The sequence below is a fragment of the Chrysoperla carnea genome, chromosome 4 (assembly GCF_905475395.1).
Source record: "Chrysoperla carnea chromosome 4, inChrCarn1.1, whole genome shotgun sequence".
Classification (NCBI taxonomy): domain Eukaryota; kingdom Metazoa; phylum Arthropoda; class Insecta; order Neuroptera; family Chrysopidae; genus Chrysoperla; species Chrysoperla carnea.
This window is the reverse complement of record NC_058340.1, coordinates 54,846,473-54,918,561: the sequence shown is the minus strand read 5'-3', so window position 1 is coordinate 54,918,561 and position 72,089 is coordinate 54,846,473. Positions and strand designations below refer to the sequence as shown.

General features: G+C 28.6%; 2 protein-coding genes and 1 non-coding gene across 4 annotated transcripts; 1 reads left to right on the top strand and 2 right to left on the bottom strand.

Annotated features, from left to right (window-relative positions):
* The first annotated feature begins 658 nt into the window (after positions 1-658).
* On the top strand, positions 659-7,123 carry LOC123297498. 2 transcript variants are annotated; one of them, XM_044879172.1, is made up of 4 exons: positions 659-715; positions 2,663-2,834; positions 4,714-6,605; positions 6,674-6,893. In XM_044879172.1, exons 2-4 carry the CDS (start codon positions 2,665-2,667, stop codon positions 6,754-6,756), a joined length of 2,145 nt encoding a protein of 714 aa, XP_044735107.1. In that variant the 5' UTR covers positions 659-715; positions 2,663-2,664; the 3' UTR covers positions 6,757-6,893. The 2 variants fall into 2 exon arrangements, with proteins under 2 accessions (XP_044735107.1, XP_044735106.1); XM_044879171.1 differs by having other exon boundaries at positions 4,714-7,123.
* Positions 1,448-1,519, bottom strand: Trnah-gug. Its single transcript has one exon. It is a non-coding gene; the product is annotated as a tRNA-His (tRNA).
* Positions 7,124-30,540: 23,417 nt separating the features above from the next.
* LOC123297960 (potassium voltage-gated channel subfamily KQT member 1) lies at positions 30,541-56,974 on the bottom strand. The gene is made up of 11 exons (XM_044879800.1): positions 56,888-56,974; positions 41,594-41,896; positions 40,956-41,207; positions 40,688-40,886; positions 33,663-33,749; positions 33,600-33,617; positions 33,477-33,551; positions 31,861-32,002; positions 31,647-31,791; positions 31,452-31,586; positions 30,541-30,724 (listed from the first exon to the last, which is right to left on the bottom strand). The coding sequence occupies exons 1-11, from the start codon at positions 56,972-56,974 to the stop codon at positions 30,623-30,625; spliced, it is 1,545 nt and encodes a 514-aa protein (XP_044735735.1). The 3' UTR covers positions 30,541-30,622.
* Between the last annotated feature and the right edge of the window lie 15,115 nt (positions 56,975-72,089).

The following is a 72,089-nucleotide window of genomic DNA, read 5'->3' as shown; positions in this document are numbered from 1 at the left end:
ACCCTGTAAATACGGTTTGTGTATTTTTTTCTTTCATTTTTTTTCTGTGTATATACAGAAAGGTATTACAAACATTCTCAAACCGCGAAACATTTACAAAAATAGACTTGAGCGAACACATATTATTATTCGGGAGTATAACGTAGCGCAAGTCAACTCCTTGTACCAAATATGGTTGAATCTCGAATTACTTATGTACACTAAACTAACTAAAACTCTGTGTTAGTTGTTGCAGTGTTATAGTTCATTTTTAGATGATGAAACTTTTTTAAGAGAGTCATGGGGGAGGGAACGTTAGTTAGAACGCAACGAGCGTGTTTTATTTCCGCTGTTGTGTTTTAAAATATTATTATTTGAGCGATGATTTTCTTCTTCGCGTTATACCATCATAACACCCGCCGGTCTCCTAATACGGTCAAACGCAATTAATCATTGTTTAATGCAATAATTACGACCATTTTTTGAGTTTAATTGTTGTGTGTATTCCCATTCAGTTTTTTTTTTCTTTTTGAGGGGTAGTGTGAGAAACGTGTTGTGATTTAAAAGTGATTTCATTTATTTTTCAAAGTGGAATAAGTGTTAATAAATAAATTGATTAAACACCTACTAAAGATTTAGTTATTATGATTTGCAAATAAAATTTTTTCAAATATGGTGTTTTTTAAATTTTATTGATATTATTTTTCGAAAAAATCCATAAATTATCACAGCTTAGGTGGGTAGTGAATTGTTTATCATTGTTTATGTAAATTATCTATGTGCATTACATTAATGTTTTATAAGTTGCATAACTCTTTTTTTTATAACTTAAACTACTTCATTTTAATTGTTAAAAAGTTTTTTAAAGGGAAAAATTGTTTAAACTCTTACGAAGCTCGAAAACTTTCTTTGGTCTTAAGATTGAATATTTATTCTTTTAAATAAGATTTTGATTTTGTCTGATTCTTCCTATTTTGCCTTCTCTTATATTTCCATAGGTGAAGATTATTTTTTAAATATTTATCCAAAACTAATCGAAAATTGAAAATTTTGTTTAATTACTCAGCTTTCGATATTTCGGAAACCAAGAAACCAAGGCAGATATCGAAAAATTTGAGTATAGATTAATGCCTTTTTATAAATGCACTGGAGATTTATTTCCTGAAACTAAAATTTCAGTATACAGTAATATTCGTTTCTTATGATGTATATATATATATATATATATATATATATATATATATATATTCTTGTTTAATTTTTGCATTATTCTTCGAACATTCTGTAAAAAATTAAGTTAATTCAAAATTTAATTCTCGTTAGTTTTAAAGTTTTTCAATTTTGTAAAAAGATGGCATTGAGAAAATAATACACAAAACTAAACTAAAACTTCATAAAAAACTAAAATATTAGTTTAATTAATACAAAATATAAAAAAAAAAGCTTCCCCGTGACAATGTTTTCACATTGCCGTGACCAGGATTCGAACCTGGGTTACTACGGCCACAACGTAGGGTCCTAACCACTAGACGATCACGGCTACTGAAGCTGTGTGTTCAAGGTACATATTTAAAGATTAGTTGATGTTATATTTGTGCTCTAGTTATTATTAGTAATAAATGTTTTGATAAATCAATGAAGCTAATAATAAATAACAGTTAACATTTTTTTATCGGTAAAATATTTTTTGATGATTTATTTTAAGATGTTATTTTACAAAATTATGTTTTTATAATTTTAATGAATAGGAAAATACGAAAACAAATTGTGGCTTGTTCTTTAATTAACATAATTTTTGTAATTTAAGATAAAAAATCAAAAGTTATTTTTTCCAATACCTCCACCATTTCTGTACATTATATTCTTATTAATATTATAAAGTTGAAGAGTTTGTTTGTATGTTTGTCTGAACTTACTTATCTCATGAACTAGTGGTTCGAATTGAAAAGTTCTTTTAGTTCTGGATAGTCCATTCATCGAGGAAGGCTATAGGGTATATAACATCACCCTAGTAGTTACTTACCCAATTGCTTCGCTGGAAGATTTAGAAAACTACTGAAATGATTTCAATGAAACTTTACAATAATTTGTTTTCACCATAATATTTGATTTTTTTTCTATACTAGATTTATATAAGCGTAAAAGCTTTGCTTTTTTTATATCGTATTCTCAATTTTACAAGCTTAATTTTATGCATAATATATAAGAAAAACCGATAAAAGTTAGCATTAATCATTACGCACAGCCTTGCCAACATATCGGGCGGCAACCTAGCACGTTTTGTTGAATTATACATTACCTTTTATAAAATATTAATTTTGTTAGGAAACTCGATGCGGGCAACTCAACCAAGACTGAAATCTTAGACTATTAAAAATATCAACTATTAATAGAAAACTTGAAGTTTTCCACATTTTTGAAGCGCTATTCTGGCCTGTGTCAATTTACGGTGAAATAACAAAACATATTAAGCATAAATCGTCTTGGCAGTTGTCAAATTAGTTCCCTAGAAACAAAAACGGTATACATACATATTAACACTGTTTTCCCTTGAACGCACAAAACAAAACAGTTTGGAGAATGAACGTCCTTAAATGTATGCCTATAAATACCTTTAGATGTAGGGTACTTACCTTTATTTGAAATAAAATTATTTTATAAATTTTTGTTATTATTGTTGCAGGTATGCAGATTGGCGGTTGTATAATGGAGACGGGTGAAATCCCTCTAGATGATATGGGTGTTATTGTTAAACGTGAACCAAAAGAATCATCACCATCGGTATCGCTTGAAGAAAATGGCATTGATGGTATTGAATCTCCAGATATTGATCGTTGGAGTCTTGGCAGTTTTACGTAAGTTTCTAAAATGTTATTTGATTAGTTTACAAATTATTTTTTATATGTTAGGTTTCGCTCTCAAAAGTCTTGTGATTTGTTAAAATAGACCTTAGTAAACTGTTGCCGATAAAACTAAATTTTATCTAACATTTTACACTTAATGGTATGAAATGTGGTAATATTTTTCGGAGATTAGTTTGAGACAACTGAATTTTGGAAATTTCTTTCTGTATTGAACCGAACTTAAGGATGTTCCAGCATGGTATTTGCAGTTTCTATGTTAAAGCAATGGTACAATTTTTTTTTCGACAGAATTTAACGAAAAATTAAATTTAAGAATTTAATAATGCTTACTATTAATTCCCAAAGTTTCAGAAATTTTGACCGTTTAAAATGGGAAATAATTATGCCAACGTCCCAATTTCGATCAATTTACGTCAAAATTAATATCTCGAAAGTGAAAATTAATTTCTAAATTTTTTTTTTAGAATTGTATTGTATAAACATTTTTTTCTACTTTTTCTTCAATATATAATAATATCATAAAAAATAGTTGGAGAGACCGGACATTTTACATGCTTTAAATGGGACATGACCCTCAAAATCGCGAACTTTGTCTTTAAATATCTCGCGATCTAAACGGTCAAAAATTATGAAATTTTAGGAATTCATAAATAAAGCTATTATAAACCCGAGAAAAAAAATTCGGCCAAATCTGTCGAAAAGTGATTTCATGCTGGTACTACCTTAAGATGAAGTCCATATACCTTACACCTTAGAGCAAAGCTACCGAATTTCTACATGAAAAATTTAAATAACATTATTTAATTAATAAATAATTACTCTATAATCGGAAAAATTCGATAATTCAACACCACCTTGCAAAACGTTTGTCGGATTACCCCGAGTCCACTGTATTGTCTTCTAGAATGATTTTAAAGTTTACCCATCGAGATATAGATCGAAATTAGTTTATGAACATGTGGTGTAGGAGCTGAAGCTACGGTGGTCTAAATTTTCTGCTATACTTCTCCAGGTGAAAGTTTAGTAAAAAATCGTAAGATTATATCAAAAATATTGAAATTCGAGTATGTTTTGAACTTTGAAACACTTCTAGAATGTATAACACTATATTAATAAGGGCTTACCATAATAATCTCTAAAATTATCTTCCTGTTTTGAATGATTCCATTATTCAATTTGTCAGTATTTTCACTGCGCTTCCACCATCGTAACATATATTATTACATAACAAAGCTTACATATTTTATTTTTGTAATTTACAAGGTCTCATTTGTCAAAATTGAATGAAAAATTAAACTTTCAAAATTAAATATCTATGATTTTGACCAATTTGAAGTGTTTGTTTAAAGTAGTTCGAGTTAATTTTGTTATAACTTGAATGAATGTAGACGAAAAATAAAAATAAAAATTTTCGATATCTGAAAATTGAAAAAATATACTTTTTTAAATTTGTATCCCCACTAACGTGTTCATACATCCGTAATTAGTCGGACACAACGGTTTTTTTTTGTTTTCAATAATTTATTAAGGTTTTAACTTTAATTTCTTAAAATAGTTTTTTTTTAATTTCGACTGACTTTTAATGAAATTTAAATTTTTTCCCAAAGCCCCCACCCCTAAAATTTTCAGAATTTATTGAGACTGCTTCTTTTAAAACATACAAGCCTTTTATCCAAAATTGCCAGGTCGTTCGTACATCCTTAAGTCAACATTTTATTCAGAATTTAAAAATATTGATAGAAACTAGTTTTAAAGTTCAATTTTTTAGAGCAATGATGTTATATATTAGTCTTTCCTATTCTTAATGAATATTCAACAATGATTGTATATTTACAAAATGAGTAATATAAAAATTTGTTTCTATTTTTAGTATCAAAAATGAATCACCATCATATAATGAAATTGATGCGGCAACAGATATCTCTGATACAAACATCGACGAAGATATAATTCAACCGATTGTATCTGTATCTGTAATCCATAAAAATGAAAATCATTCAAAAAAGTCCAACACATCAGCAACCAAACATGAATTACATCAAATCAAAAAATTACAAATGAAAAAACAATTAAAATTTCATTTAGAATCACCAGCATCAGCGAAAAAAAACCATTTACAAGATGAAATTTATAAACAACAAAATGCATTAATACAAAAAGAAGAACGTAATAAATTCTTTGATACAGAAAAATTATCAAAAATGTTTTCAATAATTGCACCAAAACGTGAAATCATTGAGCCTGAAACAACCATCACATCTGCTAGAGAAAATAATTTAGAAAGTTTACCAAATGAATCAATAAAAAATTGGTTACAACGGATAACACAATTACAACAAAATAATCGCCCAACATCATCGTCAACAAATAATCATAATATATTGGAAATAACACCTGAAATCAATATAAAACAACATTCTCTGCCACTCCTGACAACAACATCTGCACAAACAAAATTAATAACAGACCCTAAAAGGAAGATCCAGTCCGCCTCAACAAATATTATCATCCCACCTCAACAAGCACCTCGAGTTGTCAATTATCGTGATCTACCTTATATGGGTGAAATGACATTAGATAATTGTAAACCAAGACGTGGACGTAAACCTAAAAAAGCTGATATATGTCATTTAATTTATAAAAATTACGGTACAATCATACCAGGCAACCCACAAAATGAACCAAATAATCTTATTACAACAACACAAATAACAAATAACAATAATTTAATTGAAAATAATGAAAAAAAATTAGAAAATTCAACATGTCGAAGTGATGTACAAAATAAAATTATTAGTAGTTTATTAGAAAAACGTTTAACATTAGAAACAAAACGAACTAAAGAAACAATAGCACGTGAATTAAAAATTAAACCGGAAGAAAAATTAACAACAACTCCAGTTTCAACAACTACACCGAATAAAGGTGAAGAGCCATTAAATTTATGTATCCGGGATTTAAATCAATTAAAAATTCGATTATTAAGACGACATGATAATATTTATGAATCTCAACAAAAACCAAAAATCAAACAAATTGAAGTTAAATCCGAACCACAAAGTGACGATGATGAAGATGATGTTGAATTTATTACCGAAACTAAAACACCAACAAGTCCAATTTCACCGGAAAATATTAAAGAACCAATTGATAATGATTCAGCATCCTCTTATGTGCTATGGCCGAATTCCAATGGTGTTTTTGTTCATCCAATGGCATTACAATCACAAATGTTATATTATCAAAAATTAGTAACCAATAATAACAATAATAATTATATTTTACCAAATTCTCGACCATCGAGTAATGCGTCCAGTAATAGTTCTATAACAATTACAAAGAAACCAGAAAATGTTCCCGTAGAGAATCATGAGAATAAAGTAAAACGTAGCAATAGTAATACTCCATCAAATAATTCAACAGCGCCACCAACGAAAAGAAAACGTAGCGCAATTTTCATTCCACCAATTCCAACAGAAAATCAAACAAATCCAGCTACCGAGGTCAGTATTTGTAAATTTAAATTTACAGGCGGTGCAAAACCAAGTTTACAAGAGAAAAAAATGTTATCAGTTGATTCTGGTGGTAATTTTCGTTACTATAGTGGTACTGGCGATAAAAGTATGCGTGGTTATGAATTTTTCCCGCGTGAAACATTACAACAACAAGCCATTGGACAGAATACATCAAGTTCTGGTGTTTTTTTAAATGCAAGTGGGGAAAAAATACAACTACCAGCGAATCTTGAAGAAAATTCACCAGGTATACGTCCACATTTTTTATTATCTGGTGATCCATTATTATTAAATACCGATTTAAACACTCAACAGTCATTGAATGCAGCAGAACTACGGCAGAAAAAAAGAAAAACACGCAAATCAATACAACGGGAAAAATTAGAGCAAACATTTAAAGAAAAGGGTTTTCTAATACAAACACAACAGTTAGAATCAGCTGAAGGTGCAACTTATTGTAAATTTAGACAGTTAAGAAAATTTACACGTTATCTATTCCGTAGTTGGAAAGATTATTTACCGGGTAATGTGCGTGACATGCAAAATATGGAAAATATGGCGGCTGTGGGTGATGCTAATCATTTAGTGACTGATAAAAGTGATGACGATGAATATGATATTCTTAGTAATCAGGGACCAATTGTAGATGAAATTAGTGGATCAAATAGTGATTTAACAATAAATTTACCTGATAGAACTGATAGTCCTTAAAGTTAATAATTCAATATTTTTTAAAATATCATTTGTAAATATTTTATATTTATAAGCAAGTTTTATTTGCTCAAATTTTTATTTATTATTTTAGCTAATAATTGTAGTAACTTTGTCCAGTGCCTTTTATATTAAAACTAAAAAAAATATGACTGCAAAAATTACATATTTACCTATTATATATTGTAAGTTGGGAGGAAAATTATTTTTACTTTCTCGTGGTGCTGATTTCAGATTTGAAGTCAGATTGTTTGTATCAGCTTTAGTTTTTGAGATTTAATTAAAACGCGTTTTTTAGAAAAATCTATTTTTTAATCATTTAAGAAAATCATTAGCAAAACAACCATTAATTATCAAAATATTTTCTCTTATATATTTTATTGCTTAACTTGCTTCACAAGGGCTATTTTTAATGCTCCAACAATAGCCGTCATCATGTGAGCATTCCAGTTATCCTGGTAACGTTTCTCCATAGTTCAAATGTCTCGATGGAATTGTTCCCCTATTGTTCTTCACTTAGATTACCAACATTGTTTGGGAAACGGTCCAAATGGCTGATGAGAAAGTGTAACTTGATGCTCATATAACAACCAAGTTTGACAATATCTGTTCAATATCTTCAATAGCTTTTATCCTTTTGGTTCCTCAGAAAATTTCGTGAATTCCAAACGAATTAATTCCAGGCATTTTTTTCAATTACAGCCATGTAACTATTAAAGCTTTCACCCTTATCAACCTTCTTAATTGTGGACCATCAAAAATTCCGGCTTTAAGGTAGTTCCTCCGCGACCGTCCAGTCAAAAAGTTTTGGACTAATACTATCATTCAGTGCATTAACTGTGCTATGACTATTATACATATACCATATATTATTTTCAAAAGACTGTAGTTCCTCACTACTGATTCTAGTATACATATAAACACACACACTATGACATATGCCTTTAACATTAGTCTTCATATCTTTTCCACAAAAATCATCGCTAAAACGAGTTATTTATTTAAGTTTTTTATCGAAACTATATGGTAAATAATTTTTATTTTTATTTATATATTTTCTAAATATAGTATTCTACATTATATTAGTTTTTCATAGAGATGGTGGACGTCATTCATTGGTAAATAAATATAATATTTGTAAATTTGTGTATTTTTATACACTTCTCCCATGTACACGTACAAATTGCGTCACTTTTAATTGCTAATATCTCATGTATGGCATGGTAAATCATCTTCTAATTTTAACAGCAAGTGTATTATGAATTAAATATTTTATATTCTGAGTTTTGAGAAATTCTTGGAATATCACTTTCGTGTAGGTACTACCTTAAGTGTCTCTATGCTCAAATTATAGAACTTTTTAGAGACATATTTAAAACAATCACCATCCTTGCTCAGAGCTTTGACAAATTGTTTCATAAGCCCTTGTTTGATATGTAAAGCTGGTAGTATTGTGCACTCCATGATCAAAAGGGGTGCATTTATTACATTTAGTTTTCTCGGAGCCATAGCTTGCCTGATAGGACAATCTTTTCTAACCAAGTGCACAGACTTAGCTCCTGTGTCCTACCGACAAATAGAACAAGGATATTTTTTATAGCCGGTGTTGTCCAAGAAGAAACTTACAATGGAGACTCTTCTTATTCGCCCATAATCTCAAAGACGCGTGTGTTATATACCATTTGAGGGACCCAGTACTTGTCATGGTATCCCCAAAGGGAATCCAAAGTTCTTTTTTGGCGTGGACATTGTTAAATCAAAAAGTTTAAAAAAAAAACTGATAGTTGAATTTCAAAAACTAGAGCTGTTAAAGAAAAAATGAGGGTAGATTTGAAAACAGCGAACTCAAATTAGTAAACAACAGCAACAGGCAGGTTACTAATTGGTACGACATTGGTAAAATATATCTTGCGTTCAGCATGATTCAAAAGCGTGCAAAGAAAAGTATTTTTTAAAAGGATGTAATAATTTTTACTATTTCCCAGAAAAAGTTACATTTAAAAAAAAGTCACTGTTCCCATTGCTAATTCTACAAAAAAATAAAAATAAAACATAAAATATAATTTAATTTTCTCTCCCAACTTTTCATTTATATTTTTTATATAAGTATTTTTTACTTCCCTAAAACAAGTCCATCCCTAAAAAGAAATACATTTAATGATATTATCTAATCCTATCTTAAATTATTTCTATAACATACTATGCCGAATCATTTGTAAATAGATCATATATAATCTTTAAGATTTCAAAAAAAACTGGTGAATTTCTGACCAATGTGCCAATAAAATTTGTATATATTTAAAATATAAGTGTAAGAATGTTTTAAGTTTTTAAGTTTCAAAAATTGTACTTACGATCCAGAGCCGATTTTAAGATTACCCCTGTAAACAAATTATTAACGATGCTTACTTTAATTTTATTAGTGCTCCAGTATATTGCCTACTTTAGTAATCAATCTTTTTTTTGGATTTACTATGATTCTGTTGCATGGGGTAGTTTGTAATCGTTGCAGAAACTTGCCATTTATGTTAATTTTTGTTTGATATTCGAAATAATAATAATAATTAATTATTTAATTAAATAATTAAAAAGTTAAATTAAAATTAATTAATTTATTGTTTAAAAAAATACCAAAGATTTATTTAATAGAAGAAAAAAATTCATTGACAATAAAAAGAAAACTGCGCTCATCATTTACATCACGAAGGAGAAATTTTCTCTAATAGATGAAAATATTCTCATTTTATATGTATTTTAAATTTTCTATTTCTACAGCCAGGAGTAAAAAGTAAATAACTTCTATAATCGAGGGTGTTGCCTGTACATCAGATTGTTCGGTTTAAATACCGTGGAAATGTTGTAAAACTAAATATTTTCTACTTATCATTGCTTCCATCATATTTTAATAAATATATGCTTTTAAGATATTAAAAATTCAATGTTTAAAATCATTCGTTTCGAAGAGTAGAGAGAATGGTCTTCTAGAATTTAAGCATAGTAACATTACAATCGTTTACACCTCTGTATTTTATATTCAAATCTTCCAAATTGTGAAAAGTTCTATAATATAAATCAAAGAAGCAAGAATACTGATCGACAAAAATTTTGTTACAGGAATAAGATTATACTTTTCGAAAATTTGTTAACGAATTCAAATCTGAGCTCACTGATTACAAGAAATTTTATCCTAAAAATGGAAAAACTCGTTTTTTCTATATATTCGAAAAACATCCTCCAATTTTTACCTCGAAAAATATGCACCTCTTTTTGAATTTCCAATTTCTATTTTTTTTCCAAAATCGAATGAATAATAATAATTTTCATTTATTTTCAATCTATGAAAAAATTACCAAGTTGTGTTACAGATTGCCCCTAAAAATTACTTTTTCCTTTTTTAGGATAAAATATTTCGAAAACATTTCGTGATATAGAAATTTTGAATGTGAATTCGGACTTCAAAACCCCTAATTTATTTATTATGTATGCCTGTTAGAAAAAAATAATATTTTGTCCACCAGTATAATTTTCTTTGAAAGGTAGTAAATCTTTTACCCTTGGTTGTGAAATAATAATTCGCTAGTGATATTCAGACTTTAACATAAAATCTAGTCTATGTATTATGAAAATTGTTGCTTTAAAAAAGCAATTAAAAAATATTTACTTAATTCTTTTTAATTTATAAATTAAAATAAAAAAAAACAAAAAGAAAGCATTTCTTGTGCAATGTGTTATTTATGTAATAAAATATAAAATATAAAAAAGTCTAATATAAATGTTAATTATTTTCAATAAATAATTGTTTTTATAAAAATATATTTTAGTTTTTTAATTTTATCCTATTCCAAAAATGAATGTAGCAAAATTTAGTACGTATAGTACAGGAGTCGGTGTATGGTCGACCCACGGATCTAGTAATTAAATAAAGTCCTACTTTAGACGAGGGGGGTGTATCACTCAGGGGGGAAGCAATGTGCCTACTTTTGATTGGCTGCGGCTCTCATTTGCGGGAAATTCAAATAAAACGATAATAATTCGTGTGTTTTAGATTTTAATATTTCTATATCCATGGTTTTAGATTGCCTCAAGCAATATGCCTGCTTTTGATTGACTGCGGCTGTTCGCACTCTCAATTGCGGGAAAATTTAAACGGGTAGCGAATTCTGCGTGTGTTGTAGATTGGTCCGAGCAACAAATCTTTCTATTTAAAGTAAAATCTTTTACCCTAAAGAAAAAAATGTATTTAAAAAAAATACATTTTAGAAATTCATTACAAATATAATATTTTTAACTAATTACCCTTGGATGAAGGAATATACCTTTAATATTCCTATGAACGACTAATTAAATAAAGAATATATCGTAAATAATTCGTAAAATATATATTGCCAGTCAGTGAATACACAGATTTTCATATCACTCATGAACTACTGTGTATTGGTATGCGTTCCAGTTATTTATTGTGGCGGGATCCCCTGTAGGTCTACACCACGAAAAATCAGTTGTTTACTCCCTCAAATGTCCTGTAGTGTCCGATTGAGAACCTCTTGGAATAGGAATTAAGTGAAATTCGTTGCGATTGGAATTCCGTTTTTGGTGGACGTCTATGTCACGAAAGAGGTAAGTATGCGAAATTTGAACGGACCGATAGTTTCGGAAATTTCGTGATGAGTCAGTCAGTCAGTGGTAAATCACTTATATATATATATATATATATATATATATATATATATATATATATATATATATATATATATATATATATATACAGATTAGCTGGAATTAGTTGTAATTAGGAATTTGTTTCGTAAAATACTGAAATACAGTTTTTCAACGTAAAGTTATCGGATTTGAATTTCTTAATGGATTTTCGGGACCCGTACTCTCACAGCAAAATTAGAAATTGCTCGTTGAAAATTTAAAGAAAATCAAATAATAATAAATAAATAATTTGCTCGGTTTATATTTATTGTAGTGAATTTTGGTACACAATATTTTTGATTTTTCTATCAGGTGCTTACACGAAGTCAGACGGTTTCCCGATGGGTGAGAAAGCCACATAAAGTTGTCCAAGTGGTAATTTTAGCAAAATAGTTTTTGAAATTTTTCACAGGATGCATGGGTATGATCGAGTCGAGTGCAGCCACGCTCCAGATTTATTTATATTTTTAAGGTTTTTGGGCCAAATATCCTCGAGGATGTCCTCAGAGGATACTACAAAAGATTCATCACAATATGATCAATGGTTTAGGAACAACAAGAATACAGACATGCATTTTTTTTATAGATTTTATACATAATATTTGATAAAAAAAAACTCAAAAAGGAAATCGACTTCAAAAGAAAAACTTTTCAAAACAAATTAATATGCACTAAAAAGTAAAAAAATAACGATAATATAATGCAGTTAAAATTATTGTTATTTTTGGAGTTGGTGTCAGCCAAGGAAACAACTCTGACAGAACAGTTTGCTACATTAGCCTAGCTGACACCGACTCCAAAAATAACAATAATTTTAACTACATTATATTATCGTAATTTTTTTTACTTTTTAGTGCATGTAAATTTTGTTTTGGAAAAGTTTTTCTTTTGAAGTCGGTTTTCTTTTTGTTAAAAGTTTTTTTAATTTTGTGATTTTTAGTGAATCTGAAGTACACTAACTAATTTGTCACTAAGAAAAGAATAATCGAAATCAGTTGTCGTTATAATGAGTTATTCGTCCTCTTGTCGTCCATACTTAATGCAAACTTAAGACTTTTATGGTGTTCTCATGGATGCCGTTGTCAGAACTAGATCAAAATGAAATGGGACCACACGGGAAGCACCAGATTTCAAATAGATAAAGAATCATCAAAATCATTTCACCCAGTCGAAAGATCTGAGGTAACACGTATTAAAAAAAAAAAAATACAGATGACTTGATAATCTCCTGCCTTTTTGTTTGAAGTCGGTGAAAAATGATTTTGAATTTTCTTGCTAGTGTATCAATAAAAGTACATTTTCTTTGTTTTTTTTTTTCTTTAAAGAAAGATGAAACTGATTGACAGAAAACAGGTAAAAATAATAATAATAACAAAACAAAATTTAAGGAGTGAAAATAGTTTTTATTATTCAATAATTTATAATTAATATTCGTATTGCATCAAACAAGAAATTTAATATTTTTTTATTTATTTTTTTTAATTAGTTATATTTAAATATTTTTACAGTTTTTTTTTCATTTTTTTTTTCCGTTTGTTAGTTAAATAATTTTTCTTTACAATATAAACAAAAGTATTTGTTAGATAAATAAATAGATACTATGTCTATACGCAATTTGTTCAAAATGGTTTTTTGTTTTTATATCAAAAAATTTTTTAAAATTTTTTTTAAATAATTAAAATTAATTATTTATTTTTAAAGTTTTAAATAAATTAATATAATAATTACAATAAGTAAAGTATTTATTTTTTTTAAATATATTTATAGTTATCTATTATTTATATAAATGATATGATAATTATATTAAAATTATATACATTATTAAAAACTATTTAAATTATAATTTGAACAAATTGTATATTATTTATCAGTATTAAAATACTATGAAATAATTATAGCTTTGTAGATTTATTTATAGGGTATCCCAAAATCAACCGTATTAGAAGAGGATTCAATAGGGAATATTCGTGTATTTTTTTTTATATTTTTAATTCATTGTTTACACCGTTATAACAAAGTAAAAAATATAAATACTGCTTTAAAATGCTGTATTTAAGTGCAAAAAAATATTTAAAATACATTATAATTTTCAGATATTTAAACGCAGTTTTTTGGCGCTCTCTATTGATGACGTATAAGTACGTGATCTGTTAATTGGTGACAGTTCAATGTATAATTTATACTTTAAAAAAATTGAATTTACAACACAGAATTTACACTCGTTATTATTAAGTTTTCTAATAAAAAGCCGTAGAATAGTATAATTTAATGAAATACCATATAAAATGTAAGTAATTAATATCATACAGTATGTCAACAAATTTGACTAGCCCGTGCTATGATTTCACGTCCGTATAAAAATTTGAATTTCAGTTTTAGAAATTTTTAAATGCCCTCACTGAATTTGTACTTTTGTTAATTAATTTTAAGTAATTTAAAAGATATTCATTACTAAAATAATGGTTTAGTTGAAATGTCCAACCATTAAAGTTACGGAAGAAAAATTTTTGAACCAAATTTAAATATCATGAATATTCCCTATTCTACGAAGAAAAACAATTTGTCCTTTTCAGATGAGGAATAATGATAATATCTCGATTAATGTAAGCAAAATTTTCATCACAAAAAAGGGTGTAGAAAATGATACATTTTCTACATATATTCTTGATATTTTTTTTACCTAAATTGAAGGTTTACGAAGATATTATTAATATATGTTTGCAAATTTTCGAATTTTAATACTTGTAAATATTAAATCTATAGAAAAAATTACTAAGAGGATAAATTATAGTAAATTTTCCTTATTAATTTCAATTTTTTCAAATTTTAATCGAGATATTTTCAAAATTAAAAACAATAATTAACTAGACACAATCACGTTAATGGTACTCCGTATCCAAAAACTGCAAAGTAAATTGCTCCTAAATAATCTGCTACATCGTTCCACATTTCTTATTCGATATTTTGGAACACCCCATATAAGATAATGTAGTTAATAAAATACATAATAATTGCAGTTATTTTCGTAATTACAGAAAACATTGCGAATAAAAATAATATGGTGGAACTTACAGTCAATTTTTTGTCGAATTTATATTAGATGCCCTAAAAATAATAGATGCGCTAAAAATGACAAAATGGTGTCAGTATTTCATGAAGATCTACTTAATGCAGAAAAATTAAGTTATCACAATAAAAAAATAAAAAATACTTTGGTGATATTGCTAGAAAAAACGCATGAAATGAGAAAAATAATTTATATATTTTTCCCTTGGTTTGAAAAAGTGATTTTCTTATAACAATAGCAAAGCGGTAGATATTTTCTTATCTTTTTTTATTTCTGTAAGTAACCTCACATCTAGGGACAGTTTTCATGAAAAACATTTAAGAAAATTACATAAATTGAACTTTAAGTAAATTGTATTTTTAACTAAATAAAATTAATTAAATAGGTTATTAATTATTCCGATCTCACAATACGCTGAGATTGATCACAATACGAATGAATGGTACTGATAATGAGTGGTTTAAAGCCTGTGGAATGTAGTTAATAATTTGGTCATCTCTAAGAATATGTACACACGAATGGACGTCGCCCTACCAGATTTATGCCATTCATTAAAAACAAAGTTAAAAACTCAATTTATATGTATAATTCACTTGAAAATATAACTTAAATAATTCTCTGAAATATTTTTTATGTATTTTAAGATGTTAATTATGTAATTTAGAAAAATTGATGTGTTTTGATTTTATATCGTTTTCAAAATAGCTATTCTCCCCACCCTGGTATTTCTGTAATATGCATATCGAAGGAAAAAAAATGGAAATATTATTGTTTAAGTTTAATCAATGATATTTTCTGTGATTTATGCATTTCATTAACTACAAATAAAGTGTTAAAGGCGATATTATACAGTTCCTTCTTAATTTCATATTTTCCACAAAAGATTTTCCGCCAAATAATAAAAATTTTAATGGTATCTCATACACAATTTGATTTGTTTGAGTTATACTTTGATCTTAAATAGTAATTCTAAAAAGTTTCAAATATTATGATATAAGAACATTTAACGTCACAAAAATGTTGATTTCAAGTCGACTAGAATTTGGATATTTAATTTGTTATTAGGTAGGGATGAAATACGTCTTACACTTCTGGAACTAAGTCTGGCAGTTTCATTTACTGCGTTAACTTATTCATTCCCGGAAAAATTATGAAAGTTGCTAATTTTAAAATCAGTTGAAGATAATTTAAAAAAATATTTATAATTGGTAAAAACTTTTGCCGTTGCTATCATCGCGTCAGATAATACTCTAATAATTAAAAAAAATGTTTTTAAATTACTTTGGTGAGTAATTTTAATATGATTCAGTTTTGTTTTTAAAGAATGTAATTTTAATTTGCAAGACAGAAATTAGGATGCTTTTCTATTCGATTACGCATTACTATTGCTTTAATATTCATTAAAATTTAACGCAACTTTTCTCAGGTGCAAGACGTACTCTTATCCCTCCCTAATTTTAATTAGGAAAAAAATATCTAAAATTTAGTAGTCTTGAAATTAACTGTCGAAAACGTTTCCAGCTCTTGTACCATACATTACCATACAGAAAAAAAAGTATTTTGTTTACATATTTTTATAAAATTCCACGTTCACTTCACTTTTTCTAATATCGTCTTTATTTTAATTTTTATGTAAAAGTAAATATGACATTTTGAAATTGTGCTTTTAAAAAATAAAACTTTAATATTATAATAGTAGTTATAAAAAAATTTAGTAGATAGATTTAAATATAATATAATATATATTTTATATAATACATAACAATTCGTTATCTCTGCTTAGAAATACAATAATATAATAATAAATAGAATAACACTATATAGAAGGCGTTTAACTTAAAATGACACCACTTGTTTCACTATAATGTCAAATTGATAAATAGGGCCGATTCTTAATATTTTGGCTATCGTCAAAGATGGATAGAGATTTCGAACAAATTATTTGAAAAAGTTGCTAAGAATATTTTTTTATACCCATTTATCGATTTTCTAGACAAAATTCGCATTAAATTATCAATTTGTCCAGTTTTTACATTCCATAGCTCACTAGTTATAAAATTAAAATTCAAAAATAAACTTTTATAACCAGTGTGTCGTCCATAGAATGTAAAAACTGGTAAAATTGATAATTTAATAGTGTTATATATTCAAATATTTCAATAAACTTAATTATATATTATTATTTTGAGTGTAGACCAAAATAATGAAAAAATTAAAAATACGAATTCTGTCATAAAAATCGGTATACGGGCATACAGAAATATTCTAAGAAACTTTTTCTAATAATTTTTTTCGATAACTCTTACCATTTCTGACGCCTGCCAAAATATTAAGAATCGACCCTATTTATCAATTTGTAGAAGACTGAGTTTAAAGTTTTGATTTCAGTTAAGTATCTCAAAAAATGTGATCGATCACACTGTATGACTTTGCAAAATTTCAAATCGATATTCCTATAAATAACGAAAATATGACGGTGGCTTCATCTTAAATGCGATACACTGTAGGTATAATGAGCCAGTTGATCAGTTGGTAAAATTATCAAAATAATAAAAATTAAATTTTCCTATATTAATTTTACAAAAGTTGCCTATATTACGTCATACGAAAAAGAAATTTCATTTTTGTAATCAAATAAATCAAATAAAATAATATTTTGATTTTAGAATGATTTTATAGTTAAAAGTAGGGCATAGTTGGTCTATACGCCGTAAATCAAGAAAAAAAAAAAAAAATCGTAAAGGTTTCAATTTTTGTATTAATCTGGAAAAAGTCTATATCTATCAAAATTTTTTTTAGAAATGAACATGTTTGGAGACAAAATACAACGCCCTTCAAAATCCATAATAAATGGGAAATTTCGGAACGTTACAAAAAAAAAAAATTAAACAAATATAAAAATAAAGTTATAAAAGTTTTTTTGAAATTTTGCGTTTTGTCATATGTTTAACTAGAAAATAATTTTAATTTAATGCGCTGTTTTTGATATATAAAGTGATACAAGATGTATTAAATTTAGTTAAACAGCCCGTGTAATAAATTTAATATGAGCAATTCTATACTAAAATAAGTAAAAATATAACAAAAAATTTTATTCAATTTAAATTAATCCACGTTTCTTAATAATTAAACTTTATCCAAGACTCAATTTTCGATTAATTTATGAAAGAACGTTTGATACATAGTTTATTTCATTCATTCGTCAATTGAACTAAGACTATTTAATTACTTTTTTCATGTTTGTTTTCCACGAAATGAAGGAACTGTTTTATGTTTAAAAGTTTCAAACTATGGATGGACAAAAAAATAAAATTTTTTTCACATTTTATTGTACTGTAAGAGAAACGACTATGATTAAAATCAATAAACACGTAATATTGTCAGAAGCGTTTAATAATCTTGAACATTTTCCAATAAGAAAAACAAGTCCATACAAAGTAAAAATTATCCAGTAACTCGAGTTACTTTCAAAATACTATTGATTTTGTTTCAAAATTATCAGTAGCTAAAGTAGGTAAATACACAATTGATCCTCAAAGTTTGTTTAGGGGAAGTTATTCTATAATGAACCTCCTCAGAAAAAATGTAATTTATAGCCAATCTATTCGAGATATGTATAACGTCGAAATATTTTTGATCTCATTATTCAAGTGTTACAATATCAGCATGCCAATTTCTTTTGATTTGTTCAAATTTTTAGAAGTATTCAATATTTCTTAAAAGAGTTCGTTTTACCGATCTTGTACGATTAGGTGGGTAAAATGATCCCATTGCATTTTTTTACCAAACAGTTCATATAAAATATTAATTGTTCTTTTACATTGCATCAACGATTAGTATGAAAACAAAAACCACTGGTAAAATTATCTAAATCAATACATCCAAATGATGGGCCATCACTTTACTTATCATAATTTTACACACAAAATAGGGATCATCTTTACGATTATAAAGGGGATCATAGATCATAAGCAGTATATACCATAGCGCATAAGCAGTGAAATTAATATTTTTGATACGAAACACAAAATATTTGATCATGTGGAAGCCATCTATCAATAAATGAACTAGATGGCTTTAATAGTTCACTTAAGAAAATAACGAGGGATCATTTTACCTTGAGGATCATTATATTGCACTTTCCCTTAAATGTTCAAATAGACTGTCGATTTTATCTAGCCCAATTATTGATTTGATTATATTTAGATTGATAGTCAGTAGAGATAATCACCACTTTATTTGTCTTTATTTAGTTTCGCGTTGTATTAAAAGGTATAATGGCGTAATTAAACACTTGAATGGCGGCTATATAGACAATGGAATCACGATTAACTTATCTAGATTATCAATGAGACGCACCATACACAGGTATTACAAGTGTTTTGTTAATAGACAAATAACTTCCTATTTCCTGAAAATTAAAAACTATTCCTCAAAAAGTTAATGAAATATAAGTATAATTCTATGACAGACTCGAAAGCTAATAATGGTTAATCTTTTTTGAAAATATTTATCAAGAAACATTCTATTGCTGTTAAACTTACTTTAGCATGTTCCAATGAAATTTTATTTTTGCTAGACCTTTCATTTCTTAAATATATAATTTTCAATATGTTCATGCATTTCTTAATGGAAAAAATCAATGTAGTATTTTATTAACACTTTTCAATTTTTAATAGAATAAGACAAAAAGATAATAAGTTACAAACGAATTTAAAAAAAAATCATGAACCTGAACGATAATTAATTATTACAGAAAGATAAATTGAAACTGTTACACATGTTTTCTGTTTTTTTTAGATAAAATTTCGCAGCCAATAAACTTTTAGTTTTTAAATATACAAATATAATTTTTAAGTAGTTTTTTTTTTTAGTTATAATAATCTAATTTTTTTTTTATAATAAACTTTGAAAATGCAAAAGCAATAATTTTTATTGTGTTGTTTTATTAGATTTTGTAAATTTTTTAGTTTTTTTTTTTTAACTTTTTTGGAGAAATGTATATAATTAATACTTTTTACAAATAACTGTTTTTTTTTTGGTAACTTTTTTTGTAATTAGTTTTAACGTATGTACAATATGGATATAATATAATTTTTTTTGAAATAATGAAATTTAAATTATTAGAAAACGAATACATTGCCCACTAACATTGATATTTTAGGCATCTACGGTGTCGCTTTAACATGATTGCATTTTTTTTTTGTTCTGGTTGTTTGAATGACATTTAAAATTTAGATTTAAAATTTATTCAGATAACATTTTTTTGTAGTTTATTAGTTTACTTTTATGTTCAAACTTATTATCCATTTTCATACAACCTTACATCTGTTATGCATTACCGGTTGCTCAGCTAACATAAAAGTACTTTTTTTGAAAAGTAAAAGTTTTTTAAAATAATAATCGTACAATTTTTAAATCTTAAATTTTATTATATAAGTTAAAAATACAAATATTAAGTCACTTTAGTAGTTAATAGATGGCATCCCGTATTTTCATTCAGTTTTTTTACCCACAGATTTCTATACCATATACGGCAAGAATGACTGTAAAGAAATTGTTTTTGCTACGGTCGCATAAGAAGAGTAGAATCTAAAAGTCAGATAAAAAAGGATTTTGGATACGAAGTACTAATAACGAGCAACAAAGTTTCGTTAATTAGCGTTTGTAATTTTGAGAATTAATATTAGTCAATTTTTGATATTTATATATAATTGCAAAGTTGTAGAAAATAAAATTAACGACAATTTACCGTCTTAACATTTTTTTCTAAGTCTAACAATTACATAGAATTTTTTTTTTCAAATTCTAAAATAGAAAATTTTAAAATTTTATGTCAAAAATTTTAAATTTTGTATTTTAGAATTTTGAAAGTAATAATCTTTTACGCCAGTAATATCCTAAAAAAAAAAAACCAAAATCGCAAACAAAAAAAGTTGGGCTACCTGCGTAATACGTAAAAATATTTTTTCACCTATTACACAGGTAGCAAAACTTTTTTTTTCTTACAAAACATAGTTTCACACAAAAATTCCTAGGTCATCGGGCTTTTTATTATTATTTTATCGTTCAAAGTTGGCTGAAAAAATGATGAGTCATAAAGTTTATCCTTTTCAATTGGATATTTCTATATAAAAAAATCTAGAGATTGTAATAAAAAACTGTCTAAAATATTTAGATAATCTTGTAGTTTATAATAATATCATAAAAATATAAGGTTGTCGATGATATAGAAACAAAATTTTAATTTAATGATGAGTTCATCGAAGATCCATCATTTGATGAACAGAGACGACTATAGTTAGAGTATTGATGATTGAAGAGGGATATTTATATTATCAAATTTAAAAGCAGTACTTGCATACAATATATTATATATTTTTGTAGTTGCGTGGTATTGCGCAGCCAAAAATAACTTATTCGACAAATACAAAGCATGTATTTGGTTTTTATGTATGTGCAATAAACAAAAACTTTTTTACAATACTGTAGGTTTACAATCACCTTAATTTCAATTTTTTTATTTATTCGTTTTCAACTCATCGATAATAGCTATTTGCAAGTTTAATTACTAGCTTCTTTATTTACGATTTCAGCAATCTAGCTGTATATGCATAGAAATCTGTGGTTTATTCAATTATTATTATTAATAAATAATTATTATTTATGTTACAAACGTTTTTATTTTGTTAATTAAATATTCTAATTTCTAAATTTATTCAACATTATTACAATAATTTGTATATAATTAATATATAATATTTCTTATGATTGTATAAAGATGCTAAAAGATATTGCCCATTTTTATTTAGTTATTTTTTTTTTAAATTTTATTTTTATAATCCTAGCTCAAAAATTTTTTTTTATTTTAGAAATATAATAATATTATTATATGGGAAGGATAGAGTTGGTTTTATTTTTAAATTATTATTTTTGGTCCGTCATCTAAAAATTCATTTTAACATTATTTTTAATTTCAAAATACCCAGATCTTATTTTATGGAGTAAGTTCCCGATTTTTCATAGTTGTCTGTTGATATGTTATTTTTTACACGAAATTTTTTCCGTTTAAGTTTGTCGAATGAAGAATTAAAGAAGTTATCACAATCATTCTGGTACAATCATATTGAGTTATACATTCCTTTGCACTTAAAAGTGACTCAAAGTCTGCCCAAATTGTAGTAATTGAAATCGTTTTCCCAGACGTAAGCGGACTTCTTCAGAAGTAAAAGAATATTTATATAAAATGCAAGACAAGATGACAGATAGCTATTGAAGTCTGTATTTGTTTCACGAATTTAAAGAATTGATTTTTGAATTTAATTAACCTAAGATCAATTGGCAACGAGTGACAGGCGATTATTCATAGATATTTATGAATCATTTGCATAAAGTTCGTTAACAGGTCTGCCACTAATCAAATATTGCTCTTTGACTGTCGCAATCATTAGAATCTATTTATGAGGTGATTTTTAAAAATTTTAAAACCTTGAAAATATGGGCCAGAAGCGTATAATCGAGGGTTTTCGGGGTCTCTGATCACTATTCCAAAATCAGAATTTCGATATAATCTCCCCCTCTTGGGGTAATTTTCCTCGCTGGTCCAAAATTGCAATATTCTGTAAATATTCAACAAAATGGATAAAAAAAGAATATTCAGGGATTTTTGGGGTCACTGAGCACAACTCCGAAGTTAGAATGAAGATGTACTCCCCTCTTCTGGGGTTATTCGCTCCCGCTGGAGGATTCTAAAACAGCAGGATTCTGTAAATATTCGACAAAATGGGCCAAAAAAGTATACTCGGGAGTCTTTGGGGTCTCTGATCACGATTCCGAAGTTATAATGGAGATATACCCCCCCCCCATCTTAGGGTTTTTCGCCCTTCGTTGACCTAACACTGCAATTTTATGTAAATATTCAATATGTACCAGAGGGGTGAATTACCCCAGGAAGGGGGGAGTACATCGAAATTCTGACCTCAGAATAGTGATAAGCGATCCCGAAAACCCCTAAACGTACGTTTCTGGCCCATTTCGTTGCATATTTTCAAGGTTTTGAAATTTTCAAAAATCACCTATTATAATAATGGGCTTTTTTGGCCCATAGCAATGGCCAAACTTTCTAGCGGCAAGAAGTTAGATGTAGATTTTGATATATGGACTTTTCTGAACATTTAAAAAAAAAACTGGCCCGATAGGTTGAGGTACATAGAAATTCTTCATTTTAGCCTTTTTTGATCTAAAATGATTCGTCTATTATGTTCTTATGATTTTCCAGAATGAAATAGATAACTTCCATATTCTGTGAACTAGTATCGAATACTTATCATAAAATAAAAAAGTTTCAACTGTCTTTGTAACATCGTTAAAATAACATAATTGAAACTTTTAACGAATTTTTATTTTATAATTTTACCATATTTTCAAGGATAATTATTTTACGTCGCTGTTTATTAAACCTATAGGACGATAAAATTACAGCGAAAATATCTCCAATAAAAATGTTTTCATATAAAAAAAAACTGCTATATTTATACTTAGATTATGTTTTTTTTCGATATCCAAATGTTACTCCTAAAATAGTTGTTACCCTGTTCTATCTATAATTCATTTAAAAAACGTTTTATATGAAACCATTTTCTATTTTTGTGTTCAGGTAAAACTAATTTTATGTCAGTAAGTTTATTTTTGTTTGTAATGTATGTGTAGGCATAATTTGGTCCAAGGAATAATCATTGATCAAATTATTATTGGTCAGGGGCTCTAACAAAGCTTCTTTTTTTGTCATTTTATTGTATAATAATAATTATTTGGGAGCCATTTATTTAAGTATGGCGCACACAGATAAAAAGTCGATAAAAATCGAAGAGAATCCTATCGAATCGAAGAGATATTCAAAAATTTATTAATAAACTTCTAAAATACCGTTTCTCTTCAATAGCAACACTATCTATGGCAAAAAAGCTTAAAAATTAAAGATGAAACAAATCAAGCATCTTTGATGGTCTGATACGATCCACGCTGGGGCAATCTCTCAGAGTTTTTTACGTCAGTATAAAAACATGTTTATACCCTTCCGAAAAATTGAAATCAATCGGATTGAATCTCCAATTAAGAAGCTCCGGTTCAATATCAATCAAACTTTGAATAAGAACAGGAATAAATACCAGATTAAAACTTTTTCGATTTTTTCCCATTCATTATTTATTCAAAATTTCGAATTTTTTTCAATTGGAAATTAAAATTATTTTTCCCGATTTATCAAATTGATTTTCTGTTTATTTCCATAGCAGCTTGAAGATTTTTGTTAGGGTTATGCGTCAAATATATTGCATATATTTGAATGGCGATTTTTGCCGGAGCAAACCATAATTAGTGCTTAAAAACAATCAAATTCAAATTAGTAAAAAATATATTTTTAATCGAATACGAACTTTTACCACAATTTTTTGATTAATATTAATTTTCATTTTCTCTCTTTCCTTGTTATTTTGTTGTTTCATGTTTATCCACGGAGCCATAAAAAATATTACCACCTGGTTAGAACACGAAGACTTGCTTACTTTGGATAATCGAAATTTACAATTTACCCTCCTCAAAAAATCATCTCCGAGTATAATACCTTGATCCCCGGACACTCTGGTTGGAACGGTAATGAGAGAGCAGACAAGCTGGCCAAACTGGGAACCACAATGGCTCCCAATCAAGAAAAGCTTGCGAGGATGCCATACCAAGAAGGTCTTAACAGATTAGGAGATAATCTGAAAAACCAACAATTAAAGGCATAGAACAGCCACGAGGGAGGGCGGTAACAGAGCCAAGGAGATCTTGAAACTAAACAGAACTGATATTAGAGTCATCGTAGAGTTACTCACAGGGCATGATAACCTGAACAAGTTCCAACATCAGATTGGAAAAAGACAATCTCCCGCGTGTGACAGATGCGGAGAAAATTCAGAAGAAACATCGATTCACTTTCTCTGTTACTGCCCGTCGCTCATACAGCAGCGAAGGAATTAGGAAACTCAGCGCTAGGTAGATCCTGCCACTGAAAAGCGTAGCGGGGATAGAGTACAAAGGTCTATTTGGCTAGGTGCTCTGAACCATTGCTTCGAGGCCCGATGCTCGAGCATGGCCCGTTAACCTCCATTCCCATACCCATACCCATAATACCATGATTATTTTGGATATTATAGACAATTCAACATGTTTTAACATTGCCATTCTTTTGGAGGATCTCCACAATTAATTAAGAGCATTTTTCGAGTCGTACATCCTCTATTTGCCATTTCTTTAAATTTTAATCATATTGACAGACCTCTTTCATAGCTTATTTCGCCAATGAGACTTTTTCGAGGCGTTTATCGCTACTGGAGTGTATTAGTTGTTGAACAAGTTAAAATTAAGAGCGGTCGAGGGAATTCTCTCTTCCCGTTGCTTAGTTTTGGATGTTATCCGAATTTTATCTACTTTTTATCTGTATGTGGCGTTTGTTTATATTAATAATTTTAGTTTATTTTTTTTTTATTGATGTGTAAAATGAATAATTACATATTTGAGTGATGAATTTGTATTGTTTTTAGTTTAAAATTCTAACATGAATGATCACAGTAGCAGGTGAGAAAGAGGCACAGAGAGTATTTAGTAGACCGTTTTTCCGTTTTATAATCTCAAATAATTGAAGATATTTTATAAAAGTTATAAATTTTATTTTATGAATATTATTTTTAATATTATTAATTTAAAATTCTGCGAGTGTGAGACGAACGACGCCATTTTCAGTTAAGCTAAGTATAAACCATATTTAACGAAATCGGCAAATATTTTATAGGTAGTTTGATTAGACTGAAGAATATGGCGTCAAAACTTCAACTGTTTCCTCAAGAGGAACTGTTATTTTAGTTGCAATGCTTTTATGTTAGATATCTTCACTTTGAAATATTTATGTCGAAGATTGTAAACGATCTTCAACTTCTTATAAGCCTGTTCTAAACGATTTCTATATAATCTTATAGCCACAAAAGTTAATTGAAAGTTACTTCGCAAGACAGTTTCAACGAAAATAGAAAATTATAGTCCTAATTATTTTTTTCTTAGGAATGATCAAAAAAATAGTTCTCAAAGGTGTTCTTTAAACTCATTTCCATTATTCATCGTAATGTATTTGTCTCTTAATGTCTCAATATTAATTAGGCCGTCTTGAATATTCGAATTTTTTCGACAATTTGTGCTAACTCAAGCAATTGACGACCTAAAAGTAAGATAATATCTAAAAGACCAAGGGATTTGCCTTAGATTGGTTATTGAATAAAAATTATTCGTAGTTTCTTTAAAGTGAGGAAGAGATAAATAGGATTGATTTTTCTTCAATTCTGATATTACAGTCTAAGCAGCATCCATCATTCCATTGCAGAAAGTAGACTGGTAGAGTAACGATTTTGTGAAGCTAAAATCAACACAGAAATTCTACCAAGTATGTGTATGATTTGGTGTTTTTCTACAATACGCTGAAAAAACAAACGTTTATTAAACGTTGTTACACGAATATTCTTGAGGAGTAGTGGCCAGATTCTATTCCCAACAGAAATTTGGAATCCAGAACAGCAGAAATATCTATTTGTATGCATTGTCTTTAAAAATAGACCAGATAGTATTGCATGCAAATTATGCAAGAAATCAGGTATTTTTATTTTTTGGATATGTTGTTTGCAATGTAAAGGTAACGTTAATTCCAAGTTTTCGACCTGCACAAACGACTGTATCATGCCGAAAAATAAGAAAACCCTCCAGATTTTTGAGCTTATTTCAGTTTTTGCCGATTTTGACTCGGAAGGACTTTCATTGTTGTATTCATTTTTACTAAAGTTAAATTTAAAACAATATATGCTAATTTGGCGCCTGCACAGGTAAAATCAAAAGTTGTTTATTTTTTTTTAAAGAATATATTTTATATTTGAACTTTTGTTGTATCCCTATCGGTTTATAATATGAAATATTGCGAAAAATCGTGTAACTTGAAAAAATAGACAAAATTTAAAAATCTGTATCTACGAATCTATTAGTCCTATAAAAACTGGCTAAGTCTGATATTGTTGTAAATTTAACCTGTTTTGAAACATAATACAAATTTTTGATGAAAAAAAAGTCCTTTCGAGTCAAAATTGGCAAAAACTGAAATAAGGTAAACAAATTCGAGGTTTTTCTCATTTTTCGGCATGATCCGGTCGTTTGCCGAGATTGAAGTATTGGATTTAACATTGTCTTTACACTGTAAACAACATATCAAAAAACAAAATACCTGATTTGATACAAGATTCAATTTGATTGACCTATATTTAATTTAATTTGATTGGCCTATAATTAATATCGCCGTATATCCGAATGCGGTAATTACGGGCACTTTATACACAGGCAAAGCGGTAGATTTCCAAAAAGTAATTTTCTGAGTAAAAATTTATTCAAAGTTGAAGATATCGTACATTTAATAATTAAAATTTTTATTTTTTAATTTCATATTTGAAATATGCAAATGAAATATATGAAAAAACGGTCTGATTCGTTGCTGTTGTGTGTAAGACTAGCCAATGCAACGAGGCAAGATTTTTTTTAATTTAATTTCATTTAAAAATCATTTTTCTAATACCACTTGATAAAAACCAATATTTTTCAAATATTATATATATGAATATTTTTTAATATAACTATGTACAAAATATGAAGCCAAAAATCGAAATAATCGTCATGTAACTATAGATTTTTGACCAAGTATCGAAGTAATTCAAGAGATCAAATTGGACCCTAATTATCAAAACTACTTAAGCATGTTAATATTATATGTTCTCTAAAAACGCTTTATGACTAATATTTTTAATTTTTTTTTTATATTTTTGATCATTTTCTAAACCTTTTAAAATCGTCTTTTTTTTTTAAATGTATTGTTTTTACACTGTACAATTAATTTTCTTCGATTTTTTTTTGTCTATATATATATTTTGAATTTTTTCGTGAAAAGTAATTTTTTTTGTTAACTTTTATTCGCACGATTCAAGTAGAAAATAGATGCTAAAATTGTATATGACACAAAATTATTTTAGGCGTAAAATAAGTGTTGTATATAATTATTATTGCATAGTTCTCGTCGTAAAATAGTCTAGCACATCTGTGGCCATTTTTTGAAAGATGTGAGAAAAATTTATGGAATTAATCTTGTAAAAGACCCTGCATGTTTAATATTCGATTTTACTTTTAGTTTAAATTTCTTGAAACTCTAGATACAGGATTGTCATCCGGATTAAAAGTCCAAATGAGTGGAACCTTCTAAAACTATTCTTTTCGGAAGTATAATTCTTAAAATCCTTAGTAATGTTGATTTTGTATGCTGGAAGATAAATTTAAGGTCATATTCCAGCATGGACTTATATCTACGTAATTTTTGAATAGGAAATATTTAGTTTTGTATCTATTCATCTGATAAAAATAGGTAAAAGTTATCTTTGGTCTATTTCAGGGTCTTAAATGAATAGTTTGAGAAAGTTCTGGCTGTTAAATACGTTATTATTGGACATTAAATGCCAGAAATTGCTTTTATTTAACTAAAATATTAATTCATATAGAAATACTTAACTTGATTTGAGCTATTTTAAGGTCTGTAATTACAATTTGTTTTAGAAGGTTAAAGTTATTTGAACTTTTGTTCAAAATGACAATATAATATATACCTAACTCGAGTTTCAAGAAATTTCAACCAAAAACCAAATGTACGGGGTCCTTTTCATTATTATTTTTTAAATAAATTTTACTCATTTTTACGTACCATCCATTTTTTTGCTAGAATCTACTGCCTTTTCATGATTTTTGTTTTGGAAAAAAAATCATTTTGTTAGGCCTTAACATTCGATCGGCGATTTCTTATTTACAAGAAATTTTTATAAGGTTTTTTTATTTTTATATTTTAACTTTTAATTTAAGTATAATATAATTACTAAATTTTCTACGTTTATAACGAAATAGAAAAACCAGGCTCTAATTAATAATTGACAGTCTTATAAAAAACACATTAAATAGAAAGTTTAAATTTGAAAATAGGACGATAATCAGTATATCACAAATCTTTAAATAAACTTAAATATAATAACACATTCCTGATTACACATTTAATTTCTAATTTAATAGAAATAATATTTTTGAATAGAATTGTCTTTCATTTGTCTTTACTTTCCGATAAATATTTTATCAATTTAGAAGAAAATTTTATTTAAACAACCAAGAAAAATTTAAGTTTAAAAAATATTATATATTCTAGAGTTTACTAATATATATGAGTTTGAAAATGTTCCTGCCATAAAGAGACTCCAATCCAATCCAAGTTTTTAATTTGAATTGGTCCAAAATACTATCATTACCTATTTTTTATAAGTTTTAAGGCAGAACTTTAGTTTTAAAAACTTGTAAGAAATTATTTAATTCAGATTATAAGAATATATAAAAAATAGAAAATTTTTTACAAACCTTAAAAAAAATGAGATGTCCTACAAGCTAGAGAGGAACATAAAAAGTTTAGTCGATTTTTGTCTAAAAATAAATGTTATTTTAATTAGTGAGAAACTATTTTGTTTTTCAATATTTTGTTTTGTATCATGTAACTTTGATTACTTTTTGTTTCTGTTTACTTTTAATCATGCATACGATATTTATTTACATCATGGTCTCTCGATTATAATTGATACATACAGCGTAAACTAAATGTTGACAAATATCTTGTCTAGCCTCTTTAATTATTTAACTTTTAATTTTCTTTGGATAATGGCTGTATAGCAACTTTGCTAAAGCCAGTTTTAATTAAATTAAAAAAAAATACTTTTAATAGATTGGTAACTTAAAATACCACTTTAATAAATTTTAAAAGATAAAAAAAATGAATTATTAAAAAAAAATTAAATTTTGAAAAGGAATTTCCAAGCTAAATAACTTTTGATTTTGGATGAAAATTTTTAAATAGTTAAAAATTAAATTTTAAATTGATCTTTAACGTAAAACTTCAAGACAAATTTATTTTAAGAAGACAAAACAATTCTAATCAAAATATTTTAAAAGAAAATTTTACTACTTATTTTTCATATAATTTCCAACAAAGATAGTTTTAATTTTTGTTCCATACAAAATACTTCATTTTGTATTAAAAAAAATTTATTATTTGATTTAAATTCTGTTCATTTTTATTTCTTCTATAATTTGTGAACATTTACTATAAAAATTCAACAAATTTGTTGTTTTATTTATTTATTTATTTTTTGTTTTGTTTTATATCAATTCCATAATATTTTGCAGTTTTTTTATTTCATTTAATTTTTACATTTAATTCAAATGTTCTTTTTTGTTAATTTTTTAATACTTTTTTTAAAAAATATTTTTTTTCATTTTAAGTAAATTTTAAATTATTTTTAAAAATATTTTTTAATATGTGATATGTTATATTAATATTTTTTTTAAATTTTTATATTAATGTGAATTAAAAATGAAATGTATTTTTTTTAAACAAATCGATCCGATACACATTTTTATAAAGTAGTAGTTTCGTTACGTGCAATAATTTTTTTTCGCTTGATTCGCGAGAATAGTGAATGCTATCGTAATCGTATAACTTTTAAATACTGACTTTGTATACTACCTTCACTATTTGGTCCTCCCGTAGGATTTTCCACAACACTGTTATTATCATGATGTAATTCATCATGATGATGCGTTGATGGACTATGCTATGCTGGTGATATCGCAATTGAAGGCCGATGTCACACGTCATCTTCAATTGCACGTACAGGAATTTGTTGTTTTTGTGCCACAGCATTTAAGACATAAACTAATTGATCTAACTTTTTATCCATTACTGATAGCTGTAACAAAAAATATTTTTAATTTATGAAATCAATTTAAAGGACTATAGATGATTCAAGAGAGAGTGGGCCCTCCGATATTCAGCATTTAAATCTATCTATACATATAAAAGTGGTGAGCCGGAGGAGACAGTGTCTCATCTTCTCTATCACTGCCCAGCTCTAACCATGAGGAGATGGACTTACTCTTACTCAAGGGTATCACAACGGACCCTTTGGTCTAAGTGTAGTCTCACCCCAGGACACCCACTCTAGCCTAACCTAACGTATACACATAAAAGGCTTTGTCCTGAAGGGTTGATTGATTGACTAACGGATCAACACACAGCTTAAACCGCTGATCGTAGAGACCTGAAACTTGGAGGATTTGATCATTGTAAGACGTAGGCATTCGATAAGAGAGGAATTCTACACCTATATCTTTATCTGCCTTTTTTCTTTTATGCAGAAGAAAACTTAAAAATGTATTTATTACAAAGAATTGGATGGATTTGGGTAATAAATTTTTTTAATGTCACCGATTGTGCTGAGAGAAATTTTTCCTAGAGAATCGTCAATAAATCAGGCGATTCAGCAATTAATCAAAAAAGAGTTTCTACCAATGCGTTTCTATATTTTCTATTAATCATATTTAGTTTGAATGCATCAAAAGCGATGCAACTTGTTAAAATGTTAGAATTTTTGCTTTAGTTTGGCCGATGTGGTTGTATAAAAGGAAAGTATTTACCTGCTGCTCGACCCGGTATAATCTAGCACCAACGGTCATTGGTTTAACATTACCAATTCGATCAATACCTGCTAAATAACTACCAGGTTTTCCTAGTGTTTGATCTAGTCGCCTTTGCAATTCTTTTATTCGTACCTGTAAAATAATAAAAGTTAGAAAAACATTTCATTTGATAAAATTCTTACAACTAATTACCATCATATTTAAATGTCCTTGACTATACTGTTCAATTACGTCTCGTACATCATACGGTTTTCGAGCTTGTTGAAATTTACGCCTTGCTACGAAATATTTAATTTTTCTTATTGCTCTGATTGCGTTTCTATGTGCTTCTGTTAGCCTAGAATAATATTTAAATTAGATTTATGTCAATTTGAACAGTTTATATTTTAAGAAAGTCATTATTTACGTGGTAACTCGAGGTAATTCACCGTCCAAATCACAACAATCAATTTCATCACTTGCTGCTTCTGTAACAGAACTTGTTTGACTCATGAAGACAGATCCTCTAGCACTTTCTCGTTCACCTCTTCGAACTCGATTCGGAGTACCTGGAAAGTAAGAATTATACTTAAAACTAAATTATAATTCTCACGTCAGCAATAATAAACCAGTCAATCCCAATTGAATCACGCATTTTCTCACGAATATAAATTGTGGGAAGGGAGGGAAAGATGGCAGGAGCGGGTAAGATGGAAACTCTTTTTAAACTCAAAGTTAAGGACGTGTTACCCCTGTAAATACGCACACAAACAGTGTTGTCAACTTAGTAGTTTTACCACTAAAACTAGTGGTTTTTTTCTACTATTTTTCTACCTTTAGTGGGAAAATAATTTAAATAATTTAATATTTTAATATCATTTCTGGCAATATTATTGCTCTCTACTTGTTTTTTAGTGGTTTTCTATCGCCTGTTTAGTGGGACTTAGAGTTGAAAGTTGGCAACACTGCACACAAAGGCACGCAATCATGCAGCCTTTGAACATAAAGTTCAGCTTCGCTTACGCAGTGAGGAGTATTCATGTTTTATTTATTCGATTCTGTATTATTACAAAAAAAAAAAAAAAAAAAAAAAAAAAAAAATAAATATTATTTTTAGAGTGACATTAATTGGAATTGGTAATAAATATTTCGAATTTTTATTGACAGAATATATCTACTAGGATTCGATTCTATGAATTTATATTTATTATTGAAAAAACTGGCAGATTAATCGATATATTATTAATAAAACCAGCGTATGAGCAAGTTAGAAATTTGAATTTGATTTCTGTCCTTGTTATTATTCGAAATGAAAGTTTATTTCAGCGAATCGACATTATTTATCTTGTTGGAGAAAGGTTGCAAAGTTATTGCCGTTAAAAACTTTTTAATTCTTTAGTTATCATTTTGTGACTATCTGTAGACTAGTAGATTAGTAGACTAAGTTGAATTTGGTTTGAAAATCGGATATAAGGTTAGAAAATTATTACGTTAAAATTGTTACTACATTTTCAGAAAATACATCGGAAACTGTGAAGTTAAAGTGGGCTAAATCTTAATGGAACTGACTCTTATTTTGATCGTAGAAGCTAAAAATAAAATAATATACAGAACATTACTTTAAAAAAAATACAACTTTGATACGATTTGTGTTTTCCGGTCGTCCTGTATAACGCGAAAATAATTTTGAAATGTATAGCCATATAAGCTTCTATCAATTCCAGAAACAAAATTTTCTTAAAGTCAATCAGTTTAGCCTTAATATTTCGTGTCGAATAATTTCCCTGCGACTTTTGGGCATTCGTTAGTTCAAATGAGCTGTAGAATAATTTCGGAATGTATGGTATTTTACTAATCGGATCGATGCAGCAGATCATTTCAGCAAATGGAAAGGGATTTCCAGTTTACAAGTCGAGTTTTTTTTACTTTTTATTGCTTTGAATTGAAGATATCTCAATAAATCGCCATTCACTTTCGATACAGTGCATTAGTTTTTATTTTCTGGGAATGTATAAATAAAAAAGAATATTTAACTACACATACCAGCTTTTGGTTCTTCAACATAAAAAACAACATCTCCATCAGAATCACGACGTTGTTGAGTAGTACCCCCACCACCTCCACCACTACTACCAAGTGGTTGAAGTGGTTGCTGTTGTGAATCACCACCAGGTGTTGTAGCCGCTGTGCTACCACCTTGTGTACTAGTACCACTTTGTTGTCCACCACTTCCACTTCCTGTTGCATCCATACGATTCCTTGATTTACGTCGTTTTAATACAGATGCTTTCTTTGCCACCTGTAATATTAGGGACTGACCCAACACGTAGATGATATGAAACACTCAACATTGATCTAGCAACACTATTTATACAATGTACATTGGTACAGAAATTAAATACAAATCAAAATCAAAATAAAATAATATGATCAAAACAGAGAACTCATCAAAAAGCATGCAAATAAGATAATTTTTATTTTCATGATTATTGGTTCATGTCATGTGTAATAGGGCATAATGCATTCTATCCGATTCTTCGTGAAAGGAATTTGCGGTTATATGGAATCCCTTTATTATGTACTGTATAATAGTGTAGTATTGGGTGTTGCCTGGATATTTTGTCCATGCAGAGCCTTGCTTGTGAATTTTTGTCGACCAATCGAAAAAATTGAGCTTTAGAACATGGATTTTTGGGATCATTTTAAACAAGAAGGGTTTTATACAGAATGTCGGAACCCTTTTTTGGTTAATATAATATAGTAAAATGGATGTAAAAGGCATGTAAGGCCCCGAATACAATTTAAAAGTAAACATCCGGTGCTATACTATTATGTAGCATTTATTAAATTGATCTCACAAAACCGCAGAAATTCCCTCCATGGTAATTCTCACGGAGTGGAAAAATGAGCAATATTCCCAATCATTTTGATTTCGTTTAATTGTTTTATTTATAGGTAGATATTATCTGGCAATCCAATAAATTGAACTATTGGCACAAAGATTAAAGATATAAGAGGAGGTTGAGCAAACTAAGAAATCGTAGTTTCCGGGATGAACGAAGCATTTCATTTGTACTGGAAATTCAACTTTCATCCCGAAAAATTGGGATTTCTTGATTGTTTCACTTATATAGCGTGTCTACCTAAGTTGGCTCCATATGGAAGTTTAAACAAGTTTAAACTTGTTTATTACAAGGTTTGCGAAAAAAAGTTATTATTTATAAACATTTTCTGCTTTCAGAAATATTAACATTCTATTCAATTTTGAATATACAGGATGTTCACAAATTGAAACAGTTCGATAGGAATGTCGTTTAGAAATGTAGGTCATTTAGAACAAAGAAAAAAGAAATCACTCACGAGATATGTAGGAGTGTATATAAAGAATTTGTAAAAGAAAAATTAGATGCGTTGAGGAAAAATCGAACTAAATTTATTTTTATTTTGTTAGTTTAGTTTTAAGTTATTTCTAGTAAAAACCCGAATAAAAGACTATTTAGAAATATCTTCTAAATAGTATAAATTCCTACTGGCCAGTGGAGAAGAAGGGGAAGGCGAGAGGAAACCTCCAGACCTGTGCTCTGCAAAGGAGTTCTTAAATCAGAGAGAAGACTAAAAAAACCAGAGGTTTGGCAATTTTGTTGCAAAAAGCATAAGTTTTTAACGCATAGTTAATTTAAAGTTGATGTAACAACATCTCTGAAACTTTTTTTCGAATTTTGCGAGCTAATTTTCATACCGCCATTAAAAAAATAGGCCTAGTAGGAACAGTAACATTTCCAAGATTTAGGGATTTTGATAACCTTATTCTTCATAAACACATATATCGTGTCATATTATATAGAGTTTTTGCAAAGGGTTTGGGGTAGGGACCCAAACTTATTCATTCTTTCAGTGCCCCTGGATTCCTATCCTTTACATGTTAAATATCGAGTACATGCTTGGAATTTGCCGTGCAAAACTATTTTAGTCGTTAGGAATACCCTAAAAAATGTATAATCTTATTTTGATACCACCCTATATACCATGTGTGTTTGTACCATCTAGGCATATACATATCTGAAGTATGACAGAATACATCCGTTTAGTAATGCATCTAAGCGAGAGGTATTATATACATGTGTTGTAAGACTACAGATACGGTACGACAGATTTTCTGTTGTATGCATGCAGAGAGTGGGAGCTTTCTTGCATACTTACTAGTTATCTGTAACTAAAAAACTCCCACTCTCCAAGCGTCTTCCAACTAATGTTCAATACATGTATATAATACCTCTCGCTTAGATGCATTACTAAACAGATGTATTCTGTCATACTACAGAAGAGTATATGCCTAGATGGTACAAACACACATGGTATATTATGTAAAATAGTTCGATGTGTTTGATTACCTATCTAAATATGATGTTATTGTTCATTTAAATGTTTGGGATATTAATTAATATGAGATTGAAACTAACGTATAATAGAAAGGTAGAAAGATAATTCAAATGAGATGTCATCAGTTCTAAACTAAATGAACAAGTATATTGTTTTGCTAATTGGTTGCAGTTTATTGCAATTATTCGTTACCGTTGTTACTATATAAAATAAATGGTTTTAGAGTAATTTTAATCCTAAAGGTATGTGTACGGTGGCTATCTATTATTGTTAAAATCATGATTTGGAAATTATTGTATTCATATCGAAAAAGGAAATAAAATTATTATGATTCATTAACGGATTTTAGATGTCTATAAATATTGGTTTAACAACACGAAGGCATCATTCTAGATTTAGGGTTAAAGTTATTTGTACCTTATTTTCAACTTTGACTTGAATTTCGTTATAGGAATACAATTTTTCGATATTTACCTTGGTTTTCGAATTATTGAAAGCTAAATAATTAAACAAAACTTTCAATTTTTGATATTTTGAAAATTGCTCTAGATATCGAAAAATTTTATTTTTACTTTTCGTCTTATATTGTCCAGCTATAACATAATTCACAATAGAAATTGAAGATTTATAGTTTTTTTTTAAATTTATGTCCCAACTACCGTGCTCATACATCCTTAATTGGTCATGCACAACGGGTTTTCATTGGTTTTCAATGATTTATTAAGGTTTTAGCTTTAATAAATATATATTTTTTTATTTCTACCGACTAGTTTGGAGAAATCTTTGAAAACATATAATTCGTTTACCGGTTTCACCATAAGATCAATGTTAAATATGCCTACTTTTGTAATAATCCGGCAACCCCTTCTAAAATTTTTAAAATTGATTAATAAAATCAAGCTTTTTATTTAAAATTACTCTGGTGCTTGTACATCCTTAATTTTGCATGCACGACAAGTTGCTATCGATTTGAAATTTGGGAAAAGCATATCGGGAGTAATATACTGTGAAGGGCTGAAAGATTATGTGGCTCAAGACTTATCTGAAGACTGTTAAAAATTATCAGTACCTATGCATTTTTATCTAACTTCTTTCTAGCTTGGACTTCTTATATTTGATAAGAAAATCATCTGATTTTATATTTTTGGCTATTCTTAACTATTCTAGAAGATATGAACTAAAGAACTAAATAACTAATAAGCTAAAAAATCGAATTCTTTACGTGTTCAACAAAATCGATTTTATTATATTTTTTTAAATGCTGATGTAGCGAAAACGATGAGGTAAGGTAAAAAATGTCAAGATAAAAAAGTTTTTAAAACAGTCAAAAATATAAAGTTGGTTTTCTAATCAAATTTTTGATCAAAACCACTCGATATTGTCAAATTTGTCGTTGCCAAAATTTTAGCCTAAAGAACCTTTTTTTTTTTTTTTAAAAAAACGTCCACATCTCGAAAACGGCGAGGTTACCTACTTGAAAAAAGTCATTAACAAAAGTTGTTTAGAAATATCCAAAACATTAGATAAAGCTGTTCATTATTTTCTTTGTGCTCGTTGAGAAATTTATTCAGAATGCTTGTAGCTAGAAAATATAAAATTTTCTGGTAATTTTGCTGGGATGATTTATAGAAAATACAACTTATTCATCATCATTGTGTGCCATGTCTGTTGGCGATCATGGAATTCCACTGCTGCCGATTTTAGGCCATGTGAAAAAGATCAGCAGCCTTTTGTGAAGAAAGGGACGATACAAAAGTTACTGCCTTTCTGCCTCTTGATTTGTTACGTAATACTTTACCGCTTAGTACTAAATATTAGGTTTAGACTGCTGTCTTATCACATGACCCACGAACTGCAGTTGCCTTGTTTTTAGAGTCTTTATTAGTTCTCTTTTAGTACCAACTCTATCTAACACCTCTTCGTTTGATATTTTAACAACTTATTAATGAATACAATAATTCCCTTAATCAGAATATTATTGGCCTGACTTCTAAGTAACATCCAGGAATCGTGGCATGTTTGTTACAGGTTAGAAAATCATGATTGTGGTTACCGGTTATATTTATCTGTTTAAAATTAACTAACTACAAGGATAATTATACTTCACATAATTGTCATATCAAATTGTTGTTATTTTGTAATTAATTTTGTGAATTCAATTGTTATTGTTTTATTGTTAGTTGCAATAATATACAAAAAAAAAAAAAAAAAAAATTGGGACTTAGGTACTTGGGTACAATCTCTTAAAACAGGGTGTATTTAATGTATTTTAGACTTAGTCAAACAAAGTATTCAAGATTCATTTTTGACACTTGATTAAGATTTATATTAAAAATTTATTTTCATCAAATTAATAGTACTCTCGTATTATTATTTAAGATATAAAAATTATAGGCATTGCAAACGTTCGAAAAAAGAGTTGAAGCGATTTTTTTTCTTCTGTGGGTTCAATAGGGTACTTTCGGTAGTGAAAAATAAATTATGAAATTTGAAAAAAGTTAAAATTTATGTAAAAAATATACTTAAATATTCTGATTTCGAGTCATAAAAGCACATATTTCTTTTATAATACTAAAATTAAAAATCGTAATTTTTAAACTGTATATCACGTGATCTAAAACGCGGGCAAGTCCTGCTGTGATGTCATATCGGTATGAACCATAGACCATCAGTTAGTTCAGTGTAGACAGCTGGGTATAATATATCCATAGATAGATAAATATTTATACTGATTATAATTAAGTTGTCTATGAATATATCTGTCAAACTTATCTGTGTTTTTTCGTATAATGATACCGATATTACGTCACCAAATTGGATGCGCGCGTTTTTGACAGTTTAAAAAAGGTTTAAAATTTAATTTAAGTTTTTGGCAAGAAAGCGTGTGTAATTTTCCGAAATAAATTTTTGGTGGCTTTTTATTAGCAAAATCAACATTTTGAAATACTTTTTCAAATATAGTAGAATACCCTATTCAAGAGGGATCATAAGATTGGGAGAAAGTTAGTATTTCGTTCAATGTAAAATGCGTTTGGTGCTTTGATATTTAGGGTTTTAAGCTAACTTAGTCTGAAAAATATGCGCCTGTTTGTTTTCGGTAGGATTATCACTTCAGGTTATTTGGAAAATATTTATTCAATTAATCCATCTCTTCTGTTGGACAATCAGATTCGATCCATTTAGCCGCCATCGTTTCTATCAATTTACTTTTGGGATCGTACAAATCTTATTTAAAATTATTGGGCAATTAGTCTTTAATTAAAACACCCTGTCATTAAGATATATAAATCTATGGTTAAACAAAAAGTATGCACACTAAAGAGTGATCAAATAAGAGTTATACCATTTAAATTGTAATAAAAACAAAACGGTATAAGATATCAAGAACTTTTTTTTTAACACGAAGCTTATTTTCAAATAAATGATCTAATTTCACGTCAGGGCCGTACCATCACTCACAGAAAACGAATGTAAACGTGATTCAGGAATTCGTGGTTTAGGTAGTATTAAATGGACCATATGTTTTTAAAAGGAAATAGCAATGAAGAATCGTCGTTCATGTATATGAAATCATAATGCCATTATTCAATACCAAAATTTCTAAAAATGAAATTTATATCGCATACCGTTTTGTTTTTATTTCAAAAGAAAAACGTATATCTCAATTTGATTACCTTATATATTCAATGCGACGACGTATATTTAAGGCGGAATAAAATATATTGACATTTTGCAACTACTAAAGACATTCAATAAAATAATTCACAATACATATTTGGTTGTGTGTATTATTGATATTTTTTATATTTTTAGTAACTTGTTTTGCGTAAAATTCAAATTTACAACAATAAAAGTATTATGGCATCGTTCATATATCTTTGATACGTTTTAAGGATCTAGGTACCCGTTTTTACTGCTGTAAACCTCCGTTTCAAAAGCTTATTTTAAGAAAAAACTCATTCCTTTACGGAACACAAGTAGAAGAATGTAAAACTCAAAAGTAGCAGTCACAAAATGCACTTACTCCCAATAGTTTCCGAGAAAAAGCTGCTCAAACTTCATCATTTTTTCTAACTTCGCAATTTTTTGCAATATTTCGTAAGACTGTTCATTCAGAACGACATAATATATTGAAGAAAATTGCGAAGTTAGAAAAAATGATAAACTTTGAAAGGATTTATTTCGGAAACTATTGTGTCTACAGAGACTTATATTGTAGCAAAAACATCCGAAATTTTCAAAGGGTTTTTCGATTTTAAAAGTTGCGTTCGCCGCTCGAGGTAACAAACTTGGATTAGTCATTGGGACAAAATCTCAAGTATGTGTGCCAAATAACAAAACTACCGGATTTGACGTTAGCTCTGCTGTATAAAGTTACGTCGATAAATTTGGAAAGGCTTTATCTCGGAGAATATTGGGTCTACAGAGTCCATTCTCGTCTCATATTGAAGAAAATTTAGTCTACTTTAAAAACGTTTTGAAAAGGATTCATCAAAAAACTATCCCTTTAGGGTTATAAGCACCAAAAAACAAAATTTTCACGGATTTTTCGTATTTAGACAAAGTTTCGTCCAGCGCTCGATATCACAAACTTGGATTTTTTATTAGACCAACATCATATACAAGTCTGCAAAAAATCATTTGATGTTAACTACTCCGTGCTTTCAAACGACGAGGTTACAGTATTAGTTGAGTTTATTGTTGTAAAATAGAATTTTTGTATTTACCTTATAAATTTTTGTAAAAAATTTGTTACTCAAATCATGTTTAGTATTTTTTTGTAGTTTTTGTAGTTAAATAATATGAAGAGTTTAAAGTAGTATTTTCTGGTACCTTTGATAGAGGTGTGCTAGCCAGACCCGTTCCACTTGAATTTGTATCTTTATTTGAATCTTTCGATTGTGAATCCTTACAATATAATCGCCATGTTGCTGAACTATGAAAACTTTTATCCGCAGCATAACAACGCCATAAACATTGTATTAACATAGCAGCGGCTGGTATTTGACGATTAAAATGTTTTTGGCGTTGTTTTTGTTGTACTTTTAATGCAAAACCAGAACCTAGAATACCCTGTGAAAAAAATTATAGCTCATATTATTTTTAACTCGCACGTTTTCATTCAATGAAATAATAACTTACAGCTGGCAAGGCAAAGAATGATATTGCAAATACACTAAAACAAGAAGCCACAATTTTTCCCATCCAAGTTTGTGGTACTGTATCACCATAACCTATAGTTGTTACTGTAATAACACCCCACCAAAGTGCGTCTGCGTAGCTAGCAAAATCTGCACGTCCATCTGGTCCAACAGCGTCTTTTTCCGCCAAATATACAAAATAACTGCTAAATATAAGGCCCAAAAATCCGATATATAATGTTGTTATTAATTCCTAAGAAATAAAATTAGTAATATAAATATTTATTTTGAAAATTAAAATCTCGAAAAGTAAAAATTATCTTTCATAAAATATTTGGAAAACTATACATATTTGGTCGAAATTCGACATACAATGTAAATTTCTAACGCCTGCTGCTCTGAAGAGGAGTGTTTTCTAGCCATCAGATTATTGATAAATTCTCATCGACTCGGTATATTGCAAATCTTTTTTTTTTCAAACCGTAAGGTATTTAGATGATAAACTTGCTACGCCTGGGCCCAGCTTTGTTTTGTTTCCACCAAATACTCATTTAAATTTGCAAAGGATAAAAATAATTCGTATGTCTTCTAATTTATGTTAATATTTTTAAATAATTACCAAAGAACCGTGAAATTTACCTGACGATGAATGAACACAACAGATCCAAGTAATCGCCATGTACCACCTTGTCGATCCACATGTAACATACGCAATATTTGTAGAAATCGTATTCCACGTATCGCTGATGTTGCAAATACTTGACCGTTTGATCCCACTGACAAAACTACCATTGATGCAACCACAACGATTAAATCGATGATACATATTGGCTTGCGAATGAATCGTAATCGTCCACAGCATCCCATGTACTTGGAGCGACATCCTGCTGACCATAATCGTACCAAATATTCAGCACCAAAAAATACCACTAAACAAATTTCCTGGAACAAAAAAAAAGCATTGGTAAATTTGACGATCATATAAATCAAGTTTTCTTACGATATGTTTTTATAAACTAATTTTTCTGCAAGGAATCTCAAATTATAAGAAAAAAAATATTCACACTCCATTTTCATATATTTGTTTCAAAGAATTTTTTATACAGCTTGTATATTCACACCCAAAATTTGTCAATTTCTTACCCAAACAATAGGTTGATGATATTTTTTTGTTTTAAAACAGAGCTTCTATCGGAACGAAAAGAGTTTCTATCGGAATGAGTGAGAACACGATATTTTAGAAAGAGAGAAAATATAGTTCTAAATTGGTAGTTGTATTAGTGCAGCAGCAACGCGTTCATTGCTCATTTGTGTACACGGTATAACAAGATTTGAATTAGGCTAAACACTTTTAGATTAGACTAACCACTTTCAAATTGAGCATAAATATTCGACAAAAAGTAGGTAATCTTTGTTTATTGCTTTTTTTTGAGAACTAAACGATTATTTACCTATTTTAGTTCAAAGCACCTTTCAGCATTTTTATACCATGAATATATGGAATATTTATCAAGGTATATTAATTTTAGTCCCAAGTTTGTAACGCTTAAAATGCTACGAACAAAATTTTGGTATAGGAGTTCATAAAATCACCTAATTAATTCATTTCCGGTTTTCTGAGCAACATAGGTTAATTGGGTCTTGGGTCGTAGGACACATCTAGTAAACGGTTAGAGATAGAACGAAAGTTTAAATGTAAAAAATGTCGCTTATAAATAAATAAACAACTTTTGATTGAAACATTTTTCGTAAAAGTCACTGTTTACCCGTGAGGGCGCAAAATGTATAGTATGTATTATATGGGAATATCAGTTGTGTATGTGTAATGTGTCAGTGTTAACAGCACTGTCTATACATGGTATTTGAACAATTAACTCAGTCAATTGTTTATTTTCATTTATTTTTTCATATATCTAGTTTTGTTTGTAAACAGTTACTTTCTATAGGAAAAACGCGTACTTAAAATATCACGATATGGATTCCTTATCCTTTACTATCGATTTCGCGTAAAACTTATCGAAAAATTCTTTGAGAATCATTTTCATCGCACTCTTTATGAAACGTTTAAAACATAAAAACTTGTACACATCTTAAAGAAATATAGATTTAAAAAAACTTAAAGTAAATCAAAGATTATTTGTAAACGAGAAAATGTCTTCCTGTATGCATAAAACTATATATACGTTGATGAACGGATGAATGAATACCTAGATGAGAGACAGAAATGAGAAGGATTTGAAAGGAAGCAACAAGGAGATTCGTTGAGTAGTTTTGTATTATTGTGTAGTTATACTACATGTAGGTCAGAGAAGTTAAACTTGGGCAAACAGTTATTTGACTTGGTGTATTATGTTGAAGGCTAAGAAAATTATTAATTAGAAATCAGACGTCTAGTTAATATTATTTTGCTGAAAATAAATGAAATTTACTTAGGTAATGAAAGTTAGAGTGATATATAAATTTTACCAATAGTGGAGCTTCTGGAGTATTAAATACATAAAAAGCTTGGATATCCAAGATATAGTGAATGAAAAATTAAAAAAAGAAACTTTTAACAAAAAGAAAACCGACTTCAAAACTAACAATAATTTTAACTGCATTATTTTGTCGTTATTTTTTTAATTTTTAGTGCATATTAATTTGTTTTGGAAAAGTTTTTTTTAAATTTGTGATCCACCAATTTGTCACTAAAAAAAGAATCATCGAAATCGGTTGGCATGATATTGAGTTATTCACCCTCTTGTTGTGCATACTTAATGTAAATTTAAGACTTTTATGGTTTTCTCATAGATGCCGTTGTCAGAACTAGATCAAAATGAAATGGAACCACACGAGAAGTATCAGATTTCAAATAGATAAAGAATCATCAAAATCAGTTCACCGAGTCGAAAGATCTGAGGTAACACACATAAAAAAAATACAGATGACTTGGATGAACCGATTTTGATTTTTTTCTTTTAAAGTTAATTAAGAGCACAAAAAGTAAAGAGCACAAAAAAAATGGTCAACTTTCCAATTTATGCCATAAAAAACACAATCTCACTTCGAACATACAAATTCATTCACTATTACGGAAATCCGAGTTCAAAACTTCCAGGCACTCCACTAAAACAATAAAGTATGTAAATTGGCTTATTTTGAGTTGAACTCTATCTGGTAAAAAGACTTTTTAGTGAGAACATTTTGTGTAGTTTTTATTTATGAAAAGTTGTAACATTTCTGGTATCAATATGCAATACCCAAAAATGGGCGAGTCCTTTTCTTAGGAAAATAAACAGTCACAAAAATAAAATATGTTTGAAAATAGTTTTCTTGCTAAATGGATGTTTTAATTTTCAGCTTTTTATGGAAGTTTTAATAATTCCGATAGTAGTTCTTGGGCACACAGCGCCGATCCGGATATTTGCAGATCCGATTCACCGTGAAGTTTGGGTATTTCTTCAAATCAGTATTGATATAAAATCTAATCAGTATTCATATCCGTAGAAATTTTAGTGTTTTTGAAATCAAATCACACTTGTTTTAAGACGTTAAAAATTAGTAAAAATATTTCCTTCCCAAATTTTAACATGCTTACGATTTTTTTGACGACATTTTATTTCTGCTAGAAGGTAGTTATTCTTTGTTGGCGAGAAAAATGAACATGTAATGATGTAAAGAGATATAATGAAAGAAAATATAGAAATTTTCTTTTTAAATTTTATTTTTGTAAATAAATCATAACTGGTTAAGTTACAATAAGTTTTCAGTCTGTATATTATTTTACTGCCGCCTCTGTTTCCAATTTTAAATGGGTGCTAGCACTTTAAAAGTGAATTTAAAAGTGTCAAAATTGAACGTTAGATTTCAATGACTTTCATTATTGATTAGTTTCACAGTTTCAGTTGGATCGATCTGCTAGACTATTGAAAATTTCATGTATGAAAGTCCGGTTTAAATAATTGGAGAATTTTAAAGTACTGATTTACTATGAAAACAAGTGAAAACAAACAATTGACTAAGTTAATTGTTGAAATACCATGCATAAATTGTGCTGATTACTCTATCACATTGCATATACATATACAATTTATATATTACATACTATACAATTTACGAAAAATTTGCACCCTCACGAGTAAACAGTGATGTTTACGAAAAAATGTTCCAAACAAAAGTTGTTTATTTTTTGATAAGGAACATTTTTTACATTTAAACTTTTGTTCTATCTCTAACGGTATACAAGATGGGTCATACGGACCCATAGGTCAAGACCCAACTGACCTATGTTGCTCATTTACGAACTCGATCTCACTTTTTACGTCCTGAGTACGCTGTAAAAATTTCAGCTTGATATCTTCTTTCGTTTTTAAGTTATCGTGTCCACAGACGGACGGACAACCGGAATTGGACTAATTAGGTGATCTTATGAACACCTATACCAAAATTTTGTTCGTAGCATCAATATTTAAGCATTACAAACTTGGGACTAAACTTAGTATACCTTGCATATTACATATATGCATGGTATAAAAATCTGGCAACAATGGTGGAAAGGCACTATGCGGGAAATCATAAAGCTATCAATAAAGTTCATCGGTGGACATAATGTATCTGCAGGACAAACGTATGACATGATTGTGATCAATATGTTATAGGTACACAAACCAAAGCATAACAATTTATATATGAAATAATTATAACAAGAGGTCCTTTTGAATTTTCAATATGAATGTTTGTTATAGATGAAGTGGTCAAACAAACATATACATTCAACCCTACATTCAATCATTTGTGGTTTAATAATGCAATTAAATTAATATATGGTCAAAATACGTAATGCATTAAAATCATTTATGAAATTCTTGACAAGTAAAATTTACAAAATTTAAAAAACCTCCGACAAAATTTTCGGGTAAAATGCCCTAAACTCACACTTGAAACATATCTAAGAACACTCTTGAATTTAATTTTGAAGATTATCGCCAATTTTTTAGTTTTTTCGGGTACGGAATCCTGAAGTCGCTCACACTAGAAATATAGCTAAGAAAACTCTCCATTAAATTTCCTTTCAAACGAAACAAAACAAAAAACAAAATCGGTTTATCCGTTTAGGCGCTACGATGCCACAGACAGGCAGACCGACTGATAAACAGACATACATACATAGTGGTCAAACTTATAACACAACTTTTTTTAATTCAGGGCTTAAAAAAATATGGCTTTAATCTGATATGCATAAGAGTTGAAAAACGTTCAGAACTCGATGAAATAAAAGAAGTTTTTAATAGAAAAATCTATTTAATTTTTCAAATAAATTTATAAAAGCTGTCACAAAGCTTGCTATATTAAAGAAGTTTTTACATATGACCTCTGTTGTGAAAAGTCCAGCTGTGAAACAAAATAAATTAAAAAAAAAAAAAAAACAAGTGAAAACAAACAATTGACTGAGTTAATTGTTGAAATACCACGTATAGACCGTGTTTATGACGCAGTCATTTGTTTTTTGCACCTAATTTTAGCGCCCTCATGAGTAAACAGTGATGTTTACAAAAAAATGTTTCCATCAAAAGTTGTTTATTTTTTCATGAGGAACATTTTTTACATTTAAATTTTTGTTCTATCTCTAATGGTTTAGATGAGTCCTACGGACCCAAGACCCAATTGACCTATATTGCTCATTTACGAACTCGACCTCACTTTTTACGTCCTGAGTACGCTATAAAAATTTCAGCTTGATATTTTTTGTTTGTTTTTGAGTTATCGTGTTGATAGACAGACGGACAGACAACCGGAAATGAACTAATTAGGTGATTCTATGAACACCTATACCAAAATTTTTTTCATAGCATCAATATTTTTAGGCGTTACAAATTTGGGACGAAACTTAATATGTATATTTCATATATACATGGTATAAAAATAATAATAATAATAATGTAAACTTTTGCACAATTAAAAAATTGCCAATATTATAAAGTACTAAATATTGATACATTTAGTAAAGTTATATGCATCAATATTTATCCAAGTTTCATGTTTGCGTATTAATTAAAAGTCAAATGTTATTTTATTAATAATTGATAATAATAATAATTGCCCGAATTAGCCCGAAAGGCTTTCATTATTTTATTTATTTAATTGCATAAATATAGTTAATATGAAAATTAGTTTATATTATGTAATTTTGTAATTTCAATTCATTCTATTTATTCAATCATTTGCAAAATTAAATATAAATATTACTAATTTAATGTTGTTTTTTTCTTTTTATACCATGCATATATGTAATATGCAAGGTATATATTGATGCTACGAAAAAAATTTTGGTATAGATGTTCATAGAGTCACCTAATTAGTCCATTTCCGGTTGCCTGTCCGTTTGTCCGCCTGTCCATCTGTCTGTCAACACGATAACTCAAAAACGAAAAGATATATCAAGATGAAATTTTTATAGCGTACTCAGGACGTAAAAAGTGAGGCCGAGTTCGTAAATGAGCAACATAGAACAATTGGGTCTTGATTTTGTAAACCGTTAGAGATAGAACAAAAGTTTAAATGTAACAAATGTTTCTCATAAAAAACAAAACAACTTTTGTTTGATACATTTTTTTGTAAACATCACGGTTTACCCGTGAGGGCGCAAATTAGGAGAATTATGATTATATATATTATGATTATATGATTATAGATTTTATAGTATGTATTATATGGGAATATCAGTTATGTATGTATGACATGTATGTATATCTGAAAATGAATAATGGGACATGGTACATAGGTCAGAAAGAACCCACATGAAAACTTATTTTGGATAAGTTAAACAATGTATCTTCGTATTATACGTACATGGGTTTTAATTATTTATTGAGGTTATACTTCTTAAGCGAAGGGATTGAATTGGTCTAAAATCCGAATTAGAGTTAGTTAAAATGTAAACAAATATTCTTGCAATGGGTTGCCTAAAAAATGTGGTCAAGACTATTTATAGTGAAAATACCAAATAAGAGTACAATTTTTTGAAATTTTTCACTGACTGCTATCCAACGAAATTTGGTCTGCTCGAAAGTTAAATTTATAAGGAATATCCAGCTGCTGAGTTGTCTTCCTCTTCTCGTTCACTAATTCTAAATTTCGTAGTTCCAGTTAATTATTGCAAATATAGTGGTAGAGCCTAAATGGCCGAGCGGTCTAAGGCGTTTGCCTTTGATTGTTTGTCCATTTAGACTTAGGTTGCGGGTTCGAATCCAGGCAGCGGCAGTGTGAACAATTTATAATTAATGGGAGTGCAGAAATGCTCACATGGTCGTCGCTGGATAAGAACGAAGAAATCGCCTCCACCCACATCAAAATGTAATTTTAAATATGTTTGTAATCAAAATAAACAAATTATTAGATTAACAAATAATGATGTGGGTGGCCTCTGTTATAGGCGTATATGTCAGAGAAACGGAGGTTAAACCCCATTATTATTATTAAATATAGTGGTATTTATATTGGCCACGATATATCGGTCAAAAAATAAAGTTTAAAAGCTTTCCAAGTTTTGATATTTTTATTAAAAGTAGCCATAACCATATTTTAAATATTTAGTAATATTTTACTTTTCATGGAAAATAAATTTAATTCGGTAAATAGATGGGTGAAGGTTGAGCCTAATTCGGATCTTGCACTATATGAAAATTGTGTAACGGAAAAGACGCGATATAGAACAAATGTGTAACGGAAGTGATTCAATATTTGAATTTATTTATACACATAAAGTAATTCGATGGCATACTATTTGTTATTATTGAATTAAAACAGAAACTAAAATCAGAATGCATATAACGAACATACAGACACTCATATATATGAAAATATACAATTATGGCCCACTATGTACAAGTAGAAAACCTAATAAACCTTAGTGAAGCTATAGAGGGTGGACCATTTTAATCTATTTTAATCCATTAATCCATTTTCGGATAGAAGCTCCTAAAATGAAGGTCCCAATAAGTCCCATGAAATCATTCAAGAAAGTTTCAAATGAAGGTTAAAAATTTTTATACCATGCATATAATATGTAATATGCAAGGTATACTAAGTTTAGTCCCAAGTTTGTAACGCTTAAAAATATTGATACTGTGAACAAAATTTTGGTATAGGTGTCCGTCCGCCTGTGGGCACGATAACTCAAAAACGAAAAAAGATATCAAGCTGAAATTTTTACAGCGAGGTCGAGTTCGTAAATGAGCAACATAGGTCATCAATTGGGTCTTGACTTATGAGTCCGTATTACCCATCTTGTAAACCGTTAGAGATAGAACAAAAGTTTAAATGTAAAAAATGTTTCTTATAAACAAATAAACAACTTTTGTTTGAAACATTTTTTTGTAAACATCTCTGTTTACCCGTGAGGGCGCAAATTTTTCGTAAATTGTATAGTATGTATTATATAAATTGTATATGTATGTACAATGTGATATAGTAATAGCAACACTATGTATGCATGGTATTTAAACAATTAACTCAGTCAATTGTTTGTTTTCACTTGTTTCGAATAAAATTAAATAATTTTAATAAAAAAAATACTGTTGAACTGCATATTTATTTTAACATAAAATGGGACGATGGTTTTGGGTTCACTTTGTATAATAATAATATCCATACAATGAACATTATTAAACAAAGTTAAATATAATTATAAATGGTTTTGTTTTGTATTAAATGCTTTGTTTTTATCAATTTACAATATAAATTATTTAATTTATATTCAAAAAATTGTTTTTATGAAAAACTTTTCTATTATATTTTTACAGTGATTTAACATTTTACATTTATCAATCAACGCATTTTAACTTAAACTTTTATATTATATAGTAACTACCATATATACATCCAATATATACAAGGTGTTACATAAGTAATTATAGCTGGAAAAGTTGTATATTTTAAAAAAAAGTACTAGTTATATTAACAGAATTAAATGCTTCAATTTCTGGGTATCATTGTTTTGTACTTATTATGATATATTAAGATTTTAAAATTGCACAAAATATTTTCTTATCAAAAATAATTAATATTACAAGTGAAAACAAACAATTGACTGAGTTAATTGTTGAAATACCATGTATAGTCAGTGTTGATTTCTTTATCACATTACACATATAAACATGTGACTCATACATAACTGATAATCAAGTATAGTACATATTATAAAATTTCCGCCTAATTGGCGCCCTCACGGGTAAACAGTGATGTTTACGAAAAAATGTTTCAAAAAACAAAAGTTGTTTAATTTTTGATAAGGAACATTTTTTACATTTAAACTTTTGTTCTATTTCTAACGGTTTACAAGATGGATCCTACGGACCCAAGACCCAATTGACCTATGATGCTCATTTACGAACTCGACCTCCCTTTTTACGTCCTGAGTACGCTATAAAAATTTCAGCTCGATATCTTTTTTCGTTTTTGAGTTATCGTGTCCACAGACGGACGGACGGACGGACGGACAACCGGAAATGGACTAATTAGGTGATTTTATGAACACCTATGACGAAATTTTTTTCCTAGCATCATTATTTTTAAGCGTTACAAACTTGGGACTAAACTTAATATACTATGTATATTTCATATATACATGGTATAATAATCATATGAAGTATGGTTAAGTATTGACGCTTTTTTGAATGAATGGGACTCTTCCCAAGCTGTGTCAAATAGTCTGTTTTCATTTATATTTGGGTCAATTTTTTTTGAAATTTTTGCGTTTTTCTTTTAGTCAAACGTTTTTCTCACATATGGTCACTATTTAGGGTCGGTTGACGTTCACTTTTTCAATTTTTTTTATTCCCAAATAGTAAGATTTTTAGCTTCTGATAACGTTTCCGTCACTCAAAAAATATGTATGACTTCAATGACATGCTTCCTGTAAAAAGCCTGCTGTTTGAAAATTTTGAGATGGGATCACTATCCTATTTATGGATTCTGGGGCAGTATTAGAAATAAAGAAAATTCGAAAAAGAAAACTCTCTTTCTTTGTCATATTCAACCCGTTAGCACTAGGAAAGAACTAACGTTATGAGCATTTTGCTCTTGCTCGATTTAAAACATAAATAATGCTGATGGGTATAACAGAATTCCAAATTTTCCTGTAAAATAAAATGGGGTATGTTGTTTTGGAATAGTCTGTATAATATATAAACCATACAACAATTTGAATAAAATTTTAATTTGTTTAAAATACTTTTGTATTTTCTTTAAATTATTTTTTGCTTTGATAAATTTAAATTTTTAATCATTTTGATTTGAAGATTTAATCAAACCTGGTTTTTAAATTCAATATAGGTATAATATATTTTTACTTTCCTACAAAATATTAATTTCATGAATGTTATATAACAGACATCATACAAAGACGTGCATGGAAACTTTAGTTTATGGAGTACAAGAAATTATATACTTAAAGCTTTCGAAATTTTTTTAAATATGTTATAGTAGATCGTGTACACACAATGCAGCGAAGTTTCCATAATTCTTTTGAATACTTTTAAAAGATAGGTAAATGTTAGTTTGTTAATATAAATTTTGATGTTTCAACTGTGATTCAATTGTCTAATTTATGGAAAAGGAGTTCCTAATATGTATGCATGATTCCTAAATAAAGTTTTTGTAGTTGCGTGGGTTCTTCTCTAGTTTACAAATTCATGAATTTTCAAATTATAATTATAATACTATAGTCGATTCATCATAATATAGACGAACATTATTTTATAATAAATAAAGTTATATCGTCTTAAAAAAGAGAAGGTTTTCGTGAAATCGAACTTCACGTAAGCAGTATTCGGAACCGTACGATAATTATCGCCAAAATATTATAATTTCATACCGACATACGATGTCCGATAATCAATTTTCATCGTAATCGTTATTTTGTTTAAAGGTAAAATAAATTAATTTTACAACTTTTTGTTTTAAGTTTGCAATTCCACTTCTTATTTAAAATTATATAAATTTAGTTGACATGTTTCGGGTTTTATCCCATTGTCGAAACTGCGAAAATTTTCATCGTCTTCATACATTTACATGTTTCTCAGAAAATCGACAATTTTGACATGAAGTTAAAACGTTTATTATGATTTAAGGTAAATAGAATTAGTGATCAAAAGTATTAAGAATCATTAATTTGATTGATGATAAAAGACGAGAAAAGATATAAGATGACGAAATTTTATTATATACCTACTGATTCAGATTTAAAGGATGTAAATTGTCGATATTTCTGAAGCAACTATAACATTTAAATAAATATAAGTAAGAAAACTGTGCTATAATAATTAATAATGTCATAGTTAATTTAGATAACAGAGAATTAGGTGTAAGAGCAGAACAGAGGTATGTTTGTTACTTACGTAACACGTATATAATATAATATAATCATATTACAGACACTTTTCATTATAATTGTATTAAATTCATTAATTAATATTAATAGTAATTATTATTTATATAATTGAAATCTATGTTCAAGTAGTTCGTTGTTGTACTAGGTTTTGTTTTTAATGATATATAAATTTTAAGTTTTAGAAAGCAGTGAAAGCCATATATATATTTTACCTGTGTTAAACAATCCTTACCATTATTTCGAGTGGTATAGAAAGAGGAAAAGCGAGAGCAATCTTTACTTTTAAACCCAGCGATGCTGGTGGGTACCATTCTAGTATATAATAAATAAAACAATGTTTGGGTTAAAAAGGTTGTTTGAGATTTTTTCGTAAAATTTACCGTTTCCGAGATATTGCCAATTTAATGTTTGAAATAATTCGAAGAATACCATTTTCAAAGATGAAAAATAATGCTAAACAATAAAATTTTGAGCGAACCAAAATGGAAATATTCTTTAAGGTTCTCATGTGCCTTTTGTGCTTCACTAGTAAAATACACAGAGATAGAAATGTAATATTACTTGTATCAAATACTTCTTTAAATAATTTTTCTGTAACTGTTAAAAAAATTATTATTAAAAAATATTTAAGATATTTACTCTTGTTGAGAAATATTTGTATTCTTCAACAAGTAATATGTTTATGATTTATTTAGATATTAAATTTTCTAAGAAATTACATTTTTCTGTAAAACAAGTAGTACAAACAAAATCTTAATAATATTAAGTTAAGAATATCAGAAGTAATACTTCAATTTATAGTACATACTTGATTAACTTTTTTCGAAACAAAATTACAATTTCTTACAGGTGATTTTTAATTTTTAAAAAAGTTTCCACCATAGTATGTCTCACTTTAAAGGCTTTTTTTGTGCAATTTTTATCAAATAAAATAAAATTTTTAACAAAAATAAAAGTCTTAAGGTAAATGAGTTTTTATACCATGCATATATGTAATATGCAAGGTATACCTACTAAGTTTAGTCCCAAGTTTGCAAAGCTTAAAAATATTGATGCTACGCACCAAATTTTGGTATAGGTGTTCATAAAATCACCGAATTAGTCCATTTCCGGTTGTCCGTCCGTCCGTCCGTTTGTGGACACGTTAAATCAAAAACGAAAAAGATGTCAAGCAGAAATTTTTACAGACGTAAAAAGTGAGGTCGAGTTCGTAAATGAGCAACATAGGTCAATTGGGTCTTGGGCCCGTAGGACCCATCTTGTAAACCGTTAGGGATATAACAAAAGTTTAAATGTAAAAAATGTTCCTTATCAAAAAATAAACAATTTTTGTGTGAAACATTTTTTCGTAAACATCACTGATTACTCGTTAGGGCGCAAATTACACGTAAATTGTATAGTATGTATTATATGGGGATATCAGTTATGTACATGTGACATGTATGTATGTGTAATGTGATAGAGTAATCAACAACTATCTATGCATGGTATTTCAACAATTAACTGAGTCAATTGTTTGTTTTCACTTGTTTAATCCTTTTTTCATGTAGGTATTCCGTATTCCTCGTTACAGTTATGCACAAACAGATACTTTTTCGTAAAAAAAAAGAAGAAAAGTAAGAAAATAATGGCCTGAATGTCTATTGCTAACCAACGATAAATTTTACCCACAAAATTGATAAAAAGATAGCTCATTTGACGGTAAATAGTCCAATCTGACAACACTAGCAACTCTCATTTTAGTTTTATCTGCATTATGAATATTTCAGGGCATTGAACAGAGGGTTAACACTTCCTAGTAAATCTAGTAAATAGGATGTACCTAAAGTCTTCCTGCGATCAAGTAAAAACAAATATTATATTTTTACGAATGTTGTCTTCCCTTTGTCACTTTATAATGTAAGTTACAAGTATCTTTAGCTTTTCAGTTAGCTTTTTAATCCTAATGAAATATAAACAATGTACAACATTATTATTTTCACAGTTGCATCATTGTTTCAAGCAATTTAAACTCTGTAGATATATAAAATAATTTTATTTGGTTATTCATTTTATTTTATGTTTGTATATGGATTCTATTATGAAATGTATTTGGTATAGGTGATCTTTTCAAATCATATCTATCACCTAGACCAGAGGTCGGCAAGCAAATCGAAAGAGTCAAAAATTACAATTAACTAAACTTCAAGTTTTAAAGAGCCACAAAAATTTTTTCCCAAAAATAAATAGCACTTGATTTATGCTACAATAAATAGTAGCATAAATACAGATTTTTATTAAAAAAAAAACTATGTACTCTATTTATTCATACACTGTGCCAAATTAATAAAGGAACCAAATTTTTACACAAAATTTTACCTAAATTTCAAATAGTTGTCTCAAAGTTGTGTCAAATCTCCTCGAAAAAAAACTTCTATATACTTTCTAAAATTTTCAATTAATCACCCCTTGCCGCTTTGTAAGAAGGTTTGAAAAGGTGAAAAATGTTATTACTAAATTTTGTATAATGTTTAGAAGCGTACACCAAAATTATTTGGCATAAATTTATTAATACCACTCGAAAGTTTGTTTATTTTGCTGGAAAATGAGCTATAAAAAATTCCCGCATGCGCATTGTGGACCAAGATACTCGCTTTCTAAGAAAAATGGACACTCCTGAATTTAAAACCCTGTTTCATTTGAAATAATCATCGCATATTTAAGTCCTTACATATTTTTTCTAAAAAAATTTTGACCACTCTTCCATTTTCGTTTTTAAACATGTTCAAAAATAGAATTTTTCGTCGAATTTTAGGCGTTTTTCCCCTGGTTGTATTTGATAAAAAAGTCGTTACCTAAAATCTTTCGTGCTCATTAGAAAACTTGAATTTTCTAGTTTTGGAGCAATAGACATTGCTCAAAAATTTTTGTCACTGCCTGCCGCTTTGTATTGAGGATTGAAATGATGAGAAATTCGAGTATCTTGGCATTTATTTCAATAAATATCTTCCAACTTGCTTTTCAACTCTGTGAATTTTCCACTCCACCTAACTTTGCTATTTAAATCGATCAATTCCATTTCTAGAGATCCAGTAACAACTCCAAATGACTCAGTGAATATCGTTAATATTTGTGTTGAAAGAATTTACTATGTTAATTATTATTTTTATTTCGGCTGAGATATAGAAATGGTGCCTAATCCTCGTTAAGCGATTCAGAACGATTTTTAATTTTTTTTTAATAAATAAAATTTTCGTGTGGAACAAAGGAGCCGCAGATTTACATCCAAAGAGCCGCATGTGGCTCGCAAGCTGCAGGTTGTCGACCTAGATAGATTTTGAATGCGCAACGCTGATGGGATCGTATTTTTAAAAATGAAACTAGCCTTGTTGTTATCTTGAAGAGGTGTGAATATGAGATAATTTTTAAGTAAAAAGTGCCCTGATACAATTTCTAAAATAAATAAAAAACTCAAATTGATATCTCAAATGTATAACTCTTTTCTAATCAGCCTTTATGTACGAACAATATAAACCTAATAAGTCAATACAAATAATTATTTTCACAATGTGTATATATATGTGACACATTTATTATCAATTATAATTTCAATTGTAAGAGAGGGAATGAAAATGTGTAATTGTATGAAAATTAGGGGAAATATTTATTCCATATTGTGCTCAATTATTTCAAATATTTAATTAGGTATGTCAGTCAGATTAATCACAATTAGTTTGGCAGCTAATGGAAATAATATTAGCATATTATGTATTGAATATTTTTGTCTGCATTGGAAAATGACATATTTTTATAATGCCTTTCATATAATTTAATTTTACTACTAGATGGCGGATATGACCATAAAGTCAATTATTTAAACAAAATCCCTTAAATGCAGTTTCCACGATATTTTTGATATTCAAAAACATTTCAACTTAAAATTTTCAAATCAAGAATTTCTTAAAAAAGGTCTATATTTAATTATATATAGGATCTTTTAAAGTACATACGAAAATGAGCTCTTTTTACCGGTTGCAACGCTTGTTGCATATTCATTTTGCTTGTTTTTAAGGAGTATAAATAAATAGTTTAGGGGCAGTGTAAACAGATTAGTATGGTGCTGTAATACAGCAGCTGTATATTAGTCTACATTCTTTTTAGAAAAGTGATTTTGTAATTGTATTTCTTATTACACCTTATTAGTTTACTGGTTGAGAGTTAAAACCAAAAAAACTGCAACAGACACCAAAACCAGACATCTAGGCTACCTAGGAAACTAAAATTTTTTCTTTCGATTCGAATGTATATTAGGAGATGACTTTCGATTTATGAATTCAATTGGTGATTAATACCCTTCATACTAGGCACTGTTTCTTCTAATACGTGAAGTTTGATCCATAAAATGAATTATTTCAAGCTCCCTAACTAAGTGTAGGGACGTACATTTGTACACACAAAATAATATTGATTTATATACTGTAAAATAAATATTGAATTAAATTCCATACATATATAATTAAAGGCAAAATATTTATGTTTTTAAAAAAGAAGAAATTAAATAAATAAATACACAATAAAAAACTTACCATCCAAAATAATGTTTCGTTTGCAAAATTTGAATATTGGTCAATGGTTGATAAGACACTGAATATTAAACAGATCAGGACCAACATGAATCTGAAATAAAAAAAATAAATGTTTTTAAACATTATTTAAACATAAAATATAGTCGATAATAGAAATTAGTATTAATTAAAATTGTGGAGAAAGAAAAACATATTTTTTAATGATGGGCTTAAAATCAAGACTAATCAGGCCAAAAATTTTGGAGAAATTTATGCTTTAATTTAGGGTTAGTCAAAAATAAATTATGAAATTTGAATTAAAGTTAGAATTTATGTAAAAATATACTTAAATATTCTGATTTCGAGTCATAAAAGCACATTTTTCTTTTAAAATATTAAAATTAAAAATCGTAATTTTTAAACTGTATATCACGTGACCTAAAACGTGGGTAAGCCCTGCTGTGATGTCATATCGGTATGAGTCATAGACCATCAGTTTAGACAGCTGGGTATAATATATCCATAGATAATAAGTATATATATTTATTATAATCAGATATCTATGAATATATCTGTCAAACTTATTTGTGTTATTTCGTATAATGATACCGATATTACGTCATCAAATTGGGTGCCCGCGTTTTTGGCAGTTTAAAAAAGATTTAAAATTTAATTTTAGTTTTTGGAAAGAAAGCGTGTGTATTTTTCCGAAATAAATTTTTGTTGGCTTTTTATTAGCAAAATCAACATTTTGAGGTACTTTTTCAATCTAGTAGAATACCCTATTTGTCAATAAAAGAAATATTTAATATAGTGTAGGGAGCCTAGTATCGCGGGTGAATATGGGTGATTGTGACACTCGAATTGTGAACGTACTGTTTATAAATGTTTTCATAATGGTAGAAATAAAATTTCAATGAAAGCACACACAAAAGATTGTAAAAATTTGTTTTAGTATGTATAATATATTTTGTTTATATCGTTATGTTACAAAATGTATATGCTTGATCTACAAAGCTGCCTGTTTTTAACACGAGATTTTATTATAATACTGAAGGACTTTATTTTCGAGTATCTATTGGTTAAAAATATTCAAATCTAGATATTTCTTATTCTAAATCCAATTGAACTACATACGAAACTAATCCACGAGAATACCTTAATACCGTCTGGAAATGAGAAAGATTTGAGAAAATGATTGATATATGTAAAGATAAGAAATAAAAGAAAAACCACTTTGGTTTCGTATGTTGCAACGGGCGCTGGGAGTTCAATTTAAGGGCACAGTGCAAATTTGGCCTGCATTTACGTAATTCCTGAATGGAAAATGTAGAAAATTGATTCGTTTGATTTAGAAATGAGAAAAACTTCTTTAATAAAAAATTATCTTTCTATTTGGGAAAATACGCAATGTTTTTGTTTGAATTTTTTAAGGGAAACCTTTAAATGAACACTTCTAGAAAATCTTAAAAAAAATAAGAACATTGAGTACAGAACTTGTTGCACATTTTTTAGCATTATTCTTAGCTAATTTTATAATTAAAACTAAAAAATTTGATGGAAAAAGTTCTTTAACAATAACAATTATGTTTCATTTTTAAAATTTTCTATTCTCTTAACAGTTATTTTACCTCATTTATGAATTTTTCTTTGCAGAACTGCACAAATTACCAGAAATTTGCAGACCTAGATTATTTTCATAATCATTGCTTTGTGTAGATTAGATCAACGTACCTGGATGACCTAGCTTTACTCGTTTTTTTGGTAAACCCTAGATTAAAGTTTCCGAGATGAATCGACGTTTTCTAAAAAATGAAACCTAGCTAGATGTATTTTTCACCATCGAAACTCCCCGCAAACTAAATTTGCATAAAAATAGTTGGAGCCCGAGTTTGCTGATATATATACACAAGAATTAGTCGTTTAGCTATATAAGAATTAAACGATAATAGACCAGTTCGATCTATTGCGAATCCTTTGCTTCCTGCACCTTTAATTATATATTCCTGGATGGGAATTCTTTAACTTGAGTGCAGATAATAACATCCCAAATAAAAGTGTCGTTTGAGAAATAAGCTTACACATTCACATATAATTCATGCTCCAGTTTCTACCTCTTGGTGACATCGTTCCCTGAGAGAGATCAAGTATCCTAAAATAACTTTTCCCCAGTTGCAAACACTCTGATTATAACTGCTTTTTCATGGTCTTGACCATGAGTATAAACACCCAGAAGCGGTAGGACACATGTACCATAAGGTCCTTTATGATAATTATAATCTTTCTTTTCGGTACCCCGAAAATGGTTCTGGCTCGTTTCACGGTGTATATGCGTTTCTTTTGGCTTTCTTTATCAGCTTTTTTTGGCTATCATTTCCTTTTCATTGGTTCGATGCACTTTAAATCAGTTTTGCAGTTTATTTTTGATGAAAAATGTACAATTGCCTTGGGTAACTTTCTAGACATATTTGAGTATATGCGTGCTTGTATATTTTTGGGAACAATAAAGAATCAACAAGTCAAATACATATACAGAACACTAAATGAACAATAACAATAAATACACAGAATATTATACAAATGGAGTTTTTTTTTTGTTTGTTTTTGTTTATTTCATAATGTTGATAGACAGAATTTCTATTCGAAAAAATAGTTCTATTCGAAAATTTTCATCTGTTTAGTCATACTGTGTTGTGTTAATAAAACAATGTAAACATTAGATGAATGGCAAATTATCCAAGCTTTAAGTTCGTCAGTTTTTATAATGTCTACACGTATACTAGCTTTTAGCCAACAGTTTTATTCAAAGAAATGCTAGATATTATCTAAAAAATATTCGACAATACATTGTTAGAAATTTTTAACAGATTCTATAATAAAATTTTTTTAATTACGAACACAAAAAAAAGTTATATAGGAGTTTTATACGTTTGGTATTTTTTTTTTTAAATCTGGAAAAATCAGAATGGTGTTTGGATTATTTTGAAGAAAATTTGGCTAAAAAACAGATGTACCGTTGTCAGTCGATGGGATTGAATTTATGGGACTCCCACCCTCCAAATTTGTAAGGATTTTGTGCATTTACATTCGGTACGTGATAATAAACTTATTTATAGAAAAAAATTGCAGCTGTAATTTAGTTCAAGAAAAAATTATCCATTATTTGTATCTGTAGTGCAACATTGAACGCGTAATAGTTTCAAAAATATAAATTTTTGATAGAAAAGTTTTTTTCATTGAGATTGAAAACCAAGTCAAGTTTAATGCCTGCGTAAGATGTGCGCCTACAAACCCAAAATTATTCGCTTGAAGCATTTTTATCGATAAATGTAAATTTTCGAGTTTCAAGCATATATCAACTTAAAAAGACACCCATTTTTAAAATCATTTTTAACTTCCCAGAGGAAGTTAATCTAATGGGGCTGATTTTAAAAATCTCCAGTTTTACATATTTCCGGGGCTTCAAGGCCGCAATATCCGGTTCAAATCCTTTCAATGTGATGTCTGTGTGTGTGTACGCATGTGCGTATGTTCGTTCGGATTATTTCACCTCGATTAAGTCGCGAACTAGTTATGACATTAACACGTGACTGGCACGTGCCTTATTCGACGCGTAATCGCGTATTTAAGAACTTTAAGAGCTTTCAGCAGAATAAGTTAAGCTATTTTTTAATGGTAATAAAATAAACTGGAAAAAACTGAATAAACAGAATCTGAAAAGTGGATAAAACACATCATTTGTCTATGGAGATAATGGTCATTCCAACATAAGCTGTAGTGCATATTCGAAGAGTAATCTATGAAAGCTAAGAGGACCTTTTTTTAATGTTTCCCCCCCTCTGGGAAGTTAGTCGTGTGGACTACAGGGCTCGCACTCACACGACTTTAGTATCACACCGACTTTGTACTGCCAATTTAAAATATATGATGAGCAAAGTCAATTAAATTTGATTACATGAGCATCTTATAAGATACATGAGTCATAAGGTGTTAATTTATTTAGAGTTCAATCGTAAGAAAAAGTATTCGGAGTGTTATGGAAGGGGTATAAGTGAGGGAAAGGGAGGTGAATGCTATAACGTGGTGGAATTTACTTTTAAATGGAAAATACTCAGCGAAGCAGGCGGATATCATGCTAGTATATTATATAGCTATTGTTTATTATGTTTTTGTATCTTTGTTTAGTTGCCTGCGTCCATCTGTTCTTCCAAGTATATATCCTAAAGTGCAAAATAAATAAATTATAAATGTAATAACGTTGTATGTACGTATTTATTCAACCCATTATTATAATACCCGTAAATGCATTCAGCATCAAAACAAAATATAAATGCTGTTTTAAATTTTACCACAACAATAAGTTGGTATTCTTGGTTTGTAAATGTTGCTATAACAAAGGAATACATTTTGTATTCTACTTGCAGCAGTATTTACAGAATATGAACAAAATATTATTTTTAATACAATTATTTATGACCAACTGAAAATCGTTGAAAAATTGAAAATAGTATGATATTCATGCAGTCAGACTTTTTATAATTTTTTTTAATTAATAAAAACTCTGTTAACAAGTATCAAAATCCAAATGACATAAAAAAACTTTTAACAAATAGAAAATCGACTTCAAAAGAAAATCTTTTCCAAGACAAATTAATATGCACTAAAAAGTAAAAAAATGACGATAATATAATGTAGTTAAAACTATTTTTAATTTTGGAGTCGGTGTCAGCCAAGGAAGCAACTCTGACAGAACAGTGCTACATAAGCTTGGCTGATACCGACTCCAAAAATAATTTTAACATTATATTATCGTTATTTTTTTTACTTTTTAGTGCATATTAATTTGTTTTGGAAAAATTTTTCTTTTGAAGTCGGTTTTCTTTTTGTTAAAAGTTTTTTTTATTATGTGATTTTTAGTGAGTCTGAAATACACTAACTAATTTGTCACTAAAAAAAGAATCATCGACATCGGTTGGCGTGATATTGAGTTATTCGCCCTCTTGTCGTGCATACTTAATGCAAATTTAAGACTTTTATGGTTTTCTGGTTGATGCCGTTGTCAGAACTGGATCAAAATGAAATGGGACCACAAGGAAAGCACGAGCTTTCAAATAGATAATCAAAATCGGTTCACCCAGTCGAATGTTCTGAGATAACACTAAAAAAATACAGTCGAATTGATAAGCTCCTCCTTTTTTGTTTGAAGTTGGTTAAAAACAAACATGTTTGGCACTTTACTAATACTACATTAATGTATAATTACTCGTCCAGTACAAATGTATGAAACCGAAAGCCGACACAGCCGAAGCTTTATCATGAAGCTTTAGTTTGTATCCTTCCAATACCGTATTCATTGACCTTCTGATAGTGTTGATAGATTGATCAATACAGAGATACGGTTCTCGGACATAGAACATTCAATGAAGTTATCTTTTATGTTTGTAAAAGTACATTTTATTAAGTAATGTGATTAGCTTTAAAATTTGCTGTTTATGTGTAGGAACGTATATAAATACACCTACAACTAAATCTCTCAAACAAACTCATAAGTTAATTAATTTTAGTATGCATATGTGCTCTCTCAAAGTATTTTGATATATACGTCCATAAATATTGCCACAATTTTGTAAAGTTAATGTATAGTGGAGAGGGGAAGAACCAGATGGAAGAAGCGGGCAAGATGTAAATAATCAAAAAACTCAAATCAAGTGATGATGATTTTACATACGAAGTTTATTCTGGTTCGCGCCAATCCTTGGAGGATACAAGTACTAGTAAATAATAAATAACAGTAATGAATAATAATGGGATTTAACCTCCGTTTCTCAGACCTCGTCTATAACTGAGGCCACCCACATCATCATTTTTAATAATTATGATCGACGACAGTGTGATCCATTTACCACCCAATTAACTTTTTTGTTCACACTGCCACTGCCTAAATTCGAATCCGCAACCTCCCAGCCAGTAGTCAAAGCATGTTAGCCGGTTTACTAGTACTAGTGCTTTTGTTTATTCGACGCTGTATTATTACAAAAATTATTGGAAAATGGTTAGAAAAATTGCAAATTTCTTTTGACGTTATATATGTACTGTCAATCAATAAGCCTGATGTCGAATTGGCCATATTACCCATAAAAATGTAAAATTAGACTTGATACCATGACAAAATTTGAAATTGAAATTAAAATTGATTAAAGCACAAAGAAGTTATAAGCAATCAAAGATTGTATTCAAAGGTTTCCTCTCTTCTTTTAGCAAAACAAGTTTTATATGTAATATCTATAGCGATACTCACGTATGACGTCAATAGTGGATATCTTACTCTTTGTTTAATTAGGAATATTAAATGTTCATATCTTGCATACTAGTAAAGATTTTAAAAAACCAACTTCAATTTCTGCACGTTCAGTGAGAATTCTTTTCCGGAAGTGATAAAAAAAACTTATCGAGATTAATCGGTATATTATTAACAAAAGCAGGGTTTGGGCAAGTTGGAAATTTGAATTGTTGGGCAATTTGATATTCTCCTGTGACATAAAGGGAATAAAGAATATTTATAAAAAAAATTATTAAAAGTTTCATAAAAAGAAAAAGTGGGTATCACTATTACAAAAAAAGAGACTTAATTCTATTAAGCTAATAGAAATTTCTTATAATTCATTTTATTAATGTTTGAATATAAAAAAAGGGTAATCAAGATTAATATGATAAAATTAATAATAATAAAAATGTGGATATATAACCACAATGTTAAACGGATCGAGATTGGATGTAAATTATTATAAAAATAAATATGTTTGTGTATACCGTAAGTTGACAGAAAGATTTTCTGGATGATAGTATTTTACACTTGGATTTGAAGTTTTTGTTTTATGTGTTGAAATCAGTTGATGAAATTGGCCAAAAAAGATCACGTGATCTACGCTCATTGCGGCAAAATATTCATCACCTGATCGATGTCGTAGGAAACGACGTAACAATTTGTCACACGCAAATTTGTACTTGAAAAGTACAAATTGTAATTGCGTGTAACAATTTGTCACACGCAAATTTGTACTTGGAAAGTACAAATTGTAGACACATCAAAATACTCATGTTTAGATGTCAACAAATTGGCAAGAAATAACTTACGTTATTTATAGCCGCTTTATACTGATGATGACTATTTGGTAGTCAAAATACGTATTTATATAATACAAAAATTGATCTAGGAAATTGGGGCCAAAATCGAAATTTATTATATACATATAAGATATGTGCAAAGGTATGCAGTCGGGTAAAAATGCAAAAATAGTTCTGCCCGTTGTTCGTCATACACCGTACACAAAAATTGCCCAAAGCTTTTCTCCGAAGAAATAGAAAGTTGGTGGTCTGAAGGTTCTTACTTCATAAAAAAAAAAACACTCAATTCTTTTACATCACGTATTGTTATCAAATCGTACTGGTATGCACGTATATATGGTAGGCCGGGTTTACCATGGTCGATTGTAAGACCATAATTATGGCTGCATTTAAGTTAAATATTATGGTAGATAAAATATGACCACAGAAAAAGGTCAATTAAAGACATTTAACAACAAAACTTAATAAAAAAAACATCTGTTATATTATTATATCTATATAAAATAGAGTGCAGCAAAGTATAATATTGTAAATGGTATTTAGTACCAGTTAGTACCACCATCATATAATGACTAAAGCACCACCTACCACTCTGTAATGTCCACCCACCCCCACCACATTCTTCATCAGCCACCACATTTTCATTCACATGATCTATCCAACAAATATACATACATACATACATACATACATACATCCCTTTTAATCCTAATGTAATATTTATTTAGTTAGTTACGAGGTTTTAATAAACGTGAATAATAATTCATGTGAATAATTTGTTATGTTGGCTACAATAAATTTGTTATTAATTTACCATTATTTCACTCTAGTTATTATTAATAAATATTACTATAATGTTGGTATTACTACCATTGTATTGAATGTACAGGGTAACACATAGTTTACCTTGGGTCAAGTGTACCTCGAGTCATTCCGTGTTTCTCGAAAGATATTGATATTAACTTGTATAGAAATGAGAGTATTTTAATAGAATGCAGGTAGGTTGTAGGTGGTTAGGGTAAAGGGGGGCTCTAGATTGGAATCCGCAAAGAGAGAGAGAAGAAAAGGAAAACCTTGAGAAACATGGTGAAGGAATTGAGAGAGAAGTAGTGAAGGAAGTGAACAAGACTTGGGGAGAGCTGAAGGCGCTTGCTGGAGACAGGGATGGGTGGAGAGCTGTTCTGGATGCCCTATATTCCCATAGGAGATAAAGGAAATAAGTCAAGTAAGATAGGTAGGCTGGAGGTTGGTTGTTAATGTGGTCTTATTTTTAAATAAACTAAAAATAATTGTTTCTTGCAAAAAGATATAAAACATTCTGATTCTTCTAATTATCTATTTACAAGCGGGCAATTGCAAATTGTTTTATAAATTATACATATGAAAAATCGTTGGTTATTGATGCGTAAGTTGTTATACCATATTTTAGTTTTAAGGATTACGTTAAATTTCAAAGAGATAAGATTTCAAATACGCAAAATGCTTTATCTTGAATCTAATAACATGATATATCTTGATACATTGGATTGACCAAGCTAAAATGTATGAAGTAAATTTTACAATAATGTTCTTGTTTTTTGTGGATTATCAAGTATAGATAAGCAAAGTGTAAGCAGGAAAAAGAAGTGTCATTAACCTGGAGTCAATAAAATATTAATTGAAACTGTTACTGAACTCCCAAAGAGGTGGATGCCTGTGTGAGGAACGTGTAGGTTTTTCAAGCTTCAAATTCATTCTATGATACTGTTCCCTAGAGTGATAACTGTAACTTATTGAAGAAAGCGCCTTCCGCCAAAATCGATGGGGGTAGGGGCATTTTAGGTAAATTGGGGTGTGAAACATGTTGCGTTATGATACCGTTGTGCCATAGTATACATATTTATATCCCACCAAAAACATTCGAATAACGAGTTTGGGCTGATTATATACAGAATTTTCCCAAAACTCCAACAGGCGACGGGGATACCTCATCATTAATCGGGCACAAGATACGTCGGATACCAATTTTGCGATATTAAATCCCCGAGTAACAAGTTTGGAATCATTTTCATCTCTATTAACCGAATTGTGAATTTAGTATTTTTATGGTGAATTTAAATGCTATTATAAAATGCATATTATTTATGCAATTTTTAATTTCTTATAAATCAATTTAAGTCACAAAATTTCCTGACGCTATAACCAATCGAATGCAGAAAACCTCATTCAAATTCGTCTTACTGTTCAAATTTCCTCAATGCTTCGTTTCTGCGACTATTAGTCAAGTTTATCATTTACGAATGATGCGGTTCCTCTTATCTAGAAAGGTTAAAATTAAGTTTATTACGTATGAGTATGCAATTTATCTAAAACGTTGTCGAGTACAGTTGTAAATTCGGATTTTGATTCTAGGATTATTGTTAGTTATATAAATAAACACTAACACTGCTCGTTGAGTTGATTTAATATGCGGGATAGATTTATTATACCTACGATTGTTCAAATTTCAATACAATAATTTATATTGCAACCAGTTTATATAAAGTATTATGTTTTAAAAATAAATATTAGTTTAAATATTAAATTATTCTAACGTTTTCAAAATCTAGTTTTATGTATATTATTTAAGTTTTGATTTGTTTTTCAAGGGTTTTTCATTTCAAATGATAGAAAAATAATTTTTATCTTAACAAATTGTTTATGAGAAATCCTAAAAACTTATTAAGAGAAGGAACCATAGGACAATATATGGAAAATGGCTTTCAGTCAAATGCAGTCAAAATTTTGGGAAAATTGTTTTTCTTGTCATTCTAAACAAATGACTCAATGAGCACAGACTCGCTAAAGTGTCGTTTTCGAGATATTCTATGCCAAAGTTCCCATTTTCATGAATTTCAAGAGGTGCTATATCATATGCAATCGTATTATTTACGCCTAAAACGATGCGCAGTAATTAATCGGTTTGTTCTTTTTGTAATATTCCACACAGAATAAATCAACTATTATTTTAATCAGTATGAATAAATCGACGAAAAATTATTTATATTAATTGATATTTCCAAAGAAATTTGCGTTATCGAGGAAAGAATTTCTTTAACGAGGATAGAATTTCGTTATCGTTTGTTCAATTTTCGAGAATAGACAAATTGCTTTGAGGATATAAGCAAATTCTACTCTAAGCAATTTCCCCAGAAAAAATAGACTTTTCTATAGAAATATATGTTTACATACAACAGTCGTCATTGCCTATGTTATTTAATTTAGAAACTTACTTCTGTAGTGACATCCATTGTTTGAAGTGCCAATTATTTGGAGCTCATACAGCTCATATGATAAAAACTGTTGGAGTCACGCACCTATACGCTAGTAAAGTAGAACGCCAACTCGTTTTTTTTCCTCTCTAATTCATAAGAATAACCAGGAAAACGGTAAAATTTCAATTCTGGATTATTACAGAGTGTGCTTTCACAATTTACAACACAACACTTTCGATTCGATCGTTTTTTACTCATTTATTGAATATTATTAAATCATTATTTAATTCAACTTGTCAAATGACGTTTTTTGCCCAAAAACTTGTAGATATTTTTGGGTAGGTGTTTGAAGCATTCTGAAAATTCGTCTTGTAACGTTAAAATTCCTCACAAATGGCCTGGCTTGTTTATTTTCTTCATTTTTCAATATTTGAGTTTATTTTAAATAAAAATACAAGTTGCTTCAAAGATATTTTAAGCAACCAAAAATTTTATATGTTTGATAATATAGGGACTTTAAAGATACAGCTTACCCTCCAGCCAGGTCTGCATTTTTGTATTAAGATGTTATGGGAGAGGTATCTGACAAATTTTTTTAATGCCTCAAACACCTACTCAAAAATGTCTACCATCTCATAAAATTTCAGGTAAACAACCATTTTAGAAAAAATAAAACATGAGATAGCGCAAAGGTCACCCGTCAAAAATATTTTAATAATAATAATAATAAGGTTTAACTTCCGTTTCGCTGACGTATATGCCTATAACTGAGACCACTCACATCATTATTTGTTAATCTTTATTTATTAAATTACATTCAAATATACAATTACATTTTTGATGTGGGTGGAATCGGTTACTTCGTTCTTATCCAAGCGACTACAATGTGATCAATTCTACCGCCCCGCCGCCCCGTTACTCTAATTTTAATTGCTTACACTGCCGCCAACGCTTAACGTCTTAGATCGCTCGCCCACCTAGGATCTAACTTTACTAGTGTATATTGCCATAAAATACACTTTACCATAAATTACACTTTCCAATCAAAATTTTGTTTATGGTAACTCGTACATAAGTTGTGTAATTCTAGTTTAAAGTTCTATCATTTTAAATGGAAAATATTTTATATTAAAATATTTTTTAAGAGTTTAAAGATAACTGGAAAAAGGTATATAAAATATTCTTTTGGATATAGGCGATAAGTGTTGTAACTTAGGTAGGGATATATAAATTTATCCCATTTAAAATGGATTACTTTTATATTTTATATTTATTATACTTTTATTCTTTTTGTAAAATATAAAATAGAGAAATTATTTGATTTTAAAGCTTATTTAAAGATTTTCAGAAAACATTGTTGCATTTTCAATTTCAATATTCCTCATAGATTTTCTTATGATTAAATTTCGTATGAATTTCATGTGTAAAGTTTTCTTTTCTACCCTTATTTTATTTTATATTTTACTTAAAAGTAAGTTATATAATCATTATTCTTTAATAATTCTTACACCTCTTAATCTTGTCAAGTAAGCTATTATGGTAAGACAGGTGGAAACGATTTCGGATGTAAATCTTAGGACAGCTGAATTCCGAATATTTCCTTCTTGATTGTTAAGAGGATATGACAATTGATTTTTAAAAATTGCCCCAAAATGATCTATTGCCTCAAAAAAACACTATTTGTATTAATTATTTTGCATTTTCAAAAATCAATTCAAATTTATTTCGAAAACAGTGTAGAATGAAAACAGTACATTCTTGTGTATGACAATAAAGTAACCTGCTTCGTTCTATTAAAATGTTAACAACATTTAAAGCGTTTGGCATGGCGTGACGTAACACTTTCTGATTGGTGTTTACTGTCACATGACTGAATACCTAATATTACTGAATTTATTTTCTAAAAATAATAATAATCTTTATTTTTTATAAAAAATAATTCTGTGTTTTGTTATCTACACAACATGATTAATCATTGGAAATTCTTATCCATCCGATTTATTCTTAGAGGACAAAAGCCTATTAATAGCTGTGATAATGTCTTGAACAATAAAAGCATGATAAAAAGTAATTATTCATACATAAGCAATTATAATTATCCATATTATGTTAATTTTGCGTTTTGTAAAATAATTTTATAAAGGTATAATGTATATTTTGTTGGAATATTAGTCCAAGAAATACGTGGTGAAAAATTTGTTGGAATTTTCATTATAGATGTTTCCAAGGACGTAAAATAAACATATCAATGTTGCTGTCACGTGGATCGTTTGATTACCTGACGTAATTCTACACATTTGGATTTATAATTTAATTAAAAAACATTTGGCTGTTAATTTTTACAATAAGTAATTTTTTCTTGTTAACATAGTTTATTAAGCTTATATACACAAAAGCTCAAATACGCTTGCTTTTTCTTCCTGTAAAAATAATACTATCCGAGGTATGGCTCATTGAATATAACGATTTGTCTCCGAAAAATTAGTTATTATTTTTCAGACATCTGCAACAGCTCATTTTAAAAATCTCGTTACAAACTCAGTAAGACCTATGAGTTTTTATCAAATAATATTTCATTTTTTCATTATTAAACGTTTACTAATTCGATTTCAATTGCGAATGAACAAAATGCGATATTCAATGAATTATATCTTAGAAACTGTTATTTTTACAGAAAAACAACAGTCATATCTCGTTATTTTTTAATTTTAGAATTTTCTGTGAAAAACTGGTAAAATCTAAGGCATCTTGCGTATCAGCTTATATAGTAATATGAATAAAGGTACTTATCATAAAAAGTAGCTCTCCAATTTTGATGCTAGGAAGTCTAATAAAAAATGAAAACATTCAAGATATTGAAAGAAAAGTTTTTAAGTTTTGATTTTACATTTGCCAATTTTCTATTTCTCCACGTGACATTAGCTTTGACATAATATTTTACATCTTTTTAAACAACTCAAGGTAAATTTTTAGCGAGTCGAGAAATTTTGTAAGTCCGAATAAATTATCTATTGCTTGTGCTGTATTAGTCCAATAAATTGAAGATTTAAGCTACTATCAAAACGGAAGCCTACATTTTTAAATATAAATTCGTTTTGACATAAATTTGAAGTATCCATTTTGGGGGTAGTTTTTGATGTTTTTCTTCCTCCTTAATAGAATTCAATATTTTTTAACTATGTATACTTCAAATTTATGTCAAAAAGAACTTTAATTCGAATTTATTCAAAAATACAAGCTTCCGTTTTGATAGTAGTTTAATCTTCATTTTATTGGACTATATGTATTATAAACCAAATAAAAGTACAGGTCAAAGTTGCTGCTACCATATCATTTACAGTAATTTGTAAATCTATATACCCAGTTGTTATTATACCATGTATATATGAAATATACATAGTATTATAAGTTTAGTCCCAAGTTTGTAACGCCTAAAAATATTGATGCTACAAAAAAAAAATTGGTATAGGTGTTCATAAAATCACCTAATTAATCCATTTCCGGTTGTCCGTCCGTCCGTCCGGCCGTCCGTCCGTCCGTCTGTGGTCACGATTACTCAAAAACGAAAAGAGATATCAAGCTGAAATTTTTACAGCGTGTTTAGGACGTAAAAAGTGAGGTCAAGTTCGTAAATGAGCAACATGGGTCAATTGGGTCATGGGTCCGTAGTACCCATCTTGTAAACCGTTAGAGATAGAATAAAAGTTTAAATGTAAAAAATGTTCCTTACCAAAAAATAAACAACTTTTGTTTGAAACATTTTTTTGTTAACATCACTGTTTACCCACGAGGGCATTTATTAGGTACAAATTTTATAGTATGTATAAATATCAAAGTGAGTATCTTTTGTTATTTACGTGACGTCAAAAAAACAAACGAGTGCGCATCAACACTTGCGCATTATATGAGAATATCAGTTAAATATGTCAGATATGTATGTATGTGAAATGTGACAGAGTTATCAACACTGCCTATACATGGTATTTCAACAATTAACTCAGTCAATTGTTTGTTTTCACTTGTTTTAATTAATGTTTGGTTAATATATTATTATAGTAATTTTCATGTTTTATAAATTATAATTAATTATATATTATATGTAAAATGATTAATTGCAGAATTCAATTTATAAAATTATACACATTTTTTTTTACACTCTGATAGAAACGTGTTGTTTCCAGATCGTAAATCGAAATAAAAAATTTTATTAAATGTTTACGTTTTGAGTTATCTAAAATGATTTAATCATTTAAAAACTTTAGGAATGTGGGTATAGGTCTGTTTATCTCCGTAATAAAACTGGATTGTTCGATCACTTCGGATAAATATTATCAGTTTGAAATCTTGGGATTACACAATAAATTATTTCCATTGCAGAGTACAAAAATGTATGCCAGCTTTATGCCTATTACTTATTGAAGTGGATTTTACTAATGGCATTTAAAATTTGTTTCAATTACCTTTGACTTCACAAATTGCCGGTATATTCAATTTGTCTTTATGGAAATTGTCCCGTCTAGGTAAGCGTTGAAATCACGAAAATAAAACAGCGGCCCCGCTGGGGCCCCGAAAACCCCCAAATGTACGTTTCTGGCCCATTTTGTTGCATGTTTTCAAGGTTTTGAAATTTTCAAAAATCACCTATTATAATAATAGGCTTTTTTGACCCATAGCAATGGTCAAACTTTCTAGCGGCAAGAAATTAGATGTAGATTTTGATATATGAACCTTCCTGAAAATTAAAAAAAAAAAAAACTGGCCCGATAAATTGAGGTACATAAAAATTCTTCATTTTAGCCTTTTTTGATCTAAAATGATTCGTCTATTTATGTTGTAACTGAATGTATAGTTTCCATTATTATAAA

Bases quoted from the DNA above. Each gene is read 5' to 3' on its own strand.
- LOC123297498 (XM_044879171.1), top strand. From the start codon at position 2,665: ATGCAGATTGGCGGTTGTATAATGGAGACGGGTGAAATCCCTCTAGAT. The intron at 2,835-4,713 runs GTAAGTTTCTAA...TTCTATTTTTAG, and splicing joins TGGAGTCTTGGCAGTTTTAC to TATCAAAAATGAATCACCAT.
- LOC123297960 (XM_044879800.1), bottom strand. From the start codon at position 56,974: ATGTTGGTCCTGATCTGTTTAATATTCAGTGTCTTATCAACCATTGAC. The intron at 41,897-56,887 runs GTAAGTTTTTTA...TTTTTGTTCCAG, and splicing joins ACGAAACATTATTTTGGATG to GAAATTTGTTTAGTGGTATT. The intron at 33,750-40,687 runs ATTCAAGTGGAA...ACGTGTTGGGTC, and splicing joins AGATTCAAATAAAGATACAA to AGTCCCTAATATTACAGGTG.